The sequence below is a fragment of the Solanum lycopersicum genome, chromosome 2 (assembly GCF_036512215.1).
Source record: "Solanum lycopersicum chromosome 2, SLM_r2.1".
Lineage (NCBI taxonomy): Eukaryota > Viridiplantae > Streptophyta > Magnoliopsida > Solanales > Solanaceae > Solanum > Solanum lycopersicum.
The window spans coordinates 39,710,432-39,782,520 of NC_090801.1; the positions used below are offsets into that span (position 1 = coordinate 39,710,432).

General features: G+C 35.2%; 1 protein-coding gene across 1 annotated transcript; it reads right to left on the reverse strand.

Moving 5' to 3' along the window:
• Positions 1-6,742: 6,742 nt before the first annotated feature.
• On the reverse strand, positions 6,743-22,952 carry LOC101263950 (30-kDa cleavage and polyadenylation specificity factor 30). The gene is made up of 7 exons (XM_004231507.5): positions 22,348-22,952; positions 19,890-20,279; positions 13,917-14,079; positions 13,575-13,685; positions 11,673-11,741; positions 9,770-9,856; positions 6,743-7,880 (listed from the first exon to the last, which is right to left on the reverse strand). Exons 1-7 carry the CDS (start codon positions 22,731-22,733, stop codon positions 7,017-7,019), a joined length of 2,070 nt encoding a protein of 689 aa, XP_004231555.2. The 5' UTR covers positions 22,734-22,952; the 3' UTR covers positions 6,743-7,016.
• Between the last annotated feature and the right edge of the window lie 49,137 nt (positions 22,953-72,089).

The following is a 72,089-nucleotide window of genomic DNA, read 5'->3' on the forward strand; positions in this document are numbered from 1 at the left end:
TAATGCTATCACCATTAGCACGATGCAGATGCACAGGGAAAGTGTCTGCATTGAAAACTTCATGAAGTTTTTGTTCTCCTTCATCAAATTCATTTATTTTTTCTTCTTGTGCCGCAACTACTCTTTATTAATTACTTCTATATTTTTCCCTTGTTTTTCCTCAACTTCATTTATTTTTTCTCCTAGTCGCTCAACTACTTCTCTATTAACTACTTCTATATCTTTCCCTTGTTCTTCCTCAACTTCTTTCTGTTTTTCCTCTTTTTCCTCCACTACTTCTCTTCCTTCATATTCTTATTCAAAAAATTGTAGTTCTACTTGAGAAGAAGAAACTGCTTTAGATGCAAGATCTTCTAAAAGAGTGGCATTTTCATTCCTCTTCCTAGAAATTTTAGACCTAGCCTTCTTTTCGATCTTTGTTGCGTCAGATGTATCAAGTTTTCTTTTGACAAGTCTCATTATATTTGTATATGCAACCACAAATATAAAATATTTGAATGCCACACAAGAGCTACAAATGAAGCTTTTTGAAATACACAACAAACAAACAAACAAACAAACAAACAACAAAAATCCTCCATAAATAATATAAAACGTACTACAATGAAGTTTTTTTAAATCAAAAAATATTTCAAAAAATAACAACCGCAGAACCAACAAAAAAAAGTGATAAAACCACTCAAAACAAGGCAAACAAGTAAGCAGATAAGCACATGCATTTCAAACCCTAAATAAATATTACTTGAGAAAATATATCAGCGATAAACTAGAAATGATTGAGGACAACAATGCCTTGATGTAGAAGTGGATCGCAACAAATTACCACTAGTGTATTAGAAATATCACAACATTAGTGATTTGTGAACAATACAAAAGAAAACTGAAATTAGTAAAAATAAATAAAATTTGAAATATGAAACGACTTTTATAGAAGAGAGGAGAGAGGATAGGAGAGAGGGAAAATGAAAATGAAAATTAAAGTTGTTTTAATATTTTTTTTTTGAATTATGACAATTCAAATGTGACATATTTTGTCACATATATACTTTCTATTGGGGCACACATGTTATATATATAGTATAATGCTGCCACATATTTCATTTATGTGACATATCTTACCACATATCTCTTTTCTATGTTATATTTTGCCACATGACCCCTTTCTGTTGGTACACATGCAGACAAGCGATGATTAATTTTATCAACAAAAAAATGAAATTACTTTTATTGGAGAGAGGAGAGAGGAAAAATGAAGAGAAAATTATATTAAAGTCGTTTATTTTTTAAAATTTTGACAATTCAAACAGTGATATATGTCACCACATATATACGTTCTATTGTGTCACATACCACTTTTTTCTGTGACATGTTATATAGTATAATGTTGCCACATATATCCTTTCTGTGACATATCTTACCACATAACACCTTTTTGTGTAATATGTTGTCACATGTATCCTTTCTGTTTGTACACATCCAGATAATTATGTGGTGTTTTTTTGCAACAAAAGTTATATAAGTTGTCACAAACACCACCTTTGATCCTTTCCATCATAATTGACATTTGTTCCAACAAAATCGAAATAATCCTCAAAATCATTTATATTAATACTTCACCAAATGTTTTATACAACTTATAAAAAAAAGGCATTTCACAATGATATACATAGCCACCTATCTAATCAATGGTGATAACCGCAACATTTTCATCGATCTTTGTCTTTTTAGGTCTAGGCCTGTGTGGGTCTTTATTGTCACTAACATAGCAATTCTGAGCCTTTAAAATTCCATAATTCCATAGCAGTGAAGCATATCTCATGCGAAGGGTGTCAACACTAATTCCACAAGATGATACTTCTAATCCATCACTCAAAACTCAACGTATGCAACAACAAAAACTCCACAATCTCTGCATGGTATATCATCAATCAGTAAATATAATAACATCATATTTTTTATTTTCATAACACAAAAAAATAATATGATACTTACAGACTACTGCTTCCTTGTTGGGCAATACCAGCAACATGTTTGACTTCGACTACTGCTTCCTTGTTGGGCAATACCAGCAACATGTTTGGCTTCAAATGGGTGAGATTTGTTCTTTCCTTGGTAACATTCAAGAATTGACCAGTTGGTTCGCTCTTTTTGCACAAAAAATCCACTTAACTGAAGGTACTTTGGCAACATTTTAGACAACTTTTTAAGCTCGGAGGACGATTTTCTATTATACCTAGATGATAACATGGAATCATACACTTTTATGCACCGTTCCTTCAATGCAACGACTGCCAAGACCCAATAAAATTCTCCATTACAAGGTATAGCAAACCCTTTCATTATACCAACGATATTATCCTCATATTCACTAGCATTGTCAATGTATATTTTTAAAAAATAACTAGTGGTAGTATATCGATATTTAGAATGAATACGTTGCTTCAAATTCTTACGCAAATAGTAAAATATGATATTCATATTGCACACATGCATAAAACAAGTGTATCTCTGTTGTATCAATTTAATTGTATATATTCATGTACTAAACAATATATAAAAGTGGGCATGGATTCACCTCATCATTCCAGCACTTATTGGGTTGAGACATTACGTAAAACCAATCCTTATTCTTTGAAAATGCAACAACAAAATCTAGTCGGTCAAAATCAAGTTTTGAGCAATTACCTAAGTAGTGATCGTCCTTGTTTCCTCTGCAATTGTTAATCATTATAAATAAGTGTTTAGTGAACAACAAGAAGAAATACTAATAATAGGTGAACAACCTTAATTTTTTTTGCATGATGCTTGTAAAGACCCTCGTTTATCCATTGCGAGAAGGATGACATTAGTTCAGTAGGACCCTCTCCGTCAATGTTAAAACCTGCAAATGAATATTTTCGCTTCACATCACAACTGACAACTTCGATTTTCTTCTCTTTATTTTTCGCTGTCGCTTTTTCTTTCTGCTTCACCTTCTCCTTCTCATTCTCCTCCTCCTTCTGCTTCTGCTTCTGCTTCTCCATCTCCTTTGCCTTCTTATTCTTCTCCTTTTCCTTCTCCCCTTTTGCCTTCTTCTCCTTCTCCTTCTCCTCCTTTGTCTTCTTCTCCTTTTCTTTCTTCTCACTAATTATAGAAAGTGTTTGGGAAATAGATTTTTTCAACCTCCTACACTTCAAAGGCTATGAAATCTTCTTAGAGCTTCGCACATCAATTTTATGAGACATTTTCTTAATAATATCAATGAGTTTTTTAACACGACTAATAAAATAATCATGTTGCTGCTCACATTCTTCACATAGTCAAAAAGAGCATTTAATGTTAGAAGACGAAGCAACACCAATAAAAGATTGAGTTATCGTCATGGATGAAGCTTCTTGTATCATTTCATATACAAGGTAAATAAAATAAGATTGAGATTTTACAATTCATCATCAAATAATAATAACAGTATGTTGCCACATATGGATAGTCTGTTGCCATAAATCAACATTATGTTGCCACATACATACCTACTGTTGCAACATATAAAATTTCTGGTGCCACATATAGATCTCATGTTGCAACATATGAATCATGTGTTGACACAAATGTACCTATTGTTGCCACAGATGAATCCTAAGTTGCCACATATGAATCTTATGTTTCCACAGATGACCATTTTTTTGACCTAAAGTGAGATGTTACAACATATGAGGATTGTTGGAATATGCACCAACATATCACTAAAATGTGGCAACATACGATACATCTTTCAATAATGAAATATCTGTTGGACAACTGAAAAAGACTATATTTCTAATATCATATCAACAAAATGGCCACAAAAAGAACAACAAAAGTAACAAAAAATGACTTTTCATTGAATGTTAACAATACATATACATTTTCTCAAAATGAGAATTTTTTGGGTCTGTTGATTTTCTACAAAAATAATAAATAATAGACACCATTAAATTGATTATTCAATTTTTACATCTATAGAACATTTTATTCTTCCTTAATCCAAGAAAAAAACTTCAAAAATTGTAAAATATTTCAAAAAAATAACTTACCCATTTCTAGTCGAACACAATTTAAGTTCTAAAAGATGAGAGAGTAACTACTGGAGAGGAGGAGAAAAATAATGGAGATAGAAATAGTTCGCTGGAGAGGAAGATAATGGAGGAGAGATAAATGGATTTCATAATTTCTAAGGAAAAAGAAGAACAATCCCCCAAGAGAGAAGAGAGAGGAAGAAGAAGATGAAACGATACTTTTTTTTTTTAATGATTTGGATTGAATTATAGAAGTGTTTTTTTTTTTTGTATTTTATAAAAAATTAGAAAGTTTTAGAAATGTTAATTTGGTCCCATATTTACGTAATTACATTTTAAAGATGATTTGACCAACTCTTGATCAATCTGTCACCAAAAACAAAACCAAGACTTATTTGACACATTTCCCTTAATTTCTTAACTAAGTGAAAGAAACAATTCAACATTGAATAGATGTGCTTTGCTATTGGAGAGCCATGAGGGGAATTATACCTTCCTCCAAATTCAATTTATTAGAGAGTTGAATCTCCAATGTAATTTCATGAAAAGGCTTTAATTTTGTTCTTTCAATTCCAAACTCCAACCCCCCCCCCCCCCCAACCCCCTCGCATTTTTCATTTATCGACGGTGAGACAACTCCACAAAAAATGTGTAATCATATAATATCTGCAAATATTTAAATTTGTTAATTATAAATTTATATAGTAATTTATGTTATATTAAATTTAAAATATATTAATTCCAATAAATATTGTGGACTATATAATTAAATTAACTATTTGAAACTGAATAAAAAATAATTTAATTAAAGTTTAATTTCATTGATTTGAGCTACAAATGATGAGTTCACTTTGCTTCTCAAGATGTCATCCTCTACTAAAGACCTAGTTTGGTTTTACGTGCCAAATAATGTGGCATGCTAAGTCAAATGAAATAAGTAAATAGAATCATGTCTAGTTAAATCAAAAGCCAATAAAAACATGTGACATTTGTGCAAGTGACATGTTCCGACCAATCAAATATCAACATATTAATCAAATCTAAATGATCCAAGGAAACATGTCTTCATCACTACTCCGCCATGTCACTTAAATATGATTGACCGAAGAAAGCTTGTCCTCGTCACAAATCCTCCATGCTACAACTATAAAGAGTGGTTCTCATAATTCGAAAAAACACCAAAATTCTAACAAGAATCTAGAGAGAGCTCGTGAGTCAAATGCCACAAATTCCTCTACAAGCTACAAGTTCAAGAATTCAAGCACTCAAGTTTAAGAAACATCTCAAGATCAAGTTCATCAAGATTTAAGTTCAAGTTCGAAGAACCTTGGATCCAAGTACAAGTCAGAACAAGCTCACCAAATCCAAAACAAAAGCTAAAATTCCTTGAATTTACAGAAAAACGAATCGGAGAATTAATAGAAAGTGCAACACTAGTAAATTTGATATAAAAATACTATAATAATTGCTATATTTTACAATCTTGATTATTATTTTCTCAGCACAAATTTTACTGCCTACGATAACTTTTTAGCCATCAAATACAGCAAAAATTATGTTAGAAGCTAGAATCTTATGGCCATGCATATAGCAAAATAATAAAGGGAAAATTGTACATAATAGCAAACTAATAAACTAAAATAAATGGAGTAGCTAGGGTTTGATTTAATTGTGCTCCATAGCAAACGTTTGCAAAAAATTATCAGTCGCCTCTCTCCCAAATATCTCGCTCGACACTCTCCTCCAATCTCTCGCTCGCTTCCTCACTTTTTATACAAACACAAGTATATAAAAATTGTTTCTAATTGTATAAAGAAAAGAAAATTGTATAAATACATATATTTTTGTTCCCCTCTCTCCCCTCTTCCAGATCTCGCTCGCCATTCTCCCAAATCTCGCTCGCCACTCTCGCCTTTCTCACTTATTCAAACAGAAGCGAAATGTATACATTGTGTTTCTGTTTGTATAAAGCATGAGAAAATTGTATATACACATGCAAGTACATATATTTTCGTTCTATACACTTATAATTATACAATAAAAATACTCCCATGCCCAGTTTCTTTTGCCTTTCTCTCTTTTTTCGTTCTATACAATTTTCAAATTGTATCTAATTTCTCTCTTTCTCGTTTTATATAATTCGATTCAATTGTATATTCCTTGTCAAGTCTCTTTTGTCTTTCTCTCTTTCTCATTTTATACAAATTTAAATTGTATATAATCGTTCTATACACTTATAATAATATAATTCACTTTATGCACTTCGTTTTTATACAGTTCTCTGCCCAAGTGTCTTTCTCTTTCTTGTTTTATACACTTCGTTTTATACAATTTGCTTCAACTGTATATGTACAACGAATTATATAGTTTCTATGTTTGTTATGGAGCGCAATTATGCAAACTTTGCAAACAAATATGAATTTTTTATTTGCTATATGTGAAAGTTGCCCAATAATAAATGGCAAACTTATGGAACCAATTTCATCATTTTCACTTTCTAAATACACGGTAGCTTAAATGGAAGAGGCTGAGAGGAAAAGTAGAAACCTGCTAAACATGTTTTCCATATATCAGCAACTAAAATAATTCATAGACAAAGTTCATCAACTTGTAATGGATCATGATACGACCTTCAAGGCTTCAACAAAACTAAGTTGGGACTATGTGCCAGCATGACAAAGAAAAGTTGAGCCAATGAACAATAGGAATATTCCTCAAAATTTATCTAATAAAAGGCTGTAAAATTTAATTGTTACACAAATTATACACCAGCACATATATTAGAGAACTCTTCTTAAGTTCTCAGAAGGCCGAATACTCTGACTGGATCCTGACATAAGAGTACGAATATAAGTTGAATCCCTCATTCTAAATCTGCAAAAACAGGTTGGTGGATGGGGTTCTACGTAAAAGCTAGTTGCATTTTCCCCGTAGAAGAATGTCACAAACAGTTGCAGAGACAAGATGACCTCTATATCTCACTTACTGACACCTATTTTCTGAGCCAGTTGCAGCATCTTCATCAACATCCCGCCTCTTCTTCTTTCCATCCCCGTGTCTTGATCTTCTTGGTGCTTCATCCTCGCTTTCGCTTCCGTCATTTTTTAGGCTGTTTCCAGCACCAAACTGGTTATCGTGTTCAGATTTCCCTATTTGCATATGCACTCCATCTGGTCCATTAACTGAACCCATCATTTCCTGACCCTTACCTTGATCTGAGCTAAATCTATCATTCCTGTCACTAACTGGAGCCCGCTGTTCTCTTTTAGCCCTATAAGGATATTGAGAAGGCTGAGATGAGGGTGGAATGAATGATGGATGCATTCTAACTGCTCGACCAGCTCTGGGTGGGCCTGTCGCTCCCGGACCCATTCCGCCCACGAAAGGGGGCCTTCCGGGACCTATCATCATCCCAAATCCACCAGCTGGAGGGCGGCCATGAAACATCAAATCACTTGAAAATCGTGGGCCATAAGGAGGAAAAGGTCGGGGACCCATTCCAAAATGATCGGTCATTGGGAAACCCTCGGGTGTCATAGCTCCATAAGAAAACCCATCGCCCATCATGCCTGGAGGGAAGCCTCGCATCCCAGGTGGAGGCCTGGGCCCATGTCCAAAAGGCATAATTGGAGGCCATGCAATTCCCCTGCCCCTTCCTCTACCAAGCGCAGCTGGTCCAAAACCTTGATCAAAGTTTTCATCCTCGTCCTCACTTTCTTCCTCTTCATCTTCCTCTTCTTCATTGTCTTCAAATGGTACAATATCCGGGTTATCTTTCCCATTGTCAGGGTTCACTCCCTTCGCCTTTTCTTCTAGTCGCTTGGATTCTGCTGCAAGTGAAATTGCCTGAAATGCAGTAATTATCCCATTAGAATACAGTCCACTTGAACCCAGCTGCAATAGGATATAGTTTGTAGAGTTACTATAACTACCATGCCTCTTCTTGTGGATAATTCAAGCATCAGATGCTTAATGACAAACAGCACATTACAAGGGAAGGGAAGGATTGCAGCAAAAAATTGAGTTAGAGGACTCAGAAACGTTGGACTGAACTTGTGATATGTAATTGGAAAGAACTGAGTCATTGTCAAACCAATTAAAATAAGAATAGACAACTCACCACCGCTACAGATCAAAGAAGAACAGAAACTGTGTTAAAACATGTCCAAACTGCACTATGTCATGATCTAAATAAAATTCAACCCGGTTGCAATGGAGCTTTGTGGAAAATTTGGGGGAGAAAAGAAGAAACAAGTGTATCAGATATGCTTATCCTATACGATGACCAGTGAAATCACGGACAACCCATGGGAGGATGGTGAGTGCCTTCGTAGTGAGACAAAGAAACCAAACAAATTCCAGTACAAGTTTGGGTCTGAACAAGCTGAGTATGTAGGAGGTATCATCGACACAATCAATGATCAGCAATCAACCTTGTCAGTCGATAAACTGCAATCATCATGATGTTACCATTTTTGGTGCATACACCAAAGCAAATCAACTGCAGTACCAGAACAGGTCTCTGAATGGTTTAAATAAATGTGATAAAGCTGGGCAGGGAATTGGGGATAAGATTATATAAGCAGGTGAAACCACACCTTATAAATTGAGGAATTAATCCTTCAAGAACAAAATATTCTCATTTATTATCCAAATGAATAATGCTAAAAAATTCAAGACATTAAAACTAGAAACTACCTAATCAAACGATTCATGATTTCACTGATCACCTACATGAGACATTCTAAGAATTTTTAACTAGAGGATTAATTTTCAATCATTAGAAGTATTTGCACAACACCTACTACTGGGAAATTCCAAAAGACTTGTATATAACTATCACAAGGCTCAATATTGTCAATCAGCATTGACTAATTCAATACACAAAATATGGGATCAAAAACTCTTTATAACCAAAAGCAGAAACCCTCCTAATAGCTTCAACCGAAAGCAGAAATTATACCATGCTACTGCAGAAATAGTGCTTTCACAGAGATAGACACGAAACAAACGACTATATTGAGGAGTAAGGAAAGGGCTCCCTGTTAGACAATTGACATTTTTTCAGCTTATTATTATTTTTACTGTTTTTTACTTTATTTCAATTTAGTGCTTCCTATTTTCTAGATAGACTTAATCAACTTTAGTTGCTCAACTTTCTGAAATTAGTGGCCCCATTTTGGCTGTTAGTGGCCCCCTTTTATGGTAGTTAGTGACACATGTTCTTATTTTAGTTTTAATGTTTATGTATTTTCTTTGTATAAATTAAAACTTTCTGCACATAAATATACACAAGGAATTTCATAAGTTCACGCTATTTTTATTTTTTCAAATCAGTTTCTTGAGTATTTTTGTTCTAACACTCCCATGACAATGAGGCCATTTTTGCATGGTGCTGCTGTTGCCTCCGCGTAGGGCCGTCCCCCACTCCCGTCCCGGGGCGCTAAGGGGCTTTTGTGTTTGGAACAGACAGCAGTGTTTTGCTAAGTAACAAGTGTTCCATTGTATATATCAGCAGCGGTTTTGTGCATTTTTTCAGTATTGATATCTAATGCAATCTTTACTTGCAAAAAGCACTATCATAATTATACTAGGCATTTGTTCTTAGCACATATTATACCGAGAAAAGTAACATGGGGAAGCACTCTGAAAGCTCCAGGAATGGAAATGTTACCATCTAGAGAATGAAAACTTTGTTGAGGACAATATTCAATTTTAGTTAGTAGAAGAAGTACCATAAGTTCGCTATCTGGTTCAAGATAAAGCAAAGAAGCCAACTGCTCACCAACAGAGGGCTCTAATTCTTGACAATCTCTGCTTATCTGCAACAGTAGCAAAATACAACATTAAAACGGTGGCTGGAAGTAAAAACAGCATGTAGACCAATTTAGTATCCAAACAAAACAAACTAGACCAACTAAGGAGCTCCTATTTCAAATGCTATATGCATCAATCACCAATCAAATATCTTAGTAAAAGGAAGATCTTAAATGCATCCTGCAGTTCAAGAGAATCTGAAGCACATTACACAAGATGACAAGAATAGGGGACCTTCGGCAATTGATCCTTACTGGAAGGCAGTCTAATATTTGAAAAAATATATTTATCATAAATTTCTGTCCTTCGTGATTCACCACATTCATCAAAAATAATTAGCATAGGCAATGTTAAGTGAAGCACAATCGTCAGCATGCAACAAAAGGGAAGTTTGTGGTACGCTTTCATCAATACTGATTCACCAACAGTATTATCAAAGGCGAAAAGAACAAAAAAATTCTAAGGTCCGAAGGGGATTTAAACAAAAATCTCAAGTAAATTGTAGGCTTTAATGAGCAGAGGCGCAGGAAAAAAAATGCAAATCTGCATGTTTGTCTTAGACTAATAATTATAAGCATGAATAACAAATATATGGACAAAGAAATTGAAAAATAATTACGATAAAACGAAATATCAATTATTTAGTATTGCCTCTTAAGAATTTACTCTTACGAAAGAAAAGGAATGTCTTAGAACCTTGATAGCAACACTGAAGCGCTCAACATGTTTTGTGTCTCGCAAGCCTTTGACAACACTGATCGCCCACAAACTAAGAATATTTTAGCGACAAAAAAGAAACCTTCAACATTTAAACCATTTAGCGTACCAGCCTCAATGCCTCAACTGTTAGTCAAACCTTAATCCAAACTGATTGCAAGTTGAGGAAGATATCATTAACTACAGCTTGTTATCTTCAAAGGCTCAAAAGAAGGTTGGGATTAAGGTCAAACTAAGATATGTTATCTCACTTGTGACCATTGTTCACTTTTTGGTTAATGTTGGAAATGCACTTCAGCAGTAACTTGAACCAAAATCCTTGCCTTAAAAGTAAAAACCTAGGTACCTTGACAACATGAGCACTGCAGAATATGCTGTTATATATATAGTTCAGCAAGAAACCTAACTGCTTAATTTTTTGGTGATTTCTTTAAGCATGCCTTTACCGAACAGCGTGATTAGATGTGAAATTTGAAGGAACTGGTCTTTTGATTGTCAAGACAATCTGGCTAAGTTAACTCCCTCTCTCAAAAAGAATTCTTTCCTTTATATTTCAGTTTTCCAAAACAAAGTATACAATTTTTCCCACTAAAGAGTATCAGCTTTGGGAGAGAGTGAAAATAATCTCTTTTACCAGATGACTTGAACTCAAGATACTCAAATTTTTTCTTTTTACCAACTCACGATACTCAAATCTTTTTTTTTTTTTGAGCAACTCAAGATACTCAAATCTGTACTATGGACGAAACTTTTTTGGTTCTTACCTGAAGCAGTCAAAGTTCCAGTGTAACTAGATGGTCTTACTGAATACAAAAACCAAGGTTGTTTCCAAAAAGAAAGATGTGTGGGGATAGAGTGGATGGGAAATGTAACTAGCCAATGGTCTGCCAGACGAGTCAGGATCTTAGGTATGTTTATTATAGCATCCATGAGAAAAAACATTCGGGGAATTACAGCAATCTTCAATACAAACAAAAATTCTTGCCTGCTAGTATGTTCAGTCTAAATCAATCATTGGACATGACATTTCAGAGCTGTTAAAGTGAGAATTAAACCAGTTGAAATTGATCAAAAGGATCAAGGGATAAAGGCTCAGGCTTATACCTTCACTGGTAAGTTCTCATTGTATGGATTCCTCAAATGGTGAGTTTTCTGGAAGGACAGTTCACATAGCTGCATTTTAAACCTTGGAGTTAGTTCAGATGTGCGAGCAATTATGCAATCATTACTTAAAAAGGAGGTAAAGAGAAGAGAGATGCAAGAAACAAAAAAGAAAAAAAAACCCAGACACTAAGTTATATCAACTACATGTTAGGAAAATGATCAGTCCTAAAGAGAAATTGGAAAGGACATAAAAGGAATAGGATTTCTTTCGTATGACGCTTTGGTGAAGAGAGAATTGAACTTTCATCTGGTTAGGTTCGAATACACACACATCTCCATTTTGGAATCCAATATTATAGACCAGGTGGATAATGCCAGAGCATACGGCACACTTGGTAAGCTGTTGAATAAGGAGAGGAGGAAGGGTGGAAGATAATATCATGTATAGAGGGGCAGTTTGGAAGGAAAGAAACAATAGATGTCATGAGGATATAACTATTCCTTTTCAGGCATCCAAAAAAAATTGTATAAATACATCATACTTTTGGTGTAAAGAAACAGGTGTAGTAGTAGCAGATCAGCTGGTATATCTTATAGGTGCTTTGTAAGTATTTAGTCTTTTTTCTTCTTCTGTTTTTACCCTTCCTTGTGTAATTTCTGGGAACATTTTTTGGCGGTTGCCAGCATAGCATTAATGTTAAGGAATACAACAACATTACCTTTGTCGAAAAAGTTGCAGAAAAGGGCCAAAAACACCCTTGAATTAAAGGAAACGGTCTAAAGAACCCTTCATCTACAGTTTTGACTCACTTATATCTTTGAATTTAACAACCCTCTCTTTATTTTTTGTTTTTAAACAATATATTTATAATGTGTCATTTTCTTATTCAATGAAATAAAAATCTCATTTCTACTAGATTTTTTCCCATAATTTATCCAAAACAAAACAAACACCTCTTCAAGACCCCAATTTTTTTTAAAGAAAATCTAGTAATTTTTTGTATTTGCTGTAGCTTTAAAAAAAAAATTAATTTAGAGTCATGAAGACTGACATTGTTTTGACTTGGATGACTTATGTGAAAAATAAAAAAGATTAAAGAAAATAAGAAGCTTTTTTGAAATAGAAAAGCTCAGTCTAAAATTTTAAATATTAACAAATTCAATTCAGCATCTTTGATAGAGTGACAGGAATAGGATTACACTTAAATATTTTGTGAAAGAACAAAGATATCAAGAATGTCCTCCAATTTTTATTTATTTATTTTGAAAAAATAACTGTAAAAAATTCTAGTAAAGATGGGAGATGATATATAATCTAATAAGAAAATGACAAATAATAAAAATATTTTTTAAGAAAACAAAACAAAGAGAAGGTTGTTAGTTTCAAGGGTATTAGTGTGACAAAAAGGTGAATGAAAGGGTATTTTTTTGACGAAAAAGTGGATGGAGGGTATTTTTAGACCTTTTCCTATAGTTCAAGGGTATTTTTGACCATTTTCCCAGAAAGTTAAAAGAACCTCGCCTGCCATCATAACTGGTCATAAATTCAACATGCCCTTACTATTACCAATTTAAGTTCCCACCCACATTGATATAAAAACATTAAAAAGACAACTAATACTTCAGTATCTTCTACACCATAAATGATGATTCCTTTTGGGTTTGCTGATAATTTCATCTCACTTTTTTCACACTTCCTTGGAGAAAAGAATACTAATTTCCCGAAAAGAAATGGAAAAACGATTTCAAGCCACACTGTGTTTGTCCCCAAGCACCTGATTGAAATTAGTAAGGTACTACACACAAAGATAAACATTAAGGCCATCCAACTGGAAAAGGTGTATAAGCAAAAGACACAGGAACCAAAGATTATAGGGAGGAGAAAAAGAAAATATAAATGACCTTTAACCATTTCAATGAAAAATTACGTCCATAATGGGCAGTCCCATGTTCATGCTTCCAGTTTCCTCCATTAGCAGCGCCACCAATTCTAGATGTCATCTTTCCACAACCCTAACAAATAGTAAACAAATCTCACATCATGAAAATGCATCCACCAAAGAAAGCTTTGTTTTACAACCATCAACTAGCCTTAACTCACACACAACTTCCATTACAAGTCAAAATTGAATTATACACACTTACAATAATGATATACTAGTAATACTAAACATCCTCAGCTATTACGTAATAGACAAACTTTACATCTGTAGCACATGAGGGATAGAGATAATAACAGTCTACCTGAAAATGTCTAGTCCGGTTGACTGAAAATATCAGAATGACATTTTCCACAGAGTCAAAAGCTTCATTTAGTTTAGCCTCATTGCTTCTTTGAGTTGCCCAAACTCCTTGTTGTACTGACAATTCAAGATTCTCACGGTTGCAGCTTTTAACTATAAAGTACCTAATTCCATTCAAGAAATTGGATAAGTGTCCTAGCAAAAACAGAGATATGGACTGCAACTGTCCTTTCTTATTCAGTAGCATAATAAAGGGGCACATGGATAGAGTAGAGGGACGTTAGTACTACATGAAAAGATCAATGAATTAAAAAATGGAAGTCATTGCTGTGCCAGGTGTCAAAATAAGAAGTTCAAAAGTTAAAGGAAATTAATCACCTCACCGGTAACAAATGAAAGATATTGCAAGTAAACAACACTGCACAGAATGAATCACCACCTTGTGTCACTTAATAACATACAATCTCCGAAGACAGAATATCAGTTCTAACCAGCAAATCTGTAGTGTTTAGTCCTGGATAGTTTTCTTCCACAAAGCTTACTCATATTTGTAGACAAACAAACTTGCAAGCAAATAAGTAACAGACTGCTACGAGAGAATAATGAAATTGCATCTGCTGCAAACTACTCCTTGTGAAACTAGTCAATTAAACAACCATCGTAGCTCTTCCTATTTCTTGGCATAGCTCCTTCATCACGACAAGATAGGCGTGCTAGTAGTGATTATGTATGATATCTGGTCGAACAGATTTATATACTTTTGGTTTCAGTTATACTCGTAGAGCCAAGAAGTTTTAGTTCCATGAAGAAGTGAACTCTTCGATTGCCATATAAACCGAAAAACAATCACAAAAGAATCCATAAATTACGATGGCAAATCCCAGTATACAAACAGCAAAAAAAAGAGAATCTACAACGTCATATGATTCTCTATCGTTACAAAAGCTACATCATATTCCTCCCTTCAACAGGACCCACATTAGTACTAATAGAGCAACATCCCACGCTCTTCACTTCTCTTCTTTCTTCAACATGTCCGACTGAAGAGAGCCTTTATCAGTGTGATCAGCATCGACATTGCAGTTCAAACCATCTTCCCATCTCACAACACAAGCGAGTTGCCACCTGAAAACATAAGAGGTGGTCCACATCTTCACCTGAACATTTGCACATAAATTACCGGTTGACATGTAATCTGCCTTTTGGTCAAATTTCCAGCTTTCAGGATTACTCCTTCCGTGCTGAGTAAAAAAGCACAGGTTTTGGTGCTACAGGATCCAAAAGTGTCAAAAAATCGCTTCCTCCCTTACGAAGGGTGATGATAATATGATTGTACTGAAAACAGTTCACCTCTTTCTACCCCACTGCCACTACCATGAGTCCTGACTAGTGTCTGACAAACTTTGCTTTCACAGCACTTCAACAAAGCTTGCAATTCAGAAACTTCACATCCTGAAGATTCTATCTAAACTCTATGTTCCATGACCCCCTCTACTGTAATCTCCAGAATTCTCATACTGTCATTTCCCTCTGACTAGACTCTCGAGATACTATATGTTTATGAATGTCTGTCTCAACATCCCTTTCACCCTACTTATAAAGCCCAAAGCTAATTATACTCCATCCCATAACCGGAAGGGGTTTTGTTACCACTGAGATCTTCTCATCCATGCATAACATCCCTCTAAAGTCTACATGTGATAAAAGAATTCCTCCTTTTTGCTACAACAAATCCATATTTATCCATCACCACCTCCCTCCATAGAGTGTGCTCACCAATATCAAATCCCTAAAGCCGTTTTCTTAATAGGGTTTTGATAAAATTCTGAGATCCTGCACCCCAACAGTCCCTCCCCTGTTTCTTTGGAGATATTGCTTACTCTCAACTGACTAAGAGAGTGTTTTAATTGACTTATTTTTAGGTGCTTTTGACTTTTACGCACTTCGTAATTCTTAGAGGTGTTCAGCAAAGGCACACTTTACTTTAGGATTAAAAAGTATAAATAAAATAGCCAAAAGTTAAAGGTAGGTAGCTACCTACTTTTGGCTTTTGGCTTTTGGCTTTGAGTTATAAGTCAACTTAAAAAAAGCTTATCCAAACACCCCCCAAGTGAAACATTACACCCTCATTCTAAAATATTACAATCATTCTTTTTTTTTTTCATAAGTCTAATAATAATTCCGTCATTCGATCAAGAAAATGTTAGACATTCAAGTATCCCAATGCATTTAACCTTGTCTGATGTATTCTCATACCTGTGTCCAAAACTCTATTCACATCCCATATCACAAAAGTAACCTTGACAAACCCAACATGCACCTATGTTCAAGTTAGCATAAAACTGCTTAACGATGATCAATATTTATGAATAACTAGCAACATATGTACAGTTCATAATCAAGGAGTCACAAACCAAGTAACATAACCAAATAACACAAACTAAAACACAACATTGAACTTGAAAGCCAGTGAAAGGATCAATTGACAGATAAAGTTTCTCATGAAAAAAAAATGTCCATAAATGCAACAATCAAGAAGAAACAAATGTTCCTATATGCAGTTCGAAATACAGATTTTCTTTTATTTTCAAACAGATCACTCAGCAATTTCCCATTATAGGCCCTGAACATTACTTCCCAAATCGACAATAGATCACTATAATCAAAGTTGCTGCAATTTCAGAAAGCAAAGTTAACACATTAAAGCCTATATTCAAGCTATAGCATATTCAAATTCACAACATGATCTTTAACAAGACATTCAACATCAATAAAAGATAGTTCACTATCAACCACACAACTAACACTTTCACTACATGAAGATGATTCCGCCACCAGAGTATTACTAAAACAACAACAACAACAAATATTACTACCAATAAGCAAATTACTTATAGCATAACCTGAAAGGTAACCTACAACTTAGAATACAACAATATACCCAGTGTAATCCCACTAAGTGGGGTCTGGGGAGGGTAGAGTGTAGGCAAACCTTACCACTACCTCGGAGAGGTAGAGACATTTCTGAAATACCTCGGCTCAAGTGCATCAAACTCACGTAAAAGAAGAAGAAAACAATGAAAAACATAGTTGATAATAAGGAAAGTAGGGTAAAATCTACAAGAAGGAAACAATAAAGGCAGCAAAATAGTGTGATAATCAAAATGTAATACACAACATATGCAAGAACTACAAGGGTATGACTAGTACTACGATAGACATTAACGAGCCTAAGCCTATACACGACAAGACAACACTCAACTCTACTAGCATTCTAACTTAATACGCGACGTCCACTCCCTCCTATCTAGAGCCATATCCACGGTAATATAAAAGTTGTGTCATGTCATGTCTAATCACCACTCTCCAATACTTTTTCGGCCTACCTCTACTCCTCTAGGTACCCCTTAAAACCAGCCTCTCGCATCTCCTCATTGGGGCGTTAGTGCACCTCCTTTACACATGCCCAAACCATCTCAATCTCGCTTCCCTCATTTTGTCCACCATAGAAGTCACTCCTACCTTCTCCCGACTAACCTCATTCATAATCTTGTTTCTCCTAGTATGTCCACACATCCATCTCAACATGCATCTTCTGAACATGACATTTGTGTAAGTGTATACAGTATAGTTTTTATCATGGAGCTTTAGATGCACTAAAGAAGGCAAACCTATATGGAAAACTATTTATCTGTACAATATAGTTTGTAGGAGACTATTGGAGAAGTATTTCTCTAACCCCTAATCCACCAAGGAAAGAAATTTTATCAGATTATCAAAAACACAAAAGAATCAGACAAAAGTTAAATATTTCCCAACTTGCACCAGAAACATAGCAAACATATTTAACATATTTGAGACTAAATACATAATCTAGTACATCTGTCGCACTGAAATCAGAAAAGACCGTCCATCTATTATTAGTTAAACGAAATCCCTTTTATAAGGTAAATAATTTTATCAAAAAATGGGGCAAAAAAATGTGTACAACCCTTTACATAGGATGAGAAACCTACAACAAAATGTGGTTCTCAACCAGAGATTCGATTCTCTATGCAAAAAGGGACCTCATAAGTACACCAAAAAAGGCTAGAGACAATACACTACTCTGCGACTTTACAAAATCTTTCCAACCCTTCAAATGTCCTCCTACTTCTCTCTTTCCAATGACCCACATGATTGCTAAAGGGGCAACACTACATGCCCTTGGGCTTCCTTTCCCCTCTTAAAGAGTCTATTTTTGCAAAGCCTCCTTCCCTGCGGCCGACATCACCTATTGTATCCTACGAAAATTGAGGGTTACCCCCCACAACCGATTAGCCACCTTACAGTGCAATAAGATATGTTTACATTTGACTTGCACTTCACATAAAGCACCAACTAACATAGGTGATCCTTCTCTTCCACATATTTTCCATGGTTAAGATTGCACCCCTTGCCATCAACCATATAAAAAAACATGCCTTCCTCGGAGCTCTAGGGATCCAAAGAGAGTCATCGGGGAAAGTACCTTCCTCTCTCACTAGTAACCTTTTATAGTAAGAGCTAAAAATGAATAACCATTCTCCACTATCTAAATTGTTATGAGTTGCGAGCCCATAAAAACTCAATGAGATTGTGAAATTCTTTCCATTTGCCAATGTCCAATCCAGCATATGCATTCTGAATCTTAAGTTCCCAGTTAATAACCCCCTCGTGAGACCCATGAATTTGTTGAATTGTCATCTCTGTTCTCTTTGATAGAAGACACACTACATATTAGGAAGACTTCCCTCATCATGTTACCGTAAAGGAAATATGTCTGCAAATCTTTCCACCCCTTCCTAATATTCCTCAACAAACCACACCCATACGGAGTTATATTGTTCCTACTCCTCCATCGCCCTGCCATAGTACCATACATTTCCTACCACCCCCCTCCAAAAAGCATTTTCCTCAACCCCAAATATTCATATCCACTTCCCTATCTCTATAGGAATAACTAAATACAATAGGATCTCACATCGGACCAAGACACCATTTCCTTGAATTCTAAGGAGAAAAGTAACTATCTCTGGTGGCTAAACCATGACTATTACACAGAACATAGTTTGTCTGATATATGAAACCATAGGCTCCTATCCCTTTGAGTTATGAGAGTAAGAGGATACACGTAGAGCTCACTAAGTCTAAGATGGTCTAACTGATGTCTAACAGGCTGCATAGCAAACTCGTAATTATCAAGGGAATGCCAAAAAATAATAGAACAATTCAAAGGACATTTTTAGAATCACGGCACGGTACTGCTTCACTTCACAAGTTGGGAGGAAGTTACAATGGGTGCATCCCACCCCTCCCACAACGAAAATTATCCCATGACTTCAATCTGAACTTATTATTTGGAGTTCACATCGCTCTGACAAAGTGAATCCACTAGAAGACCAAATCCCAGTGATCATAACAGCTAACTGAAGTAATGGTGAGAAAAACTGAGCTCTTTCCTTTCAAAGGGACGGTTGAATAAACTTCATCATCTCTAAGCAACTATTACACCAAAACTTCTAGTAGCTATAGATATGCTAACCACTGAAGCAACCAAGAAAATAGGAACAAAGAAAGCAGGTAGCCACATATCCTCCAATGTAATTCCCTTCTCCTCTCTTGGAGGGTGGTGATCTCTAAAACTGCCCATGCATCAGAGCGCACAAATTACCCATCAAAGTATGTATCGTTTACTGCAGAACTCATGGTCAATATCAATTCCTCGGACACACAAACTATGCATAAGAGGAACAAAAAATAGAACAAAAGGAAAACCAGTATACAAGTGGATAAGAAAAAAAACAATCAACAAATTAGTAGAACCAGTTACGACGATACCAAGGCTCTGGATGAACTCATTACAGCAACATAAGGGACTCTTATGTTATTGTCAATCATCTACATACATGAACTGATTACATAACCTAATTAAAGACCTTGAAACTCTACACACCTAGAAGTTCCTTGCGGCAGGACTACTGCAGTTCTATCAGCTTGATTTTGCTGGCCATTGGGATGAATTTGTGCTTGAGTTGGGCCCCCTTGTAGTTGAGGTGGCTGAACTTGTTGATGCGGCTGGTGCTGTTGTATAATGGGTGTCTCAGTTGCTGTAGATTTCACAGCAAGACTCGTTCCATTCTGTGCTTGTGAAGCCTGAGATTTGTCTGTCTGGGTTGAATAATTAGCATTTCGATTTTGATTAAACCTGTTTGAGTAACCATAGTTGTTGGATGCCAGGTGCTGAATTTTCTGAAAGATTTCTTCCACTGGAGGTGGAGGCCCAGGCATCTTTGCATGTCTATAGCGACAATCAGGACCATTTGGACAAAACCCCAATTTGTACCTGTATTATGAAAACCATCACAAAAAGGTCATAACTTGACCATAAAAATTGTCATTAATCTATCCATATATTATTTGTCTGAGGACCCACTCGGCATTTTTTGCTTATCAAAAGTACAAATTTATCAATTAAAAAGCAGTGAAATTAACAATCATTACCACAAACATCTAAAACACTTATAGCCTAATCAGTTGTCACTTGGCAGCAAAATGAGCCAATGAACATAGAAAGCAAATAAATAGAGCTATTAATTGCTTCATATCAGAATAAGTTATGGCCCAGAATACAGCATGCTTAAGCCATGAGTTTAGCTGCTTTGAGACTAAACCAGATTTTAATGATCGAGTAGTTGGAATCTGCCACACTTTGAAGGAGGGTCAGGGAGTGCACGGTGACGCACAAATGTTATTATTATATGCTACCTTCCCTAGATATGAATGTTAACCAGTGTCTACTGAAGGACGTTTTGAATGTCAGAGCTCCTTTAAAAGTGATTTTGATTTGTTGACAGTAGGTTGTGACAAAATACACCTTCAATATTATCACTAGAGCTATTTAGCGTAAAAAACTCACACCAGTCACCCTGTGCTCCTTCGTGAATAAAATGCTAGACTTATAAAACATATCTTTTAGCATCGCGTCTTCATTCCTTTCATTTCCATACTTGATTTTGATATGTTTTTGAGTCGAGGGTCAATTGGAAATAGCCTCTCTACCTTCACAAGGTAGGGGAAAGACTACATATGTCACCCTTCCTTGACCCCACCAGTGGGATTACATTGGTTATATTGTTCTTGTATTATACTTATAAAAGATGTTGATATATGCATCTCTCTGCATCTATGTATATAAAGAACTATCATCGTGAGAGGACCATGATAAATGAGAAAAACAATGATCATATACAACCTAAAGAGCAAAGTAAAGTACAAACATGCAGCAAAATAACGGGTTAGATTCCCAACCCTACAACACTAATGAGTCGTTTGGTAGGATGCATAATAATAATGCATACATTAACTCTGTGTATTACTTACACCTTGGGTAGCCTCTCCGTTTCAAAAAAAATGATCTAGTTTGACTTGGCATGGAGTTTAAGAAAATAAAGTCATTTCAATCTTGTGGTCCTAAATTAAATTTATGTCAAACATACCAAAATGTCCTTTGATCTTGTGGCCTTTAACATGCCACAAGAAAAGTTGAAATTAAATATTACCAAGAAAAGGAAGGGGACACTTTTTTAAACAGATTAAAATGGAAATTAGGCTGAAAAGTAGGGAGTACAATTTATTTGGCTTTATCCTATGTATATAACTAATACATTGCAAACAATTGAATTAACAATGCAATGGTTTTTTCTTGGTTTCCCACCTGGCGTTTGGTACCCACATTGAAGCCCTACTAAATCCGGATTAGCACAAGGAACTCTCACATTGAGGGTAAAGCACTCCCTAACAAAAGTGACTCAAAAACCAAGCAGACTCGAACCCAAGACCTCTTGGTTATGATGAAGAAAAAATACTTATCAGTCCACCACAACCCTTGTTGGTAACAATGCAAGGGTTTTAGTACATGTATTAGCATGGTTAAAGACATAATTGTTTGTCAAAATTCTTTTCCATATTCTTTCCATCGAGTCTCAAAGGCATTTCATGGACTATGACTAGGAGAATTACCCAAGCCCTAAAAAGTTGGGAGGAGGCCGGATTGCTAGCTAAAGACAAAACTAGATAGAGAATTATCCCTGCTTCAATATGGTGGACAACCTGGGAAGAGAGAAATTCTAGGCATTTTGAAAGCATAGAGAATAGTATGCTGCATTTCGTTGTTACATTTTTGGTGCAATCAATTATATACTCAAATGAAATTGCCTCTACAATTGATGTTTTAGACTTAATTTAAAGTTAGAGCAGTGGAGTTTTGCAGTTCACCTGTATATAAGGTTTAGTATACTTTTGTGTTATAATACAAAGTTACCAAGTTCCAAAAATTAATAAGGGACGGTTTAGTCAGCAACAGATGAGCATAAAAAGAAACTAAAAATCAGCAAACAAGCTATAAGTCTTACATGTTGCATTCCTTGATATCCTCAATCGTGTGCTTATAAACACAGTCCTGTTCACGGCACTCACCATAGAGTCGAAAGAAGCGACAAATGGGCATTCGTGATTTGTCATACTGGTGAAGGAAGCCGCAGGCATCACCCTTCATACACAGTGACCGCAGCCAGTGGCGGCAAACAGTCTGCCTGAAACTCCGACGATTTCCAACAAATCCTACATCGCCTTGGCCACCAACCGCTGGGACAGTAGGCGGGTTAATATTAGCACTTGAAGCAGCTGCTGCAGTGTGATCGAAAGATTGTATTACTGGAACTGATGCAGTTGGGTGTGTTGGCCCAGTGTCTAAGCCACCTTCAAAATCAAAATTCAAACCCCCTTCTCCTTCGTCCATTACTACGAAACTGTCAAATGGGTCGGTGTTTGACAACAGATTTTGCTTGAAATTGGTGGCTATGGCACTTTCCGCACTATGACGTTTTCAATTTTACAGCCTTTCTTCTTCTGGCTGCAGGATTAGGAGAACAGAGAGGAAGAGGAGAAACTAAAAAGTGAGAATATTTAGCTTCCCTCTATGGTGGGAAAGTGGAGATCTCTTAAATGTTACACCCTCTATGGTTATTTAGTTGTCAATTTAGAAATACCACATGTATAAAAATAGCAATAATTAACATATTCAAAAATGATGAATTAAAAGTTGAAAATTTTCAAGAAGTTTAAATCAAAGTAATAATAAAAAAATTATTGTTTCTTGATTTGTCATAATAGACAAGTAAATGGGACAATTAAAAGAGAAAATATGGACAAGTAAATAGGGATAGAGAGAGTAATGTACATGTTATGATAGTAAAGTAATGTTTTAAGTGTTATTTTGGATATTGAAAAAAAAGATAACAATATATTTGGAAATAAGTTATTCCGGTAGTATGAAAATTAATTAGGATGTTATTTACCTAAAATTAGTGTTGTTTGATTTGAATTCAAAACTTCATAAATATATATATATATATATATATATATATATATATATTTATATACACACACAACCTTAAAAGCAGAGAAAAGTTTTTGATGACAGATTGACCAACAGATAGTCAAATCCTCTTTAAAATGTAATTAAATAAATCTGGGGCCAAAGTAACATTTTTAAAACTTCAAGGGGAAGATGTCAAATAAGTTTTGATTTTGTTTTTGGTGACACATTGACCAAGAGTTGGTCAAATCCTCTTTAAAATGTAATTAAGTAAATATGAGATCAAATTAACATTACTAAAATTTTCTAATCTTTTATAAAATACAAAAAATAACACTTCTATAATTTAATCCAAATCATTTTTTAAAAAAAGTCTTTTCATCTTGTTCTTCCTCTCTTTTCTCTCTTTGGGGATTGTTCTTCTTTTTCCGTAAAAATTCGGAAATTCGTCTATCTCTCCTCCATTATCTTCATGTCCGATTGACTATCTCTATCGCCATTATTTTCCTCCTCCTCTCCAGTCGTTACTCTCTCATCTTTCTAAACTGAAATACTGATTGACTAGAAATGAGTAAGTTATTTTTTAAAAATATTTTACGATTTTTGAAAATTTTTTCTTGGAGTAATGAATAATAAAACGTTCTATAGATGTAAAAATTGAATAATCGACTTAATGGTGTCTATTATTTATTATTTTTGAAAGAAAATCAACCAATACAGAAAAATCTAATTTTGAAGAAATGTATATGTATTGTTAACATTCGGTGAAAAGTCATTTTTTGTTGCTTTCTGTTATTTTTGTGGCCATTTTGTTGATATGATTTTAGAAATATAGTCTTGTTCAGTTGTCCAACATATATTTAATTTGTTGAAAGATGTATCCTATGTTGCCACATTTTAGTGATATGTTGGTGCATATTCCAACAATCATCATATGTTGTAACATCTCGCATTAGGTCAACAAAATGGTTATCTGTGGCAACATAAGATTCATATGTGGCAACTTAGGATTCATATGTGGCAACCAAAATTCATTTGTGGCAACAATAGGTACATTTGTGTCAACATATGATTCATTTGTTGCAACATAAGATCTATATATGGCAACAAAAATTAACATATGTGGCAACATAATGTTATTTTATGGCAACAGACTATCCATTATGACAACATACTGTTATTATTATTTTATAATAAATTGTAAAATCTCGATCTTTTTTTATTTACCTTGTAAATGAAATGATACAAGAAGTTTCATCCATGACAACAACTCAATCTTTTATTGGTGTTGCTTCATCTTCTAACATCAAATGCTCTTTTTGTCTATGCGAAGAATGTGAACAACAACACGATTATTTTATTAGTCGTGTTATAAAACTCACTGATATTTTTAAGAAAATGTCTCATAATATTGATGTGTAAAGATCCAAGAAGATTTCACAGCGTTTGAAGTGTAGGAGGTTGAAAAATCTATTTCCCAAATACTTTTTATAATTAGTGAGAAGAAGGAGAAGGAGAAGAAGACAAAAGAGGAGAAGGAGAAGGAGAAGAAGGCAAAGAAGGAGAAGGAGAAGAAGACAAAGGAGGAGAAGGAGAAAAGGCAAAAAAGGAGAAGGAGAAGAAGAGGAAGACAAAGGATATGGACAAGCAGAAGCAGAAGGAGTAGGAGAAGGAGAAGGTGAAGCAGAAAGAAAAAGCGAAAGCGAAAAAGAAAGAGAAGAAAATTGAAGTTGTCAGTTGTGATGTGAAGTGACAATATCCATTAGAAGGTTTTAACATTTACGACAAGTGTCCAACTGAACTAATGTTATGCTTCTCGCAATGGATAAACGAGGGTCTTTACAAGCATCATGCAAAAAAGTAAGGTCGTTCAACTATCATTAGTATTTCTTCTTTTTGTTCACTAAATAATTATTCATAATGATTACACAATTGCAGAGGAAACAAGGACGATCACTACTTAGCCAATTTCTCGAAACTTGATTTTGACAACTTGATTTTGTAGTTGCATTTCCAAAAAATAAGGATTGGTTCTACGTAATGTCTCAACCCAATAAGTGCTAGAATGATGAGGTAAATCCATGTCCACTTTAATGTATTGTTTAGTACATGAATATATATAATTAAATTGATATAACAGAGATACACTTGTTTGATGCATATGTGTAGTATGTGGATGTCATATTTTACTATTTGGGTAAGACATCGAACCAATAGATTCATTCTAAATATCGATATACCATAACTAGTTGTTTTATCAAAACATACATTGACAATGCTAGTGAATATGAGGATAAAATTGTTGGCATGATGAAAAGGTTTGTTATACCTTGTGGACTGTCTTGACCTTGACAGATGATGTTTATGTCCCTGTAAATAGTAATGGGAACTTCCATTAGGTCTTGACAGTCTTTGCATTGAAAGAACAGTGCATAATAGTGTATGATTCCATGTCCTTATCTAGGTCTAATAGAAAATTGTCCTCCGAGCTTCAAAAATTGTCTACAATGTTGCAAAAGTACCTTGAGTTAAGTGGATTTTTTGAGCAAAAAAGTGAACCAACTGGTCAGTTCTTGATTGTTACCAAGGAAAGAACAAATCTCACCCACTCGAAGTTATACATGTTACTGGTATTTCCCAACAAGAAAGCAGTAGTTTGTAAGTATCACATTATTTTTTTGTCAAAATGTGATGTTATTACATTTTCTGATTGATGATATACCATGCAGAGATTGTGGACTTTTTGTTGCTGCATACACTGAGTTTTTGAGTGATGGATTAGAAGTACCATCTTGTGGAATTAGTGTTGACATCCTTTGCATGCGATATGTTTCACTCCTATGAAATTATGGAATTTCAAAGGCTCGGAATGGTTATGTTAGTGACAATAAGACCCATAGAGGCCTATACCTAAAAAGGCAAAGATCGATGAAAATGTTGTGGTTACCACCATCAACTTAATAGGTGGTTATGTAAATCATTGTGACCTTTTTGTTGATAACTTTTATAAAACAATTGATGACGTATTAATATAAATGATTTTTAGAATTATTTTGATTTTGTTGGAACAAGTGTTAATTATGATGGAAAGGATCAAAGGTGGTGTCTGTGACAACATATATAACTTCTGTTGTAAAAAACACCACATAATTATCTGCATGTGTACAAACAGAAAGGATACATGTGCTCACATAACTCACAGAAAGGTGATAATGTGGTAAGATATGTCACAGAAAGTATATATGTGGCAACATTATACTATATAACATGTCACAGAAAAGGTGGTATGGGACGCAACAAAACATATATATGTGGCGACATATGTCACTGTTTGAATTGTCAAAATTTTAAAAAAATTATTAAACGACTTTAATATAAGCGTCCCTTCATTTTCCCTCTCCTATAAGAGGAATTTCAATTTTTTTGCTGATAATATTAATCATCATTTGTTTGCATGTGTACCAACAGAAAGGGGTAATGTGACAACATATAACACAGAAAAGAGATATGTGGTAAGATAAGTCACAGAAATGAAATATGTGGCAACATTATACTATATATATAACATATGTGCCCCAGCAAGAAGTATATTTGTGGCAACATATGTCACAGTTTGAATTGTCATAATTAAAAAAAAATTAAAACGGCTCTAGTTTTCATTATCATTTTCCCTCTCTCCCCTCCTCTCTCTCCTCTCTCCTGTCTTATATAAAAGTCGTTTCATATTCCAAATTTCATTTATTTTTACTAATTTCAGTTTTCTTTTCTATTGTTCCATTATTCCTTCCTTCACATATCATTGTTCTTGCGATATTTTTTGAAACATTAGTGGTAATTTGTTGCGATACTCTTCTACAACAAGGCGTTGTTGTCCTCATCATTATTAGTTTTTCGATAAAATATCTTCTTAGGCAATATTTAATTAGGGTTTGAAATGCACGTGCTTATCTGCTTACTTGTTTGCCATGTTTTCAGTGATTTAACCACTTTTTTGGTTGATTCTCTAGTTGTTATTTTTTGAAATATTTTCGGATTTAAAAAAACTTCATTGTAGTACGTTATATATTGTTTAGGGAGAATTTTGTGGTTTGTTTGTTTGTTTGTTTGTTTGTTGTGTATTGCATTGTGTATTTCAAAAAGCTTCATTTGTAGCTCATTTGAATATTTTATTTTTGTGATTGCAGATACAAATATAATGGCTCTTGTTAAAAGAAAACTTGATACATCTGACACAACAAAGATCTAGAAGAAGTCTAGGTCTAAAATTGCTAGGAAAAGGAATGAAGATACCACTCTTTTAGAAGATCTTGCATCGGAAACAGTTTCTTCTTCTCAAGTAGAACTAGAATTTTCTCAAAATGAATATGAAGAAAGAGAAGTAGTGGAGGAAGAAGAGTAAAACCAAAAAGAAGTTGAGGAAGAACAAGGGAAATATATAGAAGTAGTTAATAGAGAAGTAGTTGAACCACAAGAAGAAAAAATAAATGAAGTTGAGGCAGAACAAAGGGAAAATATAGAAGTAGTTAATTGAGAACTAGTTGAGGCACAAGAACAAAAAATAAATGAAGTTGATGAAGAAGAACAAGAACTTCATGAAGTTTTCAATGCTACTGGTGATGATAAGATTAAAATCATCAAAGCAGACATTTTCCCTGTGCATCTACAACCTAATTCTAATGGTGATAGCATTATTAGGCCAGTCCTGGGAAAACCTTTCATCAAATTCAGGGATATTCTCAAGAGAAATCATTTGGAAGATTTTTTCAAAAATAGTTACTTCGGTCATTTTCTTGATTTACCCATCGATACAACTCCACGGTTTCAAATGACCATGCGTATGAACTTTTGAAAAGAAGGTTCATTTTTGTAAATCCCAAAAAGAAGGATGATATTGTAATTAATTATTGTGACATGCCAGTTTTCTTTGGCAAAAGAGAGTTTGTCATAGTTACAAGGTCAAAATGTCATCCTCTTCTTGAGCCCGTCCCTGAATATATTGTCAAAGAAGAACCATGAAGTAGAAGAAAAGAGTAAAAGAAATAGTGAAAGCAGGACAACAGTCACCGCCGACTGAGGAGTAGGACTTGATGCCCCTTGTTGGCAAAAGATTCAAAAAATTTGACTTAGTAAATTTGTTGGAACACGAGGATACACCAAGGAAGCACAAGGAGTCATTGTGCTTACTATGATTTACACATAATATACTTTTGCCGAGGGATCTCAACAACAACATACAATTTAAATTGGTGAATTTCTGTTATGATATTGAGGCTTTCAACAACTACCCTTGAGGTCATGAGAGCTTTGAATTAACTCTCAACTATTTGTTGAAACCTTTAGGAGAAAAGACCAGTAACTTGTTTGGCTTTCCATGGGCTTTCATGGTAAAACTAAATGTTCTTAATATTTTTATATTATATTAAGTAATTCAACATTTGATTAGTGACATGTTTTCCTTTTTTACAGGCTTGGGCGTTTGAAGTCATTCCTTATTTGACCCATCAAGTAATTGCAGAAGAACAGAGATCATCTCCAAGGATATTGAGATGGTTGATATCAAGAACAAAAACTACCAAAGATGGGCATATTCCAGATTTTTTTTACCCTCCTCTTGATGCAGTAAGTTATTATTAGTATATTACACTCTTATGTTGCTACAGATGACTCTAATGTTGCTACAGATGATTCATCTGTTGCAATATGTGACACAAATATTGCTACAGATGATTCGTCTGTTGCAACATGTGACACAAATATTGCTACAGATGATTCATCTGTGGCAACATGTGACACAAATATTGCTACAGATGATTCATCTGTGGCAATATATGACACAAATATTGCTACAGATGATTCATCTGTGGCAACATGTGACACAAATGTTGCTAAGGATGATTCATATGTGGCAACATGTGACACATATGTAGCAACATATCACCCATTTGTAGCAACAAATGACATTTTTCTGGCAAAAGATGACCCAAATATTCTTAGTGATGACTCATTTTTATAATTTTAGGTTGTGCATCCATGGATTACCCCAAAAGAAGAGGAATTGCAAATGTCATATCTAATTACTCTAGGGTTGGTTGAAACCATTTTTTAACCTGTTGTGGATAGAGTTAAAATGGAATTAACTTGAGCAACAACCATCAAAAGAGACAGAGTTGTTGATGAGGTCGTTAATGAATTGGTTGTTTTTGATGGTTTTGGTGTTGGTGTTGGTGCTGGTGCTGGACAAGACCAAGGGTCTACCTCTTGTAGAATATGTTGTGGCTTTCTATGTGAGAAGTGCAAGAACCATGATGAAAATTCTATAGTGCATCTTCAAACATTGAGTTAAGCTGACAATGAATTTAAAAACAAGAGGAAGGTCAAGGTCATTTTATCAAAGAATGTTCGGCATCCATATACTCCACATGCCAAGAGGAGGAAAGAATCATTTTCCAAGGCAATACAAAATTTGAAGAAAAAAATGTTTGGAGAATCACCAAGGTGCCGTAATAGAGATAGTGAATGAGTACAAAAAGTAAATATTTATAAGTGTGCGAGTGTAGCGGAAAGAATCAAAGTGATGAGTCTGACGAGTGAAAAGGATATTTGAATAGAATACGACATGCATATTTTTACAGGACAAGATTTCAGGAACATAACAAGCATAAAAGTTTGGTGGGAAGACTGGGTAATCCTTCAATTTATAATGCGCGTTTCTTTTATTTTTTCAATGACTACTCTTCTTTACTCTTTAATATTATTTTTTATTTCAGTATATTGACGAAATCCTTAACCTCATGCTCAAAGGCATTAGACATATTCGAATTACTATAATCCCAGAGATAGAATTCTGGATCTCAACTTCTATACCAACTTCCCAAAAATATATAATGAATTGAGCGATGAGGCAACAACTGTTGGTGGAAGAAGCATTAAACGGTGAATAGATGAGTTTGTATGGGATGAATATATAATTGACTATGCCAGGGGTATTAGGCCATATCCTATAGGCATGGATTGGATTGATGCAAAAAGGATTTTGACAGTCAAGAACATGGACAATACCCATTTTGTGACTCTCAAGATTCTCTTGCACGAGGGTCACATGAATTTTTATGACTTCCACCTGATGGTTATGGAACATGCCATGTTTTTGACATACATATAACCTGTCTTCGAGTTGCTGTCTAAATTGTTGAAGTAGAGTGGAATAATGGAACATTTTCCAGAAAAGTTTCTCAATGAACCATGAGAATTTACAGGTTAAATAGATCCCATGGTAAAAAGTGAATCTGGAGCAATGTGCGGGTCATATTCCCTTGCATTCATTGAGCATTTGGTTAGCAAGACAGATATTCAACCTCCCAAAACCCTGTTGTGTGACAATCTAGTTGAACGAATGCAATATGTTTGGGCTTATAGGATAATATCTCGTAGCTTAAAGCCTTGACAATGTGTTTGTAATTAAAGACAATGTTTCATTTGATAAATTATGTTGTTTTTTTTATCTTATATTTAGATCAAATACATACGTTGTATGTGATGTGGATAGTTCTCATATGTAGCAACAGTTGAGGCATTTGTAGCTACGTATCAGGCGTCTATAGCAATATTTGAGGCATCTGTAGCAACATATGTCACATATGTATCAACATATGCCTCAAATGTAGTAACATTGCTACATAATGGTAATCCGTAGCAACATTTGTGGCATCTGTAGCAACATATACCTCAAATATGTAGTAACATATCCCTCAAATGGTCAAACATTCACCTCAAATGGTCATCTTTAGCAACATTTGAGGCATCTATAACAACATTTGACGCATATGTAGCAACATATCCCTCAAATAGTAAAACATTTGCCTCAAATGGTCATCTGTAGCAACATTTTGTGGTCATCTTTAGCAATATTTGAGGTATTTGTTGCTACATATCCCTTAAATGGTCAAACAGTCGGCTTAAATGGTCATATGTAGCAACATTTTATGGTCATCTGTAGCAACATTTGAGGCATCTGTTTCTATAAATAATTCGTCTGTCGCACCATGTTATTAAAAGAAAATAATTCATCTATCGCACCACAAAGAAATAAATTTAAATTAAAAAAAGAAAATAAAGAGACCGGAGATCTGAAGTCTCCAAGACTGTAGAAATGAACATACACGATAGATTGGACAAGACCAAAATCTTCGACCTGGATTGTCCTTTGATCATGAAGTTTGCATTGAAAGTAAGTCTCCATGTTTGCAATAGATTTTACACCAATCATGGTATCATTTTCGTTATTACAAATTCGATTTTGTATTGTATTTGACATCATATCAAAAGTAATAAAAACAAACAAAACTCATTTATTAGATCTATATTTTAAAAAAAATACATTCTTCCTGAGACCCAAAGGCCAATCAAATATGTTGCGTGTTAAAAAGAATAGAAAAGACTGATGAAAATCGGAGAGAGAGAGAAAGACAGAGGTAGAGAGAGAAAAAATGCCAAAAATAAAGCGGCAAAGACGAAAAAATTGAAAACCCTATATATATATGTGATGGAAAGGAAGAAATGTAGTGTTTGTCGCAACGTATATAACTTTTGTTGAAAAACACACCACAAAAGTATCCTATATGCACCAACCGAAAAGATATATGCGACATTTTTCACAAAAAGAAAATATGTGATAACATATGTCACATAAAGGAGATATGTGACAACATTATATTGTAACATATGTCAAACAAAGGAGTTATGGGCCTCAACAGAGCGTATATTTGTGACAATATATGTTACACTTGAATTATCAAAATTCAAAAAAATAAATAAAAAAGGTTTAAAACAGCCATCCTTCCATTATTCCCTCTCATCTCTCATTAATAAAAGGACGTTTCATATTTCAAATATAATTTATTCTTACTAATTTCTGTTTTCTTTTCTCTACTTTACTTTCTCTCATTCCATTGATCCTTCACACATCAAGATTGTTGTTGCGATATTTTCTACAACAACAGTGGTAATCTATTGCTTTCTTCTTCTACAACAAGACGTCGTTTCCCTCATCCTTTTTAGTCTATCGTTGATATCTTCTCATGTAATTAGGGTTTTGAAATACTTAATGGTATTAAATCATCAGGATGACTTTAATAATTTTATCACTTTTTTGTTTGGATAGTTACTCCTTTTAAAATATAATTTAATTTTAAAAAGTTTAATTTGTAGTTAGTTGGTTAGGGTCTAGTGAGGATTTTATTATTTTTTGGTTGGTTCATGTGTGGTATTAAATCGTATTAGTTGTTTGTGTTGTTGTGTATTGTGTTGTGCGTTATCTTGTTGTGTTGTGTTGTTGTGTTTGGCTGTTGTTACTTTTATTAAGAAATATTTAATTTTTTTGATTGCAGATACAAATATAATGGCTCCCATCAAAAGAAAAATTGAAACAACTGACATTAAGATCCAAAAGAAGCCTAGGACTAGAACTTGTAGGAAGAAGAATGAAAATACCACTCTTTTAAAAGAACTTGCATCTGAAGCAGTTTCTTTTTATAAAGTAAAACCATAATTTTCTCAAAAAGAAAATGAATAAAGAGAAAAATAAAAAAAATAAAAATGACGATGATGAAGAAAGAACAGAAGAAGTTGAGATAAGAAGGAAAAAAAAGAAGTTCAAGAAGAAGAGGGAAATAAAAAAAGAGTTGAGGAAGATAACAGAAAACAAAAGGAAGTTGTGGAAGAAGAAGGAAAAAAATATAAAACTAATGAGGAAGTAGAAGGAAAAAATAAAGAATTAGTTGAGGAAGAAGAAACAAAAAATAAAGTAGTTGAGGAGGAAAAAAAGATAAAATAGATAAATTTGATGAAGAATAACAAGAAAAAAAATGAATTTGAGGATGATAATGGGATCACAATTGTAAATGCACACACTTTTTTTTTGTTCATCTTCAGCCTAATTGTCACACCCGGGTCCTAGACCCTATATGAGACCGGTGTCGTTAACCTCTCAAAGGTAGACAAGCCTCTTCTTAGCTTTCATCGCAATCATTTAGTTAAATTTAGTGGAATATTTAAAACTTTTTAAATTTACTGAAGTGTACTTAGACTTGATATAATTCTTGCATAAGAGAGATATACTAACAGCTCAAACTAAAAACCCATCTATTAGCAGATTGACCAATTGAAATGAAGAATTCATAATATCATTAATAGTTGCCAAACCCTCCTTAATACAAAAACTATAACAAATGTTTTGAAGGAAATGCTAGAGACAACATCCACTAGCTATGTCTAATCTACTAAAGCTAGAAGATAAAGCGTCGATATCCTCGAACTCAAGAGGACCTACCAAAGTCTACAGGTACTAGTCCAAACAACTTCAACTGATCTTCAATCTTCTTCAAGGACCTGCACCTATAAAAATAATAATTGTATATGGGTTAGTACACACTTGTACTAAGTTTGGGTGTATGCACATAAACACATAAGGACTGTGTATGATCAAAGAGAGCTCTTCCTATAGCAACATGCCATTTTTTTGAAAGTGAAGTTACTTCACTTTCCTAATTCGTTATTTATGAATCATGCTATGAATATGACATATTTAATGCATTTAAAGCACAAAACTCATTTTATATATGAACATAATACCTTGGAATCATGATCATAATTTTAGAATAACTCGAGCAAAATTTAATAATTTTTCTCTCCTTAGGCCGAGAGGTCCTCTCCCAATACTTAGTTTATTTTTTAGTATTCAATGATATCCTTTGCTCCTATGTTTTACTTACGAGTGCAATGATTCATTGTAGTCCCATTGCTACAATGAATCAAGTAAGTAATTCAAAAGACTAAGGAAATGATTTGAGTACCCTACTCACAAGTTATTCTTTCCATTCTTGTTCAATTGGACATGAAGTCTTTATATGCCAATCTTTATTATCTATGCCCATTATTTGATCATTTTCATAAAATGAAGATGCTGGGGCATATATTCATACTCCAATTGATGATTCATTATGTTTTACTCCCTTTATTGTCATAAACCAACAACTGTTAAAACTTCATTCTTATCAAACTCTGATGATTTGATTTACTTATGCTTTTGCTTGCTTAGTTCACTTTGAACTTACATTTCTTTTTATTTGATCTCAAGTTCACCTTGAACATGCTACTTTGACTTTGGATATTCTTTTAAAACTTCCATTGGGATCTTTCTGAGCAATGACTAAGAATAACTTACATCATTACTCATTCTAACCTCACCCTTTCGTCATCCTATCTGAACACCCCTCATCTTCATATTTCTTTCTTTCTTACTTTTTTAAAGAAATCTTTAGCATTTAACCAACATAGATCATGTGAGCTACATGAAATCCAGTGTCTTCCCCACACTGAAAAGAGGTGGTTCATCGGTCAAAGTGAAACCGAATACTTCCTAGCTTTCTTAGGTGGATATACTAGCTAGTAACCTATGCTGGTGACATTGTTCAAAGACTAGGAGAATTTGGAGACCCTTATCCACCTTGGTGGCAGTCTCATCTCATGAGGCTTACATGTGCTTGCACAAGCTCATTACTAGTCTATCGGTGCTTAGCTCAATTTCTTATACTTAACAACTTTTAGAGTTGACTCTTACATTATAGAAGCTTGCTTCTAGTATGAGGTATGCTTAGCTCAATGGATGGCTTGTCATCCCTTTCTATATTTGATTAATGTGAACTTTAATCTTACATTATCATTATAGTGTGAATGAGACTTGTCTCACGATTTCCAACACCCTCTCATGTGAGTATCTTTAACATAATTGTTTAGGTGCAAGTGATACTTGTCTCACTTCATTTAACACCCATTTTAGGTCAATTTCAGAAATCATAAGCTTTTAGTTCTTTCATTACTCACCTTATCTTGTTCAATGTTAGTTGATAGTCCTGTACCATTCTTTATGAAAGTTATAAGGACTTATTAAATGTGCTACTATGTTCACAAGTTCATTTATATAGGGTATGTTGGGACTTGTCCCAATCATTGGCATACCCTAGTTTATGAGTTCATTGAGTTACATCTTGTCAAGTCAACCTTTAATGTGTATTTGTCCATACAAGAAACATCATAATTTACAATGGCCATATATGATTGGTATGACTTAGTAATTGACCAACTCTATATCATATTTTGGAAATAATATTGCTAGCCAATTTATTGGCATAAACCAAACTTTCACTAAACACTTGTCATGATATTATCACTAGCCAAGTCAATTAACTTCATCTATATACATAGTAATATCATCATTTTAAGCAAGCCAATTTTTAATCATAAGAACAATTCGATTCTTAATTTGGACAAGCTATAAAGTTGATTTGGCATTGAAGATTCATTAATTATCTTTGATTCACATCTTATTTATTCTTGGAAAATTTGCATTCCAAGCACTTACAAAACATATCTACTATAAACACAAAAAGTAATCGAAACCTTTATTTCTTTCAATAGTAAACTGAATTTCATAAAGGACTTATAACAATTTCATCTTCTCGAAGATAATTAGGCATTGATCATGTGGATCTAACCTATAGGTCTCATTCAACATTATCAAATCATAGAAACCTACACATAATGATCAGTTAGCACCACATACTAGCAACATGCTCGAGATTTGCATTATACATACTACTAGAATCAGAAATAGAGAGAACTAGAGAGATGAACATTTGATGAATTCATTGGCAACAACCCTAGTTTCAGTTTTCTTGAATTCAAGACGTTTGAAAAGACTCCTGGGGAAAGAAATCCAAGAGACAAAACCCATACCTTACTGTAGAATTGAATCTACAAAGATCACCCTATACCTTGCACGAAAATCTTGAATAATTGCCTTGAAATTGCCTAAGGAGAACCGAGCGTATTTTCTGTTTCTCTTAAGTTTTGTTCACTGTTTTTCAATCGCGGGTTTCTAGTATATAAACATGAGTCTAAGTCTTAGGAACTGAATATTGACTAATTCAACTTAGGCTAATTAACTTAATTAAATAAATCAATTACCTAATTACCAAAATGCCCCTCCTAAATTGACTAAAAATAGGAGAGCATTTGACTTAGCCAAATTCTGAAAATTTGCTAAGGGTTGGGTTTGACCATGATTTTACATTAATTAATTAAGTTGCTAATATAATTAATGAAGTGACCTAGGGTAATTACTAAAGTACCTCTAAGTCACTAGGACCATAACCAACCCCTTTGGACCATCCTAGGTTAGGTACTAGGATGTTTCTTTAGTTAGTTACTCGGCTAGTGTCACCCGGTTAGGTCTTAGGATTTAGGCACAATAGTTAGTTTATTTTAGTTAGTCCTAGGTTACTTAGATAGTTAGGTAAGTTAGTAGAGCCTAGGATTGGTTAGGAGGCTAGGCCCCACGTGGCTTGACTGGACGCGCTCTTGCCCCCTAACCTCCCTAACCAAATTTGGTTGGGCTTGGTCGTTTGGTCTCTCGGCCGGTAGCACATGTGTTTCTGCGCACTTCTTGTCCCAAGGATCTTCATTATGTCCTTTGGCACTGCTTAGTCTACATGATCATTTTAAATGATCATGTGCTATGGTACCTAGGCTTGACGCTTGGATGCCTCGTACCTAATGTAGGTTTCTGAAAATTAAAAATTTTATCTTAGGGTCTTCATTGCAGGTAAAATTCCTAACTAAGATTGGATTGGAGCATTTGAACATCAAAGTATATCTTAAGTTACTTGTTAATACATAGAAATTGACTAACACCCTTAAGCCAATATTCTCGAACATGCCCAACATTACTCAATATTGGGTATTGGGATGCCTATGTACCTCAATATATATTCTTAAAACCTATTAGACTCTTCACTAGACAAGTACATTTTCTGGAATGTTACACTAATGCTACTAGTGAAAGTATTTTAAGGTCAGCCATGGGGAGATCTTCGACTCATTCAGGATCATACTCAAGGCAAATGATTAGGAAGATTATTTTTAGAAATAACTACTTTGGTTAATATATTGATTTGTGAGAAACTAATAATGCACGTTTCAAATGACTATGACCTATGAACTTTTGAAAAGAAGGTTCATTTTTTAGAACAATGAAAAGAAGGATGAAGTGTTGATTAGTTATTGTGGCATGTCACTCTTCTTTGGCAAAAGAGAGTTTGACATAGGTATATGGTTAAAATGTCATTCTTTCTGATCCAATCCCTAAATTCACAATACAAAAATAATCACGGAGACGAAAGAAAGGAGAAATTAGAAACAAGTAAGGAGTAATCAAATGAAGAGCATAACTTGGTATCCTTTCTTAGCACAAGCTTCTAAAATTCTCATTGATATTTTTGTTAATTGACGAGAAAGGAACTATAAGGAGTCGTTGTACTTAATTTGGTTTGTACATAACGTACTTTTGCCAAAGATGTCAACAACAACATAACCCATAAATTGGTGAAGTTTTCTGAGGATATAAAGGCTTTCAACAACTATTTTTGATGTCATGACAACTACAAATAAACCGTCGACTACTTTTTGAAATCTTTATCTCCAAAGACCAATAACTTCTTTGGATTTCCATGGACTTTCATGGTAAATAAAAATATTCTTAATCTTTTTATATTAGATTAAATAATTCAACACCAGATTTATGACATGTTTTCCTTCTTCTAGGGTTGGGAATTTGAAGTCATTCCTTATTTGAGAAATCTTATAACTGTAGAAGAGGAGATTTCATCTCCAAGAGTATTGAGATTGTTGAGAGTAAAAAAAAATGTCAAAAATCCTCCAGATCTCTTAAACCCCCTTATGACGCAGTAAGTCTATTGAAATTTTCCCAATAGAACGTTCATCTGTTGGCACAAGTGACACTTCAAGGATGCCCTAATCGATGAATTGAGCGATTTAGGAATGGAAAATGTCAAATTAGACCAATTGTTTGGTACTTTAGACCATAATTAAGCAATAAAAATATGCTATAGCACTTGGGACATGGATTTACGAGGGTGTTATATAACTATCATATGAATTTACTTGGCCATTGTATGATGATCTAGTGAGATGAGTGTTTTTGTAAATATATTTGATAGAATTGAATGAAGGTTGTTGTATTAGGCCATAATTTGTTACTTAGACATTTTTGTAAGACTACATATTAGTGTTAAATGTTGAATTAGGTTAAAATTTAATTGAATTAACCCCTAAAAGGCCTATTTTAGGATACACATATGTTGCCACATATGACAAGTCTGTTGCAATTTTCCCAACAAAATGTTCATATGTTGGCACAGATGACACTTCAAGGATGATCTAATCAATGAATTGAGAGATTTAGGAATAAAACAATGTTTAATTGGACAAAATTTTAGTACTTTAGACCATAATTAAGCAATAATAATATGATATAACCTTTGGAACAATGATTTACAATGGTATTATATAACTATAATATGAATTTATTTGGTCATTGTATGATGAACTAGTGGATGATAGTTGTTGTAATTACAATTGATTGAATTGATTGAAGATTGTTGTATTAGACCATAATTTGTTACTTAGACATGTTGTAGGACTATTAGATTTACATATTGAATTAGGTGAAAATTTAATTGAATTAACCCCCATAAGTTTGTTGCAATTTCCTCAACGAAATGTGTATATGTTGGCAGAGATGATACTTCAAGGATGGCTTACTCGATGAATTGAGTTTGCAAAAAATGTATATATGTTGTCACACATGAAAATTTAATTAATAAATAAATTTAATTACTTCATCTAATTCTGAATCACAATAAATAAGTCCCAATGAAGTCAGAGGTGATAAAATCAGTGAACAGGGTAAAATATAAAGATTTGTAATTAATGAAGGAGGTTAAAAACATATTTTATAAAAAAAAATAAAAAAATAAATACAAAACAAAAAAAGGCAACTTTATAACGCTCAAATTACACCTCCCTAAAGAAGTATAAGCGGTCGTATCAAGTAAAGAACCCAATTATTAGGTTGGGGTGGATCCCACGAGGAAAATGGTTTAGACTTAACTTCAATGTATAATTACTTCTATTTAATCAAGTTCTTTCCAAAAACAGGTAATAAAAGGGGGGGGGGGGGGGGAGGGGGTTTGTGAAACAAAATTCTTTTAATATCTCCAAGTATGACAAGTAACAGGAGTAAAGCTTTGACTTTTATCAAGTTGTTAGAGAAACTAGGGTGTAAGTGTTCCACATAGGTTCATAACGCCGTATTCCTAGATATAACAATTCTTCTTTAGTGTTTTGCATGCAAAGTAATAAGTTATGTATCTCTAAATCATAGGTCTGTAATTTAGAGAATTTCACCATGTACCTTGGTCCGGCTACGTGTGTATAAGCTACTAGACCTTACATTTCTTCATATTAAGCATCATATTTGATGTATGACTAAGTTATTACTTTGCACCAATCGAGACTAGCCTATTAGATAGTATCCCACTAAATCTATGTTGATACTTCTTTTCTTATTACTACCTCCTTGGTCCGGCAAGTAGCAACAAAACGAGTTCTAACACATGCACTCGTTAAAAAGACTTCTAAACGAAAGAATTATCAATACATGCAATAAAGCATTTGAGAATTGTTATTAGGTTAGGATTACTTTGTTAATCACCCATGGTTACCACAACCCTAGTTGTGATTTAGTTACCCATGCATATAAGAACACAATTCATAGTTGTTACATGATAAAATATGAACTTACTCTGGCAATTCAAACAAAATCTAGAAAATCAACTTGAAATAACAAAAAATCACTTGAAAACCAAATCCTGAATTTGAATTAATGCCAAAGTTGCAAAGCCCAATCTCCAAACACAAACTAAGAACAATAGGAATACAATCCAACCCCCAAAACGAGGTTTTACACCCAATTTATAGAAAACATTGTCCTAAATTAAAAGGAATTAAAATAAGGAATATTGTCCAAAAAACGCGGTTGTAATTGACGAGCCCCCACAGACGGTCCATCGATGAAATGACGTACCATTGACTTCTCCATCCGTCCAGACTTAGCATCTTTTTCATCCTTCAGCTGGCCTCTTCTCTGAATCAATCGACGGACCAACAACCCGATTTGTCGATGCATCTACATTTCGTCGATGCCTTCCATCGTTCCATAATTAGAATTTCTTCACCTTCGGGTACTGGACTATCTCTGAACTTATCAACGATTCAATAGGACGGTCCGTCGATAAATCGACAACCGTCGATCCTTCCATAGCCCAACACTTGGTCAGATTTCTCGGAGTTTCTCCAGATGCCTGAACTATTAGTCGACGGTCGCCATATACGGCCCATCGATGGAATGACGGACCATCGATGACCTTCGTGGTTCACCTTTGCACTAAATCTCAGCTTCATTCCGCGTTTTGGGTGTGGACATCTTTCCTCTAAGACAAAGATAAAAACATGTTAAGACTACTACAAAAAGGCTCTAGACAGACATAAGTCTTAATAAAAAAGCATTGATAGTACCGCAAAACCATGGTACATCAACACCCTCAACTTAAATTCATTATTTGTCCTCAAGTGATGCACTATGACTCAAGACAACACTTTGTACAAAAGTATACTCTTTTAAGCTTTCACAACCACATGGCTATCAATCCCAACTTTTTCTTTGCTTTCGTGTATGATTACTATCTTAGGTTCGACAAGCTAATTCATGTGGATTAGACCATGACACAAACTCACCTTGCACATGCACCTTTATTCTTATGCCTTTCACCAAGGTACCAACTTTCCGATATTGAAACTAGTGCCCTCACTTCAAAATAAATCCTTCTTATTCACACATTGATTTTAACTTTGGGTACAAGGATCATTATTCAACACTCACGATCAAAACAAATTCACACCTAGTTAGTACTCGTCGCCGTAGGCTTGCCCTTATTTTCACTGCTTAAGTACACCACATTAGACTCTAGGATCACGATAGGACTTTCTTGGCTTGTAAAGTAGGTTTAGGGTCAGGTATGGTATGTATGAGTACATTTAGTGACTTTTTTCCCTCCTTGACATTACAGTTAAGCGTCCTACCTCTTTCATTATCTCTTATGCGCTACTTTTATTTTCTTTTCATCTTTACCTTGCTTCCCCTTTTTGTTCTTTGTGGAAGTGACTCTTACTTCTTGTTGTCCAACTCTTATTCTTTATTTTCTCTTTTTTTTCTTTCATTCAATTAATAATTTTGACTGAGTCACCTCTATTGATCACTTTTTCTCTTTTATTTTCACATTGAACTCTTTTCATACCCATTTTAGGTCCTCACTTATAATAGCCCCCATCTTATGGTTTTTCCATGAGTTAGCGTACACACAACCCGAGGTCAGGTCAGGTCCAAGACGAGGTCAGTTTTTACATTAGCCACCCTTAATTTAGGCTTTTGACCTAAGTTGAGGTGCACATATACAAGGAGGGACCAGGGCCTACACAATAAGCCAAGGGAAGGTGAGTTGGTGAACAAAAGAGAGGTCTATTATAGGCTCAACATATTTTGATCAAAAAAGGATAATACTTCCATTTGGTTCACTTTATGTTAGACTAGATGTTTGATAATTCGAACAAGGGCCTATGATCCTTTCCTAGTCGTCTAACATAGATTTCCTTTTTGCAAGACCAACTGAGCAAGTTCTAGCTAAGTATTAACAGTGGAACATTCAAACTTCCTTGTACTCTCTTGACACCTCATAACCCTATCAGATTTTCGGATTTCCCAGTGTAGGTTTTTGTTTGGGTGGTCATGTAGTGGGTGCCTGTCTATGTCATGATTAGAGCCAACACATTCAACTTCTTTGCACCTATTTATGCGAGCATTTTCTTAGGATGGGATATAATTCGTACTTAGCCATCATGATTCATATTTCATGCTTTTATACTTTGTACAAGTTATGACATGTGGTTCAAGAGTAAAGAAATCAATCTCTTAGGGAAAAAGAACACAGGCAAGAAAACCCCAAAGAGAGGATCATGAGTTGGCTACTTAGACTTCACCCTTACACTCACTTTCCCTTTACCCCGCCCCGAACAAAATAGCATGAAATTGTCCCCAATGCATAAGAAATATAAAGACAAGTGTTAGGTGAAGCAAAGCTGAGGAACATAGAGCCGATGATCAATAAGCATGCGGGTCTGATTTCCAAAAAACCCCAACATCCCTAGTAGGGTCACCCTCACTGGTGCACATAATAATCCCTGCACCATTAGTGGTGCTTCTCTCTCCGGTCTCTGGTTTAGAAGTAGATCCCCTAGCAGCTAACTCTCGAGCCCTCATCTAACGTGTCTCCTCATCAATCAAAGAGGCTCTTCTCGCAGCCTCAAGGCTGTACGCTCCTTCTTTCTTGCATGGGCATCCTCTCCCTCAGTGGTGCGGCTGGAACGGTGCCTCTTGGCACAACCACGTGGCTCAGGCTGCGGTTCGGTAGGAGATGTGAATGGGGCATCAAACACTTTGTCCTCTGCTAGCTCGATGGGTACAGTCTCAGGCTCAGGTCCCTTCTTCTCTAGAATGTCGTCAACATCTTCCCACAAACTAGCCACAACCTTTTGAAGAGTAGTAAAGTCAATGGTAGGGGCTGGGCATGCAAGAACCCGCAACTCAAATGCATCAAGGCGCAGGTTAATTGCCTGAATCTTCTGCTTCGTCTGCTGGGCACCCTCTTCTCAGCAATGGATTTCTACATCCAAGGCTGGATATGATGAAGCAGGTTAGCCATCAAGGACTCTAACTTCTGGACCCTTGCTATCGGGACTAGTGTTGTAGATGGTGGAGTAGACCAGGAGGAACTGTGTGCTCTACTAGTGCCATGGGCGGACTTGACTGGGGTGGTGACGGTGGGCTCTGAAGTGGAAGGATCACCACCTTGGTCTAACTCTATCGTATTCACCAAATTCTCACTCAACGACTGCAACTCAACTCTAGGCTCTCTCCGCGGTGCAACCACATTGGCCTCATTCCCGATAAGATCTATATCTATTATACCACCCGGGGTGCAGAGTGTATCACAATGCTAAATGGGCACTCCGGCATCCCTACATAGATGGAAGATCAGACACACAAATGGGTACGTAGTGGAGGACTTGAAAGCCCTCTTATGTTTCACCGTGATTAACGGCTTCGTGAAGTGGATATCCAAAACTACCACCAAGGATGCTACCAATACCGCTCTATCCCAAGTAAAAATATTATCCACTTCCATTGGAGATAGGCGGTGGTAGGCTAACAACCAGAATAACTTGGTCGTGACAGAGAGGTTGTACTTTTTGATCAGCCCTCTTGGGTCTTGCACCCAATCTGTCTCCTCACCGTCGATGGATAGGTGCTGAGAAAGCCATCTCTTACCTGCCTCTCTCTGTTCCACGGTCATCTCAAACTGATAACTTTTGAACATATCCCACCTTTAATCAAGCTCCAGGGTCAAGGGGGCCCAAGTAATATCTGTGGAGGTGCCATACAAGAAGCGAATGATGGTGATTGGAGAAATTTCCACCCGACAACCTTGTACTAACATTGTGGTAAGTGGTATGTCCTGCTTGGCGAGTCTCGCCCACCTATCCAAAGAACCTTTGAGAGTCACCATATATGAGTCCTAAAACTCTCGAACCATCTCCTCGCTGTACAACCCCAGACTCTTAGCCATCCACTCGAGCCTGTGGTGGATGAATAATCTATGCACCTTAGAGACTCTGTGTCAAGACTCCATGTAAGAACTGTACGCCCAACCGTCACTAAACGGATCACCACCCCCTTGTCATTCAAATCCTTTGCATCCCTGTAGACCTGATACGCACCACCTCTTTGGCTCCTCAAGATCTGGTGTAGGGACATCCACATGGGGTGCCGGATCAGACTCCAAACTATGAGCCTCATCAGACAAGGCTTGTCAGGCAGGTTCCTTCGAGTTAGTGTCTCCATGTGATTCGTGGCCTCATTCGACGGCGTAGAGTGAGCCAACTCTAAATCTGTTGTAGCTTCAGAGCCAGACTCTCTTTCAGAACCTATGGCATATCAAGACGGTGTGCCAATCAGTGTGCGCACCTCATCAGACTAGGGGCAGTGACTACGCCGGAAGCCACCTTATAGGGGGTACCTCTAGTGGCTCGTGCAGCTTGTGTAGGGGTGATGGTTCCTGGGGGAACATAATCGGGATGCCTCTCATTGTTGGAAGTGCTAATCATCCGATGAGATGGTGCCACGGACTTGCACCTGCCCCTAGAATAAACGATGTACGGTTTTGGGGCCATATGTACCTGTAAAGTATTGTTAGTCTTATAGAAATCTTATGACACATTCAAAACAAACAAAATAGAGAAAGGAAACAAAAGGCACATTCCAGTTCAGACCTGCAGTACTGGTTGACGGGTACTATCGACAGCCCGTCGATGAATCACGGTCCCTCGATAGTGTTTGTTGTTGGACACTTACGAACTATCTAGATTTATAATTCTCCATACCTCTCAGTTGGAAACGATGGACATGAAGAACATCCCATCGATCAATCATTGAACCGTAGTCCGCTTTTGTTGTCTGATACTTAGAATAATTTTTGAACTCTCTCAAAACAAGGTCTCAGTTTGAAATGAAAGTTGTGCAGAATGGCCCATCGATAAGTTGATGGATCGTAGTCCACTTCCGTTGTCTCAGAGTTGATCAATTATAAGGCTGCTCAATCGACGAATCCCATCGATGGTCCGTCGATAGAGTCTCGTGCTGTTTGCCTGAGACAAATTTCAAACCTTATTTCAACTATCACATTTGACACCTTTTATACCCACACAAGTTTACCCAACACATAACAACAATTAAAAGACCATTGAGTTTCAATTTTTCAAGGTTCATGCTCTAATTCAAAGATGCTACCAAACCCTAAGTTGGAAAGTCTAAAAATTTATTTTAAACTGATTACACCACTACTCATTCACTTTGTATCATTCTAAGGGACATTTTACCCAAGTTATAACAAGCACAAACATACTCTTTTGTCCCTAAGTCAAGACCAACATTCTAAGTTTTGTTTTCAACAGTGTATGAAAGAGAATTTGACAAGCAAAGGAAAGATTATAGTGGAGTGAATGGGGGAGTGATCTCTGCAACAACCTACGTGCCCGACTTGAACAACGACCAAAGAAACAAATAGGAACCAAGTAGAATTTTTGAAGAAGAGGATTTTGGGAATTTTGGAGAATTAGGAGTTTGAGGGAATCTGATGAATTTGGAAGGGGGAAATATGGTGTTTTGATGAGAAAAGAAGGAAATAGGGTAAGGGAAACGGTTTGAAAAAGATTTTGAAAATATTTTAGAGGATAATGAACGCTTTTTCTTTTATTATTACCAGCTGGGTCGGGTCGGGTCACTGGTACTTTTGGACTAATGAAACCCCGTTGTCGATCCATAAGTGAGTCGATGGAATCGTCAACTGGACCGTCTATTGCAACAAGAACTAGAAAAATTTAAAGACATACCTAGGATCTACGGACACCTTCAACGGTCCGTTGATTGAATGACGGCTTGTCGATGGGGTCCATAGATCTGTGCACCAGACCATTTTCTACAAAATTTTAGTTTTGGTCCCTGCGCAATGAACTGCTATTAAGCTTTTGTATTTTTTTGGAAACTTTTGAGACACGAACCCTAAGCTAATCTCTAGCTAAAACTAATAAAAAAAATAAAGCATGAGTATGAGCAAAACAAAACGAAACAAGAAAATGCAACTATTCCTACAAAGAAAAGAAAAACCTATTGTTGGCTAGAGGATACATCTCCAGTTGCCTCCCAAAAAGCGATTGATTTAACGTCGCGGCACGACGCAGGATCCTTGATAACTCAGACTTCATCAAGGTGATATGCCTCAAACACTTCATGGACACTCTCCACATACCCTTGGTAGATCTTAATCCTTTGCCCGTTGACAGAAAACTTTGCACCCTCCTTGTTCTCCAACTCAACCGCTTCTTGTGGAAACACTTTAGTGATAAGGAATGGTCCCGTCCACTTGGACTTGAGTTTTTGCGGAAACAAGCGAAGCCTAGATTTGAATAGAAGAACAAAGTCCCCAATCACAAACTCTCTCTTTTCAATCTTTTGGTCGTGTTACTTTTTCATCTTCTCTTTTTAGATGGCTGAACTTTCAATTAAGTCTCTATTCCACTGCTTCATTCCAATCCATGTTTAACTTCTTCATTGCCCACATGTCTTTGTGCTCTAACTCGACTGGAAAGTGATAAACCTTCCCATATACAAGTTGGTAAGGAGACATACCTATGGGGGTCTTGTATGCAGTGTGGTAGGCCCAAAGAGCATCAAGCCTCCTTGACCAATCCATTCTATTAGCATTCACCATTTTCAACAAAATTTTCTTGATCTCTTGATTGGACACCTCAAATTTCCCTTCATTGTTAGAAAACGCTATAGCTTCCACCCATTTTTAGACATAGTCCACCGCCACAACTATATATTTCATCCCATGAGAACTCACAAATGGGCCCATAAAATCAATGCCCCATGCATCAAATAACTCAATCAATAGAATGAGATTTAAAGGAAACTCTTGCCTCTTCGAAATTCCTCAATCTCTTTGGAATCTATCACATGACTTGGCAAACTCGTGATCATCTTGGTGAATGATTGGTAAATAGTACGCATATTGAAAAATCATGTGGGCAGTACGGATACCACTATAGTTCCCACCCACAGGCGAGTAGTGACATGCCTCCAAAAACACTTAACATCTCAACTTTCGGCACGCAACGACGAATAAGCCCATCAGCACAATCCACTATAAGTAAGGCTCATCTCACAATAAGTTTTTCACATCATGCATGAACTTCTTTCTCTGATGGAAGGAAAATTTGATGGGACTATATCACTAGCTAGATAATTTGCAAAATCGGCGAACCATAGAATCAAATCATGAGAAACGGGCAATACATGCTCATCAGGGAAGGTATCATCAATTCCAACCTTTTCATCCAACTCTCGCATAGCTTCATCCTCTAATCTAGACAGGTGATTGGCAACTTGATTTTCAGTCTCTTTTCTATCTTTTACCTCAAAATCAAACTCTTGCAATAATAGCATCCATCTAATCAATCGTGTCTTCACATCCTTCTTTGCCATCAAGTACCTCAAAGTGGAGTGATTAGTATGTACTATGACCTTGGTACCAAGAAAATAGGAGAGAGGTTTTTTGAATGTAAAAACCACCGCAAGAAGCTCTTGTTCAGTCACAATATAGTTCTTTTGGGTATTTTAAATAGGTGAAGGATTTTATCCCTTCTCTGTCCTAATACAACACCAAGAGCAACCCCACTAGCATCACACATCACCTCAAATGTCTTACACCAATATGGGGAAATAATATTGGGCACAAACACCAACTTCTCCTTCAACTCTCCAAATGCTTTCAGATAGGATTCATCAAAATAAAATTACATTCCTTCCCAAGTAATTTGCACAGAGGATGTGCAATTTTTGAGAAAACCTTAATAAACCTCCGATAAAAGCCCGCATATCCTAGAAAACTTTTCACACCTTTTATAGAGATGGGTGGGGAAAACCTCTCTATAACTTTAACTTTCGCTCGATTAACCTCTATCCCCTTCTCCGAGTTGTGATGACCCAATACTTTACCTTCTTTCACCATAAAATAACATTTTCTCAATAAAGCACAACATTGCAATCTACACATTTTTTGAGAACCTTGGCCAAGTGACTCAAACACCGAGCAAAGGAGTTGCCCACAACCGAAAATTCATCCTAAACACCTCAATCTCCACAATATCGGAGAATATTGACTCATGCATCACTGGAAGGTGGCCGGTGCATTACATAACCCAAATGTCATCCTTCTGAAGGCGAACGTCCCATAAGGGCAAGTAAAGTGGTCTTCTCTTGATCCTATGGGCAATAGAGATTTGATTGTAACTTGAATAGCCATCAAGAAAACAATACCATCCTTTTATTGTGAGTCTATCTAACATCTGGTCCATGAATGGCATAGGGAAATGGTCTTTCTCAGTCCCTACATTCAACTTCCAGTAATCCATACAAACTTTCCATCCGGTCACCGGCCTCATTGGAACAAGCTCGTTCCTCTCATTTGATACTAGTGTCATCCTCTATTTTTGGGAACACACTTAACAGGGCATATCCAACTACTATCTGCAATAGGATACATGACTCCGACATCCAACCACTTAATGATCTCCTTTTTTACTACCTCTTGCATAGGTGGATTCAACTGTCTCTGGTGCTCGATACTTGGCTTGTGATCGGGCATTAGTTGGATTTTGTGTGAAAAAATATCAGGAGGGATCCCAATAATGTCCTCAACAGTCCAACCAATGGCTCGTTTGAACCTCTTGAAAACTTCCATATAAACCAAGGCGCGACCATTGGCAAGGAACGGGCTCCGAAGAATAATAGGAACCTCAAAAATCACCTCATAATCAAGAATCACGAAATCGGCCAAAAATATAAATGACTCCACTTTCATGAGCACATCATGGAGTATGTCAATGAGCCTCTTCACTGTTCAATCGTCCATCAGAAAGCGAATTGCAGTTGACTTTAGGTCACCCAAACCCAATTTGTTATAAATAGAAAGAGACATGAGGTTTATGTAGCACATAGATCACATAGTGCTTTAGCAAAGTGTAATAATCCGATGGTACATGGAATGATAAAAGCGCCCGTATCTTTCTTCTTCTGCACAAGAGATATTGTATAAATAGCACTACAATGTTGCATTCAATCATCATCTTCAAAACTTACCGATCTCTTCGTTGTAACCATATTCTTAATGAACTTAGCATAACCGGGCATTTGTTCCAAAACTTCTATCAAAGGGACAATGATGGAAAACTATTTTAACATAGTGATAAAACGCAGGTATTTATCATCCTCAGTCTTCTTCACCAATATCTAAGGGAATGATGGTGGAGGTCTAGGAACGGGGACCACTTTCTGGGATACCTCTACTTCTTTCGCCGTTTTTTCCACCAGTTCACCGCTAGTTTCCACCACCTCTTCGTCTTTTATCATCTCATCTTCTACCATAGACAGCATAAGTGGATCAATAGTTTTCTTACCTCCTAGAGTAGTGAATGCCATGCAATGTCTATCATTTTTAGGATTTTGGATGCTATTGTTAGGAAGAATGCCCAGTTGACGTGGGTTCACAGTAGTAGACAATTGGGCCATTTGTAACTCAAGATGCTTAATCGAGACCGCATGGGCATCCACCTTTTGCCAAATGTTAGCAATTTCTTGGCGTTCTCATTACTAGCATCAAACCGTCTCATCATCTTCGACAACATATCCTCAACTCGCGCCATACTACCTCCACCATCCCTAGGAACAACTTCCCAATTTTGAGGTGGAACATAGGGACCACTCTGATCATTTCTATTACAACAGTTACCCCAGTGGAAGCTGTTGTCGTGGTTTTAGTTTCCATCTCAAACATACCGGCCATCTCTATTGTGATTACCATAGTTTCAACCATTATTTTCGTGACCTTGACGACTACTCTCCGGATTGGAGCCTTGGGCGTTTGGTTGAAAACACCCCATCTGATCATTCACTACATAAGTTTCCTCTTCATGGTAGTACTCATCCACTGGTGGTGATGGTTTAGTCATGTAATTTACCACAATTACCTTGTCTGCACCTCTTACCAACCCAAGTTAAGTTCTCATTTGTTCTATATCTTCACGAATCTCATCTGCAGCCAAATTTTTTGTATCTTGCACTGCAAAGGTGTTTCTCCCATTGTCTGACTTTCTAATACTCCAAGCCTTATTGTTGCATGAGATTTTCACCAACTTATCTGCGATCTCGGCATATGTGCACTCACCATAAGAACCCCCCAGAATAGTATCAAGTTATGCTTTATTGTTATAATCTAGACCCCAATAGATGTACTATTTTAATGACTCATCAATGATGTGGTGGTTTGGAATGCCTCTCACATACACAGTAAATCTGTCCGAAGAGCTACTTACCGACTCTCTAGGTAGTGCCACAAAGTTGTTCGCTCTATCCTTGTGGTTGAGCTTCTTGGACACTGGATATTACCGAGCTAAGAACACATCCCTTAACTGATCCCAAGAATAGATAGAATTATAGGGCAACTCAATTAACCATATCGCAACATCTGCATTCAATGATAGAGGAAACACTCTTACCTGATGACGTTCATATCAAAATCTGACCTCCTTACACAACTCTTACATATAGACCTCAGTTTGGCTATGTGAGAATGTGGATCCTTTGAGGTAGCCTTGCAAACAAGCCCCTCATGATGAGCGTCTGCATCAAACTACTGGTTACCACAAACGTGTGCCCATGGGGTAAAGGAAGTAGGATAAGAGGCCCACCATAATCAGTGATGTTAACATTGCCCCTATAGAACTCTTGAGGGCGTGGGTTGGGAGGCTGCATCCTCACAGCGTCATCAACCCAATTTTCTGTAACTACCTGATTGTGTGCCTCAACCGGTGATGGAGGCTGCCAAATTAATCCATAATCAAGATTGACTGGATTCTGTTTATTTCCATTCTTCGAAATGTACGGTTAAGTTTAGGATCGAATGGAATTAACGGTTCTCCTTGGCTCTGTGTACTTGGCATACACTAGAGCTAGACCCAAAAGAAACAAAAACAAAAGCATAGTAATCAAGAAATCATTGACTAAACTTCGTAATGTTATTAAGGTTAATCTAAAAGCCACTTTCCCAAGTGGCGGTGCTAAAATTTGATAACGCTCAATTTACACCTGTCTAAAGAAGCATAAGTGGTCGTATCAAGTAAAGAACCCAACTGTTATGTTGAGGTTGATCCCACGAGAAAAATAGTGTAGACTTAACTTCAATGTACAATTACTTCTATTTAGTCAAGTTCTTTCCAAAAATAGGTAATTAAACAGGGACAAGGGGGTGGGGTGGGTGGGTGAGGGGAGGGGGTTTGTGAAGCAAAATTCTTTTAATATCTGTAAGTAAAACAAGTAACACTAGTAAATCTTTGGTTTTTATCAAGTTATGAGAGAAACTAGGGTGTAAGTGTTCACCATAGGTTCATAACACCGTATTTCTAGCTATAACAATTCTTTCCTAGTGTTTATCTTCAAAGTGATAAGTTAGGTATCTCTATATCCTTGGTCTGACATTTAAAGAATTTCACTCTGTACCTTGTCCGGCTACGTGTGTATAAGCTACTAACACTTACCTTTACTACATATTAAGCATCATATTCGATGTATGAATAAGTTATTACTTTGCACCAATCAAGACTAGCCTATTAGATAGTATCACACTAAATCTATGTTGATAATTCTTTTCTTATTACTACCTCCTTGGTCCAGCAAGTAGCAACAAGGTGAGTTCTAATGCGTGCACTCGTTAAAAAGACTTCCAAATGAATGAATTATCAATACATGCAATAAACTATTTGAGAATTGTTATTAAGCTAGGATTACATTGTTAATCACCCATGGTTTCCCACAACCCTAGTTGTGGATTTAATTACCCATGCATATAAGAACACAATTCATAGTTGTTAAACGATAAAACATGAACCTACTTTGACAATTCGAAGAAAATCTAGAAAATCAACTTGAAATAACAAGAAATCACTTGAAAACCAAATCCAGAAATTAAATTAATGCCAAAGTTGCAAAACCCAATCTCCAAACACAAACTAAGAAAAATAGTAATAGAATCCAACCCTTAAAAACGAGGTTTCGCACCCTACTTATAGAAAAAATTGTCCTAAATTAAAAGGAATTAAAATAAGGAAATTTTTTCAAAAAATGCGGTAGTAATCGACAACCCCCTATAGATGGTCTGAAGATGCGTCTACGGTTCGTCGATGCCTTCCATCATTCCATACTTAGACTTTATTCAACTTCAGGTACTAGGACTATCTCTAAACTTATTCACGATTCAACATGACGACACGTTAATCAATCGACAGATCATCAATCTATCGACGGACCATCGATCCTTCCGTAGCCCCACACTTGGTCATATTTCCCCTAGTTTCTTGAGATGCCTAAACTCTTAGTCGACGGTCATCATATATGGTCCATCGATGGAACGACTCCAACGATAGACTGTCGATGGCCTTTGTGGGTCACCTCTGCACTAAATCTCAACTGCATTTTGGGTTTGGATAACAAAGATTAAAAAATGTTAAAAATACTAAAAAAAGGCTCTAGACTTACACAAATCATAAGGAAAAAACATTGAAAGTATTGCAAAACCACGGTACATCAGACAACAATTTTCATGATATATATACAAGTTATGTACATATATTGTCACAAATATTTATTTAACTAATGTCACAGTTGTATGAGGCGGGAATTTAACTAGCTAATCTAGGTCTAAATCACAACTACATAATTCACAATAAATATCATCTTCATTGTCGCTTTCCTAGGCAAACCATTCCTTCGAGCGATTTGCTGAGGTTGATGAACAATTTAACAAATGGGTCTTTCTCCCAAAATATTAGATTCTGCACCCACATTTCAACGAAAATGTATCACAAATGCTGTTGAAATCTTCTTTTAGTGGCTCGATTTTTTTCATGTTTTCAATGAACATTAAGCCTTCTCTCATGGAATCACCTCCATTGGAGAATGAAATTATGGCAAGCACATTGGATACACCAATGTGGACACCTTCTACTTCTTGATCAACCATTCCAGTGAATTTGTTCATTATGGTTAAAAAAATCAACCTACATAAGAAATAACACATTTAAAAGGCAGAGTCCATTGACAAAAACGTGAATACATATCAAAAACATTAAAAATTATCACACATTTTTGGTATAAGACTTCTAAATTCCCTGATGCTATGCATACTTTAAGGAATAAATGGCTTGTGGAGCAATCAACCATCTAGGTTCACGAATGCTGACTAATGTTACCTTCTGATATGCAGTTCATTAGCGATTTCATTGAGGACCCTTGAACTGAGAAATAAAAAAAAATGGTTAGGAAATCAAATCAAAGAGTGAAAGTTCATCAATACATACATATACCTTAATTTAACATTCATTAAATTAGTGAGGGAGTAGGAATCAATCCTTTCAACAATATCAATTAGTAGTTCTCTTAGAGGGGTTTCAATGTAGTTTTTCCAGTTGAAACCATTTTTGAGAAAATTAAATGAAAGGAACAGATTCGTTTTGAAGACGAAGAGAAGAGAAGAGGAGACAACTTTTGAACTTCTCTTCTCCCTTTTGTTGTTTTCTTATATAATGCTAAGGACTGTATGTGAAGTGAACAATTGCAACTTCTGAATACCAAGATAATAGAAAACAAAACTTTTGCCTTTTTCAAAAAAGGATAAAATTTGAAGAGTCGTAATTAATTTTTTTTATTGAAAGTTATTCCAATGACGTGAATGATATGTTTGATTCTTCACAGTAATGATGTAATTATTTTTAAAAATATGTTAGAACAATTTCATCTTCTGTGGTAAGTAGAAAGACATAATTGTCATATGTTGCTACAAATGCAATATTATGTGGTAAGTAGAAGGACATAATTGTCATATGTTGCCATAGATGCAATATTCTGTTGTAAGTAGCAACACATGATTATCATATGTTTCAACAGATGCAATATTTTGTGGTAAGTAGCAACATATAATTGTCATATGTTTCCACAAATACAATATTTTGTGGTAAGTAGCAACATATAATTATTATATATTGCCACAAATATAATAGTTCAAAATAAATGACACATTTTTTATATATAAATAGCATAACATATACGTTGATTAATATTAAGATAAAAAAAGATATATAAGTGACAAAACGTGAACATCCAAGTTCTTTACATATGTTGTCATAAATGACAATTTATTTAGTACCACACATTGGTATAATACGTAATTTTAAGTACATAATCTAGTTCTATATCACAACTACATAAATCACAATAAATATATTCATCTTCATTGTCCCTAAGCCTAGGCCAACCATTTCTGTGACTAATTTGCTCAAATTGATGAACAATGCAACAAAATGATCTTCCTCTCAACAAACGAGGTCTTGATACATACATTCCACCTAAAATATTTCTCAAATATTGTCGACAACTTCTTCGTTTTAGTGGCTTTGTTTTTCTCATGTCGACAATGAACATTAAGCCTTCTCTCATTGATTCTCCGTCATTGAAAACTAAAATTATGACAATCATATAGGATGCACTAATGTGCTGACCGTCTGCTTCTTGATTAGTCATTCTCAATATATTTGGATAACTACGGTTGAAAAAATCATACTACAGAAGAAATAACACTTTAGAAATGCAAAATAAAGAAATAAAAATGTTAATACAGTTGAAAAATATTAAATATTACCACCACGACCTTTTTGTATAAGGCTTCTAAATTCCACGATGGTCTGTACATTTCCAGGGAAAATTAGCTTATTGAACAATCGACCATGTACGATAAGGTAACCTGGCCAATGTTACCTTATGATATACATAAGGTTCATTAGCAATTTCATTGTGGACCCTAGAACTGATAAATGAAATCAAATGGTTAGCAAATAAAATTAAGGATAAAAAATCAATTAATACATACATACCTTAATTTAACCCTCATTGAATCTTGTAGATAGTAGAAAACAATCCTTTCGATGATATTAATTAGTAGTTCCCTCAAAAGAGATGAAGTTTTTTTTACTCATAGTTATTTTTGAAGATATTTTATTCATATTGGATCATGGAATTTGAAAAGCTGTAACTTTGAAGACAAAGAGAAGAGAAGATATTTTTTGACTTTTCAAATGCAAATACTTTTTTTTTAGAAAAACGGCAAAATATGAAGAGTCGTAATTAAGTTTTTTCTTGAAAGTTGTTCAATGACAGTAATGTTATGATTGATTGATTTTTCACAAACCTTAAACATAATTATTTTTTAAAAATATGTTTGAATAGATTTAATTTTTGTCGTACTTATAATACATAATTGAAATATGTTGAGACAAATGCAATGTTATGTTGTAAGATAATTAATATATGTTGAAACAGATGCATTATTCTGTGGTACTTTAACTACATAGTTGTCATATGTTGTCACAGATGCAATATTTTGTAGTAAGTAGCAACACAGAATTGTCATATGTTGCCACATATGCAATATTCTGTTGTAATTAGCAGCACGTGATTGACATATGTTGCCACAAATGAAATACTCTATTGTAAGTACCAACACATAATTAAATAAATCATATATTTTGCATAATTAACATAACATAAGTTGATTCAAATTAAGATAAGAATATAGGGAACATCATCCTCAAATAAAAAAGTTCATTAAAATTAAAAAAATACTTATGGAGCATTCCATTTGGGCATGTAGTTCTTTTATGGCCAGTGTCCCTACATACGTAACACTTATTTTTTCTTTTTGGAAATGATTCGCCAACTCCTCACATTCTTTTATATCTCATTCTTCTAGGTTTGCTTGGATCAACATACAAAGGAGACATTTCTCTCTTTATGATATCAAAAGGGACAATCCAAGAATATTTCGGTGGCACCGGGCAAATTTCCTCACAATATGTCATTATGTATTTTTTTCACTTAACATTATGGTGAGGATTACTCATAAATCTGATTTCAAAATCAGCACCATATTGGGATAAAAGCGCTGCCAGGACATGTGGACAAGGTATTTTGTCCAAGTTAAAAATTCTACAAGTACATGTTCTTCTTTGTAGATCCACCTAGCAACATCACCATGACTAGTGAGACTATTTGTAGTAAGTGATTTGATGAGCCAACAACTTGCTCCCCGCGTTGACATACTTTGATATGTCATTTTCAATTGAAGGAACAAATCTATTTACATAGTTCACCAGTTCCATACGCCTCTAATGAAATAAAAGTGCAACTCTCCTATCAATTTCATCAAATAAAGCGACAATGAGAAATTCTCTTTCAACATGAAACATAGAATTCACCGACTCCGAGATGTTTGACGTCAGAATGTTATATCTACACAACAAAAATAAAAATAAAATAAAGCACATAAAATTATATTAAACTCAATGAGATGGTATAGACAATAATTTTCCTATTTTCTAGGAAAATGCCCTGCTCCTTGTGTGGAATTTAATATGTTCAAGAGTGTCAGCTGCCATTGATACCAAATCTCTTATTTGATTAAATTGGTCATTGAGCTCAAATATATCTTACGCCTCTACTGCTTTATAAAAATGATACACTACCTTTGAATTATGAAATTTATTTCAAATATTTTCCCTAAGGTATCTCATGCAATAACATTAATGAGATGCAGAGTAGATAGTCGAAACCATATTTTGAATACTTGGATGCCTATCAGAAATAATTCACAACTCATTAGTATCATCTACAAAGATTCTCATATTTTGAAAAAAATATTCATATGAGGCATCACATTCCATGTCCACCACAAAGAAAGCCACTGGAAATATATGATTCTCAACATCTCGTGGTACAACCTATAGCAAAACTCCTTCATTCTTATTCCTCAGGAGTTTCCCATCAACGTCTATTACTTTTCTCATTTCTTGAAAACCAGTTATCCAAGCAATCTATGACACAAAGAAGTACTTGAACTTCCCGTTTTCATCGAGTGACAATGTCGTCTTGCTTCCTGGATTTGCAACTTCAAGCATATAACATATTAAGCACTGCATACCCATGCTCATGTGTTCCCTAACATTAGACTTAACATGCTCCATGCTCTTGTAAATCTTCAAATAGCTTACATTACCACCCAATCATGTACATAGTTGATTTGATGATACACTCAAATTACACCTCCTAAAGAATTATAAACGATCATTATGAAGTAAAGAACCCAACTTGTAGGTTGGGGTCAATCTCACGAGGAAAGTGATTTAGACTCAAACTTAACTAACAATTATATTTGTTTAGTGAATGTATTTCTGGACACAAGTAATTAAGGGGGGGAGGGGGTTGTGAAACAAATTCAGAAAATTAAGTAAGTAATTAGTGAGCAAGATTCAAACTTTAGTTGTTATCAAGATGAGAAAGAAGCTAGGGCATAAGTGTTCCCTATAAGCTCATAACGCGGTAATCATAGCAATAGCAATCCCTTTCTAGTGTATTACATACAAAGTGGTAAGTTAGGTATCTTTAAGTCCTTTTGTTGATATCTAAAGAATATCACCCCGCACCTTTGTCCGTATACGTGTGTACAATTTACTAACCCTTACCTTTGCCTCATATTAGACATCACATCAATGTATGACTTAGTATTCACCCTCGCACCAATGGAAATTGTACTATTAGATAGTATAAGACTAAATCTATGTTGATAATTCTTTTCTTATTAACTACCTCATTGGTCCTGAAAGTAGAAATAAGGCGAGTTCTAACGTTGGTCATCACTATGAAGACTTATAAACGAAAGATTATCAATGCATGCACAACACTATTCAAGAATCACTTAATTACTATTCATACTTTGTTAATCGCTCATAGTTCTGACAACCCTAGTTATGGATTTAGTTACCAATATTAGCAAGAACACACTTCATATTTTTAGATGAAAGAATCATGAACTTACATAATAATAAGAATAAACCTAGAATCTCAACTTGAATTGCAAAACCAAAATATTCAAACACGTGCTTTAGGAATCACCAATTGCTAAAGATTTTCAAGTTAATATCCCAAAAGCAATACCAAAACAAGAATAATAATGTATAACCCCCAAAAACAAGATTTACATCCCACATATATGGAAAAATAATTCCTTAACAAAAAGTGAAACAAAATAAAGGAATAAATGTTTCAAATGTGTCTTTAATCTATGAGACTGAACTACGGTCAGCAGGTCCCTTCCTTAGATCAGGACATAGACAAAATTTTAGTCTTGAAAGTTTTCAAAATCTCTGTTAGCTTCTAAAATCTAACAGTTGGGACCATAAGTCGAACGCCAGTCCATAAGTCCCTTTGTCAATCCATACTTAGAATTTTCAGTGTCAAGTACTGCAACCCTTGCTTTAATCACTTTGATGGAGCTGCACTATGGTCTGTAGATCACCATCGTGGTTCTATACTTGGTGAAGATTTCCCTTATCTGCACCAATGCCTGGTATGCCCTTCTAGGGTTCTCATCTACGGAGCATGACTTGATCTACGGTCAGTAGGTCTCTTTTATGAACATTTATCCATTATGTCTCCAATTCCTCACGTCTGAATTTGTTTCCAATATATACAAGAAAAATACATAAAAACCAATAAAAAACTACTTAAGACACACACAACTTTCAAGTGAAATGTATTAGAAATACCATAAACTCATGCTAGATGATTTGACATTTCTATTGTGGATGGTCCTTTACCATTGGGAAACCTATTTTCAAAGTACTTACCTATGACCTTTGTTGTGGCTTGCGGATTATGACTTGTAAGATGCTTTGAACCACATGTATGGTACTTTTCATAGATTCTTAGACATAAACCTGTCGCTACTAATAAATTTGACAGCCCTCAGCCACCAATTACACTCCGAATATGAACATTTAAAAGAAAATACATTACGAGATTTGATCACTTTTTTCTATCTAAAATCTTTTTTCAAGCAAGTAATTTTTAATGAATTTATTAGTTCTTCTTTATTAGTAAATGTCATTCCCTTATAAAAACTGGTTTCATCATCTCAAATATTATTAAAACGTGATGTTTGAGAATATATTGGATTGTTGCTACCAATAATAGGTGTAGGAGGATTATTGCTCTCCAAGTCCAACACTTCACTTTTTCCAATTTCATCATCGTGATTCTTCACTTACACAAAATCAAATTCATCATTTAAGTTATCTTGTTGGTATTATTTTGGATTATCATCCTCTTTGATAAAATTTTCATCCACGTAGACTCTTATTGGCGGTCTATCTGCTCGTCCCAAATAAACAAGCAAACTAGATCAATTATTTTTAAAGGTAAGATCTTCTCATTATATAAAAATGGGGAAATTTTGGTTGACAATTGAATCCAAAATTTAGGATGACTAAATTCACAAAATCATCATATAAAATATTTTTTTATGGTTATCCCTATCTACCCTATATGTTTCTTACCATCCTTCCAATACAAAATATATCGATTTTTCTTCTCAACCCATTCACCACAACAATCAATCCCTACAAATAGTCCCTTCATTTATTGTACTTGATGAAATTAATTAAAAAACAATTAGTACTACTGACTAAATGTTATATGTGGCAACATATGACTATTCTTTTGCGACATGACTATGTTGCTACATATAACTAGTATGTGGTGACAAATAAATGACATGTGGCAACATGTGTAAGTTATATGTTCCAACATATGACTATTTTGTTTTTGAATGTAAGTCAAATGTTTCTATATATAACTATTCTGTTGCGAAACATAAATCACATGTTGTAACGAAATGTCTAAGTCATAGGTAGCAACATATTAATATTCCGTTGTGACATGTAAGTCATATGTTGCTACAAATGTAAGTTATTTCTTGCAGCTTCTGTAAGTTATATGTTGCATATATGTCTATTCTATTGTGATTGAAATAACTTTTTTGTTGCTACTACATAAGATTATAATTTGTTCAATAATCAATGGTTGGAACATATACAACCATCAGTTTGAAATGCGAACGCAAATTGTCCAAAAAATTATAGGTACACAGATTATGATGAATAAATTCGAAGAACTATTAATTTTAATTACCAAAATAATGGTGTATGAACCCAATTACTTGTGAAATCATTCCAATTGATACAAAACTAAACCTGGTCCACTGATTGGATTAGCTAACTCTAATTCAAGAAGAAGAAAGGAAGAATAATAAATCTCAAAGACTAGCTTTCAAGACCAACGATATACGAAAAGAAGAAGAAGAAAAAGTTGAAGAGAATAAGAAGAAAGGCAGGAAGAGGAGGGAAACGACAGAGGGCAGGGGAAAAGCTTTTATTTCCCATTTTGGTACATTTCCCTGGTGGCTTCCCTCTATTTTTGATTCAATCAATTCAGGCTATTCTTTCATCGGTCGGTCAGTTATGAAAGACTCTGCTCGATAAAAGAACCATTTGGTCATGCTGCTATGATGTAATGTGCAGTCGTCCCAAGGTAGTAGGAGGTATGGTGTAGGGCCCCGCCTACCTTTTCATATACGAATGAGTGAACAACTCATACCTCCCAGCCCTGTAACTTAAACTTAGACATAGGGATAGCCTTGCTTCATTCTTGAAGCTATATTCTATTCGATCCCTTTTAAGTGCAAATCCTGCAAACGAAGCTGGGAAACAGATGACAGCACAACCACTTATAGTACTTCCCTAATAAGAAGTTCATGAGGTGCCGCTGCAACTTAGATTATCATATAATAAGAAGAGTCATCTTAGGAAATGTGTAAGACCCCAAAATGAGATAGGGTGTCTAGATCCTACCATGTTTGTATTATGGTTATAACATCCTAAAATGACTTATAATATGGTTTATAGGAAGTGTATAATGTTTGAAGTGATTTGGAAATCGAACGTAAAGGGATGACCAAAACGTTCAACGACTAGTCGCCTATCTGTCTCATGTATCCATGCATGTAAATATACTATATTTCATGAGCTTATTAAGTTGAGAAATTATTTACAATGATTTTTAATGATGTTATATGGATTGTTGATATGTTTGGAGGTCAAACGACCAAGAACGTCCAAGGCATTCGAAAGATATCTCTTAAGACGCTCAACGTGTGTCTTGACGGGGCTTAGCCTGTTTGAACGAGTTGCAGGTGTTTGTTTTGTGTGAAACTTATGTGGAAGTACTAAAAAATGTTAAGGGTTGTATTTACATTGAAAAAGTCCGGGTAAAACTTCTAAAGGGCCCCGCAAAAGGCCCCACAAGAATGCCCCAAGGCTGGTGGAGACACTGCTTGGCAGTGTTAATCGATGGACCAAACGACGGCCAGTTCGTCAACCAACGGCCTGTAGGTGAGGTCTAGTTGATTTTCATTTAGATTGGTCGGCTATGAAGTAAAAAATTAGCTAAGTACCAAATGACGGAAGCCAGGAACGGCCCATCGGCTGACCTACGACCAATAGGTTGGTCCGTCCATGGTGGCCTGTGAACCGAAGCTTGCGCACTGTTTCATTAACGGGGTGAATGGGAAATTCAGTACAGGTCCTAACCTGAATCTAATAGGTTTATTTAGATAATTTTGGGTGTATATAAGTCATCAAAAAGGTGATCACTCTATTCTCAAATCAACTCACACGATTGAAGCCTTTCCCTCCAAAAATATTTCCCTTCAAACCACCATTGTTTGTGAAGCTCAAGAACTGCTTGGAGATGGGTTTTCCATGGGTGAATCATCATGTTTTAGAGGTTTTCAACTAAAAAAAGTTATGGTAAGACTTCATCTCTAGTTATCCTTCCATCTAGAGAGTTAATCTAAAAGGTTTCAAAGAGAAGAATATGATTAAGTGCTTCTTCTTCATTCTAGCCATGGGTTCTTTCTTAAATTGATTTTGAAATAATAATATGAATTTACTGATGATTATATACTGATTTGGACGTGAATTTCAATCTTATTGCATGATGAACCTATGCTCTTTCACAAACTCGATTTTAGCCTATGTATGGCTTTATGATCTTGATCTTGTTCATGTCGATTTGTGATTTAATTATGTTAATATGATTATATATAATATTTATTATGTATATTTATGGTTAATCACTGATAAATTACCCATGTGAATCAATGTATGTAGGATTGAACATGCCTAGTTTAGTATTCTAGGAATTCACTATAACATGGCCTTTCTATGATTGAATGTTGAACTTGATTAGGTGATGATGATTATAGCCATCGTTTTAAGTTTATATTATAATTAATGTTTAGTTATAAATCATGTATGATCAAGGTGAAGAAGGATTAATATGAGTTGATCTAAGTCCTTCTAGTTTGTCGATTGTTAGTACTATGTTTGTGAGGTGATCTCGAATTGTAGTTAGATGAAGCATGATTCCTTTTTTAGTAAATATTTGTGAAGATACTTCCTAGCTTGTATTATTATTGGTAATATATGATTGGTGATCAAGTCCTTAGGGAATTGATAGTGTTGGGAAATTCCTCTATCTTCTAGCGAATTGACAAGTCTAATGCCTATGTTATAGCTTGATCTTGAAGTGATTTAAGCATGATTTCTTATGAATAAATGTATGATTATATATAACATTCGATTCATATTATTGACGAAATATGATCTAAAATCCATGTAAGTGAAATTGGGTAATTGTCTATGTTCTTCTAACTCCTAGTATGTTAATGTATTGTACTAGTTGTAGTATGATCTTATTGTAGCTTATAATTGACTTAATGTATGATTAAAGTAAATTTAGATGCTGCCCTATATATGTATTATTGATTAAAGGGTGTATGAATAAATGTTGGTCAAAAGGGTTGATTAATTGGTGATGTCTTCTCTTCCTCTCTACTTTCTATATTATAGTAATGTTGATGAAGCCTTGTATTACATTGTGTGGTATGGTTCCCTTATGGTGGTGGTGTTTACTTTATAGTCATTATATATGTGTTGACCATTGCCATGAAGGCTAATTGATTAATATATGAGAACGTGCTTATGATGATACTATGTGAAGCTTATGCCTACTTTCCTATTCTAGTTGTGATTTAGGTTGTATGGCTATTGTATAAGCATGTGTATATCCATGTTAGGGTAAAGTTTAGGTTCTGCCATTGATGAGTTAAAAATGGTTGATAATCTCTTACTTATGTACCCTTATGTGAATGCATGAATAGGACAAGTTAGCAGTCTTAAGTGTTATATGAAGTTGGTTTGTCTCCTATGCTACAATGTGTGTTGTGTAGTTTATGCTTGAAGGTATATTATGGTCTAAGAGGGTGCCTGACTCAACATGTTTTTGATAGACATTATGTGATCATGTTGAACAATTTACACACACACTCACTTTACATGCATGTTACAAGTAGTATAGGTCATGGTGTCTGAATGAAAGGTAGTTCTCATATTCACAAATGTCTAATACTATGCATGATAATATGATGTTTATGAAAGTATGATATGTGTTTGCTTAGCTATAATGACTATATAGGTGTACTAGTATGGGCAAGGGAATGACACTTTACATATGCATTGCACATGTGTATCTTCTAGATGTATGTATCAACATGTTTGTCTTAATGTGTTATGTGAAAGGTTTGCTCAAATATATGTATGCACACACACATGTAGGAAGACCTAGTCAAGAGAGGTGCCTTGAATGGTATATTCATGTGTACCCTAAACTAGATGATGCTTTACATATGCTATGTTCATGTGAAGGGATTCTTTACATAATTTAGGTTGATGGAATTTCATCTATGATCTATGAGTTAAGTATATGAGGGTATGACTCTCCTAAACCTATGTTTTATAAAGTAAATTATATAACAAAGGTTTTCAATGAAGGAAACTTAGCTTAGCACCGAGTAAAGTTGAATATGAGTGTGTGTCCCTTCCTATGGTAGGAAGGTAGGTCACCATAAATCTCATGATGTGGATAACAAAAATTCCTCAATGGGCATAAATAGGGTTTCCATAAGTGTATAACTACAATTCCTAAACTTGGCATAAAGAGGGTTTTAACATGTACCTCAAAGTTCCATAACTATGTTGCAACCATGGGATACTAGCTAGTGGATCGACCTATAGAGCTATGTTATATTTGAATCTACTTTGGCCGGTAGACCACCTCATTTCAGTGTGGGGATTTATGACACCGGATTCCATTTTTAGCATCACATGGTCTATCGGTTAAGGCAATAGTTTCCCTAAAGTAATATGGACAATGGAAGTACATGACTAGGACCCTAAATAGAATGACTTAAGGGAGGTTATTTAGGATAGGTGGAAGTAATGAATCCCTCTACACATTGAACAAATAACTCCTTAGGAAGTTGTAGGAAGGTGTTCTAATTCATGTCACTATGTATGTGTTCCTTATGCATGACATTATAGTATTTGTCTACTTGTTATGAAGATGTACATGATATGAGTTTTTATGAATGATGTTGATCTTGTTGACTATATGAGGAAGGTCTTGACTTAACTATGTCTATGTTGTATTATACATCTATGATGGTATGTGTTGTCTTGTATAGATGATATATAGGGTTTTCCTTGTGATCCTAAGGTGATACACTGCACAAAGTATCCCTAAAGGGTTACTTGGGAGGCTAATGAATTAAAAGAAAGTGTTCACTGTTAAAAAGATTAAGCTCACTGTAAAGTGACCTCAAATGGGACTTAAATTTTATATGTGCTTTTATATGATGTTTGGCCTTTGATTGTGTTTCTATGAAGTGTGGAATGATGTAAATGCTATTGTTTAATGATTTTATAAAGATTTACTCAAAAAGGCATGAAGTATGATTTTAAGAAATGTCCCTTTTAAATGCATGTTTTTGCATGGTTGCCATACTTAGTGCATTCTTGTACTAATATCATTCTTCTCGACCTTTTAGAGAAAGTGTAGGTTATAAATGCTTAAAGAATGTCTTGAATGGTGAAGAGCTTGATAGATGATTCCCAAGCTCAATGAAAGAAATCTTTAAGTTTAAGGATCTCCTACCTATGTCTTTATTGTAAACTCTTTAAATTTTGTATAGTTATGTAATATGTCTTATGGGTCGTGTCCCTAATGTATTCTAATGTTGTTGAGTCTAAGATGGAAAAGAGACTTTGATTCTATATATATGTTATGACTTATATTTAATATGTATATGAAGTAACGTTTCTAGCATATGAGGTGCTATGAAATGTTTTAAATTTTCCGCTAAATTTACTATGTCGATGCAAAGAATGATAACTATGGGCTTGTATAAGACCTCTGAGAGGTCAAGTACGCCATGTTTCTTCTAGGGGGTGCTCCATGGATGATACAAACGTGCTATCAGAGCACGATGTTTTTAAAAATGGTTTAGGGTCAGAAAAGTCTCATATTGTAACGTCTAGTAGAGTCTTGTATCATTTTTAGTGATTCGCGACACGTCAAATGGTACAAGAGGCGATGATAGAGTTTCCCTTCTTCATCATTCTGATATCGTGCCATAGAACTTAACTCTATAAGATCTCTCTCTTATGTTTTCTTGTCCGGTGGTCCTTTAGATGTGATTGCTTGGATGTGATTATCTTTATGCTTGAGGGAGAAAAGGTGAGTTAAATTGCTTATTCTGGTTTTATGGTTTGAATGACTATGTGTGAAGGTGAATTTTGGCATGTTTTGATGATGTGATGCCAATTGTGGCTTTATATGAAAACTATGTGAAATAGCATGTTATGTTGAAAAATATATGTCATGATATAGTTATAGTATGTTAGAAGTTATTAAGGATAAAATGAGTTCTTTTGGAATGATGTGTTGCTAAATGGCTTTGCATGATGGTAGCCTTATGCTACGATTTGATCTTGAAATGCTTAATGACTACCTATGGAAGCATGCTACCCTAAGAATATGTGCTTAAAAATGTTCACTGTTTCCCTTTGTACCTATGTGGTCGATGATAAGTTGCCTAGTATGGATTGGAGTCCTTTGCGTAGACTTGATCCTAGGTGTGATGATAGTATGCATGCTTTAGTAGGATGAGTTGGTAATGTTTTGTATCTCGTATTGTCATGCTTTTCCTATCAATTTCCTAAATATTGCATTCTTGGAATTTGGAAGCATGTTCAATGTCATGATAAGACAACTTACTGTAACATTTTTTGAAAATCAACTAAATTGTTCTTTGATTGGAAGTTGTTTAAATGTGTATAGAATTGATGAAAATGAACATGATAATGAATGTAAAAAGGAGTTTTGCTATTTGGAATGAAGAATAAGAGTCTTATGGCATGATGAGTTGTAGGATTGTTTGTAACTTCTTATTGTGTTGTGACTCCCTTTATGTTGTGGAATTGGTGTATCCCTAGTTGTACTCTTATCTTTGTAGGGTGATGATGTGGGTTTGATTGATCTAGAAGTTACCTTACTTTAATGTTGAAAGAAAAGAAAGAGTCCTTAAGACTAAGTCTCCTATATTGTTTCCCCTAATGATGTATGACCTTGGTGTCAATTGTATTTTACGAAAACTTGCATCTTGATATGCTAGTTGTGCATTTGTCTTCATGAGGTAAGATAAGAAAAACGGTAGAAGTCACTTGTGAGGTGAAATGTTTAGCCTTATTATGAAAAGTTGAGTCTCCTTAAAATGAAATGTGTTGAATCTCTTAAACAATATGTGACTTTTATGATTTGGAATGCATAATTGTAGGCTCATTCTTGAAAGGTGAAATCATTTTAGCTAAGTGCTCATGTGTGTCCCTATGATTTGTGTGATTCTTCTCAAATATACTTATTGTGAAGGTGAGTACTATGTTAGAAATTGACATTTTGTGAAATTTCTTCCTATTTGTTATGATGTGCTTGGTGTGACTTACCACTTAGACTTCATAGGAAGGAAACATAAACATGTCTTGGTTTAAAAGTTGAGAATTTCTCATTTCAAAATGAAATTGACCTTATACCTTTCTTATGTGTAAACTCATGATACATGTAAGTGTGTTGAGGAGAAGGACATTTCTCCATGGACACAACTAAGCATGGTATGACTGAGTATGACCTTCATGCCACTAGGTCTAACTAATGAAGATCTCTGTTGATTCAATTAACTCAAGTCTATGTGCATTGAAGTATGAGTGCCTAAGTTGTTTCTTGAGTGTTGTTGAAATCTGCCCAAGTGTGACTTAAAGAATAGTTCCAAAATGAGCTCTTAATGAATTGAGGTGTAGTGACCATGTTATGATTAGGAGAAGGATGTTCCTCATATGAACATGAGAAGAGACTTTGGATTTTATGCATAAAAAAGTGAGTTCGCTTACTTGTTTGCATTGAGCACTAAAATGATTTGATGTTGTTAAAAATGTTATGAACTACTCTATGATGCTTTAAAGTCCTTGTTTTGGTTAAAGAGATTTAAGTGTCATTCGAGGAAGAATGTTCCCAAGTGGGGGATATTGTAAGACCCCAAAATGAGATAGGGTGTATAGAGACCAACATGTTTTTATTATGTTTATAAGGTCCTAAAATGACTTATAGCATGGTTTAGAGTCAGTGTGTAAAGTCTAAAGTGATTTGGAAGTCGAACATCAAGGGACGATCAAAACGTTCGACGACTAGTCACATGTGTGTCTCATGTGTCCATGCGTGTCTATACACTGTATTTCATGAACTTATTAAGTCATAAAATGATTTATAATTATGTTTATCTATGGTATATGGAGTTTATCGAAGTTTAGAGGTAAAACGACCAAGAACGTCCAAGGCATTCGAAAGATAGCCCTTAAGACGCTCAACGTGTGTGTTGACGGGGCTTAGCCTCTTTGGACGAGTTGCCCTTGTTTGTTTTGGGTGAAAATTATCTGGAAGGTCTACAAATTTTTAAGGTTCGTATTTACATTGGAAACATATGGGTACGACTTGTAAAGAGCCCCACAAAATACCCCATAATAAGGCCCCAAGGGTGGTCGAGACACTGCCTTGGCAGTGTCAATTGACGGACCAAACGACGACCAGTTGGTCAACCAACGGCCCATAGGTGAGGTCTCGTCGATTATAACTTATCTTGGTCAGGTCTCAAGACAAAAAATGACTAATTACCAAACGACGGAAGCAAGGAACGACCCATCGACTGAGCTATGACAAGTAGGTTGGTCCGTCGATGGTGGCCTGTGAACTGAAGCCTGCGCACTGTTTCAATAAGGGGTTGAATGAAAAATTCACCCCACGTGATAAAATGACTATAATAGGCTTATTTAGATACTTTTGGGTGTATATAACTCATCAAAAACCTTATCACCCTATTCTCAATTTACCTCACACGATTGAAGCCTTTCCCTCCAAAATTATTTCCCTTCAAACCACCATTGTTGGTGAAGCTCAAGAACTGCTTGTATCTGGGTTTTCCATGGGTGAATCATCAAGTTTTAGTGGTTTTAAACAAAAAAAAGGTATGGTTATCCTTCATCTCTAGTTATCTTTCCATCTAGAGAGTTAATCTCAAAGGTTTCAAAGAGAAGAATATGATCAAGTGCTTCTTCTTCATTCTATCCATGGGTTCTTTCTTAAATTGATTTTGAAATCATAATACGAATGTAATGATGATTATATGCTGCTTTGGACGTGATTTTCAATCTTATTGCATGATGAACCCATGCTCTTTCACAAACTCGATTTTAGCCTATGTATGGCTTTATGATCTTGATCTTATGCATGTCGATTTGTGATTCAATTATGTTAATATGATTATATCTACTGTTTAGTATGTATATTAATGGTGAATCAAAGATGATTATCCATGTGAATCAATGTATGTAGGATTGAACGTTCCTAGTTTAGTATTTTAGGAATTCACTATAACATGGCCTTTCTATGTTCAAATATTGACCTTGATTAGGTGATGATGATTACAGACACTGTTTTATGTTGATATTATTATTAATTTGTAGTTATAAATCATGTATTATAAAGGTGAAGAAGTATTAATATGGGTTTATCTAAGTCCTTCTAGTTTGTCGATTGGTAGTACTATGTATGTAAGGTGATCTCGAATTGTGGTTAGATGAAGCATGATTCCTTTTTAGTAAAGATTACTGGATCTACTGCCAAGCATGTATTTTTACTGGTAATATATGGTTGGTGGTCAAGGCCTTAGGGAATTTATAGTGTTGCAAGTTCCTTTATCTTAGCGAATTGACAAGTCTAATGCCTATGTTGTAGCCTGATCTTGAAGTGCATTAAGCATGAATTAGTTATGACTAAATGTATGATTAGCTACTGCCTTCGGTTCATATTATTGAAGAAATATGATCTAAAATCCATGTAAATGAAATTGGGTAATGGTCTATGTTCTTCTAACTCCTAGTATGTTAATGTATTGTACTAGTTGTAGTATGACCTTATTGTAGCTTATATTCGACTTCATGTATTATTAAAGTAAATTTAGCTACTGCCCTATATGTATTATTGATTAAAGGGTGCATTGATCAATGTTGGTCAAAAGGGTTGATGAATTGGTAAGGTCTACAATTCCTCTCTACTTTCTATATTATAGTTATGTTGATGAAGCCTTGTATGACATTGTGTGGTATGGTCAAGTTATGGTGGCGATGTTTACTTTATTGTCATTATATGTGTGTTGATCATGTCCATGAAGGAAAATTGATGAATATATGAGCACGTGCTTATGATGATACTATGTGAAGCTTATGCCTACTTTCCTATTCTAGTTGTGATTTAGGCTGTATGGCTATTGTATAAACATGTGTATATCCATGTTAGGGTAAATTATAGGTGCTGCCACTAATGAGTTAAAAATGGTTAGTAATCCCTTACATATGTACCCTTATGTGAATTCATGAATAGCACAAGTTAGGAGTCTGAAGTGTAATATGAAGTTGGCTTGTCTCCTATGCTATTTTGTTTGTTGTGTGATTTATGCTAGAAGGTATATTATGGTCTAAGAGGGTGAATGCCTCAATATGTTGTTGATATCCATTATGTGATCATGTTGACCAATATACTCACCCACACTCACTTTACATGCATGTTACAAGTAGTATAGGTCATGGTGTCTAAATGAAAGATAGTTCTCATATTCACTAGTGGATACTACTATGCATGATTAAATGATGTTTACGAAATAATGATATGTGTTTCCTTACCTAGGATGACTTTATAGGTGTACTAGTATGTGCAAGGGTATGGCACTTTGCGTATGCATTACACATGTGTACCTTGATAGGACAGTTCTAGTTTTGGTTTCTATATGTATGAATATGTATGTATGAACATGTGTGTCTTAATGTGTTATGTGAAAGGTTTTATCACATATCTGTATACACACACACATGTAGGAAGACCTAGTCAAGAGAGGAGCCTTGAATGGTGTATTCATGTGTACCCTAAACTAGATGATGCTTTGCATATGCTATGTTCATGTGAAGGGATTCTTTACATGATTTAGGTTGATGAACTTTCATAAATGACCTATGAGTTAAGCATATGAGGGGATGAATCTCCTAAACCTATGTTTTATAAATTAAAAATATAATAAAGATTTTCAATGAAGGAAACTTAGCTTAGCACTGAGTGAACTTCACTATGAGTGTGTGTCCTTTCCTATGGTAGGAAGGTAGGTCACCATAAATATCATGAGGTGGATAACCACAATGCCTTGATGGGCATAAATAGGATTCCCATAAGTGAATAACTACAATTCTTAAAATTGGCATAAAGAGGGTTTTCACATGTACCTTAAAGTTCCATAACTATGTTTCCACCATAGGATGCTAGCTAGTGGATCCAGCTAGAATTCCATGTAACATTTGGTTCTACTTTAGCCGGTAGACCACCTTCTTTCGGTGTGGGGTTCTATGAACCCGGATTCCATGTTTAGCATCACATGGTCTATGTTGGTTAAGGCTATTGTTTTCGTAAAGTAAAATGGGCAATGGAAGTAAATCACTCGGACCCTAAATAGAATGACTTAAGAGATGTTACTTAGGATAGGTGGAGGTAATGGACCCATCTAGACATTTCACAAGTATCTCCTTAGGATGTTCTAGGAAGGTGTTTTAATGCATGTCACTATGTATGTTTTCCTTATGCATGATATTGTAGTATTTGTATACTTGTTATAAAGATGTACATGATATGAGTCTTTATGCATGATGTTGATCTTGTTGACTATATGATGAAGGTCTTGACTTAACTATGTCTATGTTGTATTATACTTCTGTGATGGCATGTGTTGTCTTATGTATATGATATGTAGGATTTTCCTTGTCATACTAAGGTAATACATTGCACTAATATCCGTAAAGGGTTTCTTGGGAGGCTAATGAATTAAAAGAAAGAGTTCACTGTTAAAAAGATTGAGCTCACTGTAAATTGACCTCAAATAGGACTTAAATTTTATATGTGCTTTTATATGATGTTTGGCCTTTGATTGTGTTTCTATGAAGTATGGATGATGTAAATGTTATTGTTTAAAGAATTTATAAAGATTTACTCAAAAGAGGCATGAAGTATGATTTCAAGAAAATATCCCTTTTAAATGCATGTTTTTTTGCATTGTTAACATACTTAGTGCATTCTTGTTCTAATTCCATTCTTCTATACTTTTAACACAACGTGTAGGTTATGGATGCATTAAGGATGTCATGAATGGTGAATATCTTGATGGATTATTCCCAAGATCAATGAAAGGAATCCTTAAGTTCAATGATCTCTTACTTATGTCTTTATTATAGAGTCATTAAATATTGTATAGATATGTAATGTGTCTTATGGGTCGTGTCCCTAATGTATTCTAATGTTGTTGAGTCTAAGATGGAAAAGAGACTTAGAGTCTATATATGTATTATGACTTATATTTTATATGTATATGAAGTAAAGTTTCTAGCATATGAGGTGCTATGAAAAGTTTTAAATTTTCCGCTAAATTTACTATGTCGATGCGATGAATGATAATTATGGTCTTTTATAAGACTTCGGGAGGTCAAGTACGCCATGTTACTTCTAGGGGGTGCTCCCCGAATGTGAAAAAATGACTTAACTTTAAAAGACCCCTCCCCACACCTTAAACAATCATATACTGAGATCTCAAA

Bases quoted from the DNA above. Each gene is read 5' to 3' on its own strand.
- LOC101263950 (XM_004231507.5), bottom strand. From the start codon at position 22,733: ATGGACGAAGGAGAAGGGGGTTTGAATTTTGATTTTGAAGGTGGCTTA. The intron at 13,686-13,916 runs GTAGACTGTTAT...ACTATTTGTTAG, and splicing joins ACCGGACTAGACATTTTCAG to GGTTGTGGAAAGATGACATC. The intron at 11,742-13,574 runs GTCATTTATATT...TTTAAAATGCAG, and splicing joins TTTCATTGAAATGGTTAAAG to CTATGTGAACTGTCCTTCCA.